This window comes from Chiloscyllium plagiosum, unplaced genomic scaffold, assembly GCF_037043375.1.
Source record: "Chiloscyllium plagiosum isolate Xiang-an unplaced genomic scaffold, Cpla_swu_hap1 HiC_scaffold_52, whole genome shotgun sequence".
NCBI lineage: Eukaryota > Metazoa > Chordata > Chondrichthyes > Orectolobiformes > Hemiscylliidae > Chiloscyllium > Chiloscyllium plagiosum.
In genome coordinates this window covers 30434301-30506389 of record NW_028270190.1, presented here as the reverse complement: position 1 = coordinate 30506389, position 72089 = coordinate 30434301, and the positions used below count along the sequence as shown (strand labels likewise).

Here is a 72089-nt window from a genome sequence, read left to right as displayed (position 1 = left end):
TGCTGAAATATCAAAACAGGGCAGCTTTAAATCAATTGTGATGAAAATGAAAAGGTGTATTGGGGAAGGGGGGAAAGTTTTTGTATGATCGGTTTGAGGGTCGATGCGGCTCAACAACAAAGGGATGGTGATCCTCGGCAGTGATAATCCATGCTGTTAAAATGTGATTTCCAGGTGGAGGTAAATGCTTCATGTTCAGGCACAATGAAAGATGAGGGAGTTGGGATTGTGGTAAATCTGGTCAAGTGCGAACCCCAATCATCTGTAAATATGATGGGGAATGACAGGCCGATCCTGTTGGTTGAACCAACATTGTGGATGCATGGAGATAGAGGTAACAGTAACAAGATAGCATTGCCAGCCCCAGCAAAGCTGCACTAATAGTCCTCAGTTATCACCACATCACATCCAAGAAGGTAACTGTAGTAAATTGACACTGGATTCTTTACTTTCAATGTGGATTCCTGCAAGCTTTCGTAAATTAATAACATGCTGTTCATCATTCAGTTCAAAATGTACGGGAAGCTTCCAAAGGAAAAATGTCGAGTTAAACTGGGTGTTGTACAGAAGCTCGGGCGGATTTCACAGGGCACCTTTAGTAAAATAAACTGTCCAGGCATACACTGGAAATTTGGTGTTCCAGAAGATTTCTTGTGGACAGGTATCGAAATCAAAAGTAACTACAGAGAGTTAGAAACACAGGCTAGATCATGCACAAGCCAACCTTCCATCCATTAACTAAATGTACATTTCTTGTTGCCGGAGAAAGCCAGCCAACACCATTAAAGACCCTCCCACCCCGGTTAAACTCTACTTCAACCTCTTCCATCAGTCCGGAGATACAAAACCATAAACACACAGAGCACGATGTTCAAGACTAGCTTTGTCCCCATAGTTATTTGAATTCTGAATGGACCTCTCAAATGTTCAACCCAATATTGATCTTGCTTCTTGAGCACATTCCTTGCAGCTATAACTCTGTATCCCTCACTCTGTTCAATCACCCGGTGGTCTTTGTGTCTTTCCATGGAATATTCGCGGCACTGCAAGCAAAACAAGTTCTTTTTTCCCCCCACAATACAGTGGTAAACGTGATAATATAATAATAAATTATATCAAATCAACTCATGGTTCAGAAAAAACGGTAAACAACAGAGATGATGGAAGAGTAACGCTGTCTATCAGCAGAGCCTGTGGAATACCTTGTGAGGCAAGACATATTGCATGGTGTCTATAGCTGAACAGTGCGAAATGCCTGAGGATGGCTTGCTCAGTGTTGTGGGGTTGGGGGGGGGGGGGGGGGGGGGAAGTTGCTACAATTTCAAAGGCACTGGCATGGAATGCTGCATCACTGGGAAAGTTGCTGAAATGGCAGAGATGCTGCAAAAGCAAAAGGATACCCCGAAAAGTAACAGAATTTGGGACAATGGCAGTCAGGATCATTGTTGGAGTCAATGGCTCTGGGGGAAGTATTGGTTGAAAAGACAATGGTCCAGCTGGGAGTTGGAGAAGGTTTGGAGACATAGAGACTTACTTCACAGAAAATAAAAATGCACTTTGCCCGATAGAATCCATGAAACAATTGCCTCCGAATTCTCATCCAGTTTGCCAGCATTAGGTCCATAACCCTGACATTTAAAGAGTTCTATGCTATCGGGGATCTGCTTCTACTACCCTGACAGGAAGTAAGTTCCACATTGTCACAACACTTCCGGTGGAAAACTCAAACCAGACTACAAAGGGGAAAACATATTTCCTTCTGTGATGTCTATGCTCCTTATAACAATATACTTTTAAACGCTGCCCCCTATCAATCTCCCCTGCTCCAAGGAAAACAATCCCAGTCCATCCAATCTCCCTTCATACCTAAAACTTTACTACCTTGGAGTCTTCCTGGAAAGTCTCCACCTTCTTTCCGACAATCAAAGTACTCCAACATTCTAGCTGTAGCCTAGCCAATATTTTATACAGTGCCAACATATTGTCCCTGCTCCTAAACTCTATGTCTCGCATTTAAAAGCCAAAAAATCCCAATACCTTCTCAACCATTTCATCGACCTGTCCTACTACCTTAAGATCTTCATGTGCACCAAGATCCCCCTGATTCAGTATTTCCCAGGTTTCTATATTCATAATATACCCCTTGGGTTTTGTGTCCCGCCAAGTGCATCAGCTCACATTCATGGATTGAATTCCAATTTCCAACAATTTTTGCATTACCAGGGAACTTATCCTGGAAATCCCCCGATGTGCAGAGTTCACAGCATTTCCGACTACCACCTTTATCTTTTGTTGAACATGTGGCTCTGCAATTTCCCTGTTTCCATCTTCAATACATCCCACTGCTCTGACATGGATTTACTTAAACGTTTCTGCTCTCGGTCTAATCACACCCAATCTTATTCTCACAGTTTAGAACTTTGATTTCCCCATCATCCTTGCCTTTTTCCATGTTAATCTTGAGTTATGATTACTGCCTGCAAAATGCTTCCTCACTGAGTGGTCAGCCCAGCTTCATTACCGAAAAATAAATCCAGGATCACTGTCAAAGTGGGGGAAGGTAAAGGAACAGTCTGGGATTAGCCAGGTGAAGCTAACAACTGTGTTGTAGGAAAGAGAGATTTTAAAACCCTCCAGTGTATCCAGCAGACAGCAACAGAAGGATAAGCGGTTCCAACAGCTGCCAATTGTTCCAGACTCAGAGGTAAAGCACGAACACCCAGGATAAGTGACGGATTATGGTGTGGGGGAGCTATACCATTCAGAATGGTGGAGAACTGGAATCTAATAAATATTATCCAACCTGAACATTCGGGGGGAAGCCTTGGGAAATCGTCAAGGGTCATTTGACAGAAAATGATTTGCTCTCTCACTGAGAATGGGTCATGCCCACTGTGCGTTTAAGGAATGCTCGGGTTTGTTGTATATTTTACAGTCGAGCGGATAGCCATGGTCAGAAAGGAAAGTCATCCTCAGTGTGTAGCTCTGTACTCATTCAGAAAAATAAAAACTACTTGCAGGTGGGACACGGGAAGCGGAATGAGGAATGTCATGACAAATCCAATGTTTAACAAGTTCGAGGGAACTGTTATTTATTTTTACTTCTATTTTGATCCTATATTTTGGAATCCAAGGATGTACACCTGACCGTTACACTTGTCTGTCCTCATAGGGACACCCTCCATCCACAAACAGCAGGCCCCACTGCAGGTTACAGCTTTGAACCGAGATATGGATGAAACGAGCTGTGAGAGGCAGTGGTGATGGTGGGTAGAATTAAAACATTTAAAAGGCATGGGTATATGAACAGGAAGGATTTAGAAGGATATGGGCCAAATGCTGGTAAATGTGGCTAGGTTAATTTGCGATATCTGGTCAGGATGGAGGAGTTGACAAAGGGGCCGTTTCTGTGCTGCGTGATTCTATAAGAAGAAAATTATTCCTCAAATCTTCATCACTCCATAATTGGAAAGGTCAATCCGTGCTCCTCAACAGTTACCCAAGCCGACAGTGGATTCTGAACATCCAACATTCAGAGCTAACAGAATCTGAAACCCACATGGTGTAAAGGAGATGAACCAGCTCAAAACCCTTTTACTGTAGTGCTCCCTAAAGTAGGAATGAGGAAATGTGCTGCTATCAATACAACTGCACAAACACAGATACACGCAGGAATGTGAGAACACTGAGTTTATGAGATCCACTGCACTGACTGACCAAGATCCATTGCAGTTCTTTTCTTGCTGACATTTCCAATAACTCCTTCCCTGAAGGTAGCCTCCAGTCTAAGGTGCAATTCAGGAGTTCATAACATTTGACTCAGGGTGATCACGTAGTAAAACAATGAAACAACATAATTTTTAAATATCTAATTTAACTGTCTGATATTTCAACGAGGGAGTGGGTATAACATTGAATATTACATCAGAATACGAATCTCTTAATTAACAAGGAAAACCAGGAGAGATGTAATCCACAAATTGTAAATAATTATAAACACTTAACAGGAACACCAAGAACCATGTAGAAAACATTCCTGGCTAAATGAATTGGCAGATGCATTTTCAATGTAGAGTGGTAATCCTTTAATCTTGCACATAAAAATGCAAGCATTAAACTCTGCGGTGTTACATTCTCTGCGTGTTTCCATTATATTCTGTGTGATCTCCACTGGGAGATTGGTGTTGCAGTTCTGATGATGACAACTTCATCATTCCCAGTTGGTAGAAGATGTTTCTCACTGAAATTGGATTGTGACAGGGAAGGGATGACCTCATCGAGGGAAGAATCATAATTGGAAACTGCGTTAATTAAAAAAAAAACTTGTAATTGTCGCCACTTTATGAACAGAGAGGCAGCCTGCTGTTGTATTAATGCTGCCTTCACATAAAGAGATTACATTGCTTTCTAGTGGATGGATGTGATTTTGTTTGCTGCATCAACCCTGTTTTCCTCTTCCTTAATGCCCCGCTAACATCGAAATTTGCTTTCTAATTTGTGTTGGATTTTTGTCCAGCAGCTTGGTGTTGAGGGAATGTACCTCACATTGTCTCCGTGATGTCAGTCATGACCATTTATTCTATGAATCCCTGACAATAGCGAGCCCTCTACCGTAGCTCTACCATGGACTGTCATTACCCATGTCTCAGATAATTCCCATATCCTAGATTACTTGTAGGAATGTAGTTGACCTGTCATTGTACCATGTCCGTCCCATCTCTGTGTTGGAGAAATTCAGGTCCCCTCATTGTCACCCTCCTGCCGTGGCATGGATTTGCTTTTCCCAGTTGCTGACTCAATACCGTTCTGGTATAATCTAGTTCCAAACCAGGCTCAGACGGATCATTTTAGCTCCTCACAAAGTATTCTTTGTTTTTGTTTTTGGAATCATCTCATTCTGCCATTTGCTCTTTTGACAATAACCTGAGTGCCCGTTTGCCTCCGTTCTCTATCGGAGGGGGTTAGCTTAATTCTATTTTATTGGGCCAGGTGACCCACAATTTTGAGGACACCTATTAAATAAAATCACTTCCAAACGAAACAGAAATGCCCAGCTTCTCCAAGCTATCAACATAGCTGATATCCACATTCCTGGGACAATTCTTTTAAAGATGTGCAGCGTTCACACATCCCTTGGAAAGTTCGGTGCTCAGGTCTATATGTGGCACAATACGTGCAGCATATCCCCAAGTACTTCAGGGCCCCAATTCATAAGCAGTTGCTGACATCAGTATTGGCTCAGAAATGTTTGGCAGGTCAGGTCATATTGGGACCACAGATGGAACCTCCATGTCCCAAACCAGAAGCCGAGAAACCAAAGAGAATCTGCCCCGGCCCAGGGAGAAGTGGATAGCATTGAACCACATTGGGAGTGGGCCAGTATGGAGACGCACTTGGTGCCCTGTACAACAGTGACAGAAATTAACTTGTTTCAGACTGGCAGATCAATTGGAATGTAAGGGACAGCCTTTGCACTGGCTCGGGTTCACACATAATTGTGGGCTTTCAAGATCGAGACACTGTCACCTGGGAATGTGTCATTCTGCTGGAGTGGTTCCTCTCAAACTGCCACACACAGTGCACCACAATGTGCTATTTGATCTGTTCCCATCAGCGAGTCACTGGGAAAACCATGACCTCACTCTGACTTTGTGCCAAAATGCTCAATAGAACCCTACCTCTGTGTAATTGGCAGCTAACATTGTTATCAATCTGGCCAGAATGCTACAGCTGTGACAGTACTGAACAAAATAATACACACATTGTATTTGTGACGGCTGACTGCAATGATAACCTGGCTAATTTCACCACCTACCTTTCAGTAAATTCGCTCTAATTCCTGGTAATTCCCCATTTTATTTCCTTTTATTAAAAAAGGAGAATGCAAATATCAGTGTTGGACAGATTGTGACACAAATCCTATTTCCTCATTGACAACTTGTTCCTTTACCAGGTATCCCCAGTCCACCCTTACCTTTCACCATGACCAATGTAACCTATCAGTTTCCCTTGTTGAACACACTGTCAGATAGAGCCAGGGACTTGGAGACAGATGACAGCATGGAAAGCAGCCACACGGTGTTTTGGGTTTGTCTCAGTGAAGCCCAATCAACGTTGTGCCTGAAGGATGCTTGAACCAGCTTAGATCAGAGGGTCTAACGCTCTCCTCACTGAGTTTATCTAGACACGCAAATGCATGACGATTCCTATCATCCATTTTATCCCCATCACAAACACTCTCTCCATCGATCAATCTTTTTTCCTTCAAAGAAATTCTCCCAAAGTGAGCAAGGTACAACCTTCCCTGAGAAACCCATGCTGACTCTCCTGGATTTATCACTCCCTGTTGAAATAACCATTTAGAGAATCTCTTAGAGTTTTGCCAGCTCTGGAAGTGTAACAGCAGCTGGTATCCCATCCTCAAACGTTTGGAAAACTTCTGACAGATGGATCTCATTGACTTAATCTCGGGGTTTTCCATTGAACATCACTTCAAAGGTGCTACCGTGCGATGGCTGAGATCCGAACCCATACCAACTGCGTGGAAGGCAGCCATGCTGCCCACTATACCCCCATCCTCCTGCCAGCTGGGTGCTCGCTATTCTCAAACACACTTAACAACACCGACATCATCACCAATTGAATTGGGGCTGAAATAAAAACAGAAATAGCTGGTGAAGCTCAGCAAGTCTGGCAGCATCAGCATCAGAATCCCTCAGCTCTGATGAAGAATCACTGGACTTAAAAAGTTCCCTTTGCTTTCTCCCCACAGATCCTGCCGGACCTGCTGAGTTTCCCCAACAATCTCCATGTTGGGTTTCAGCTCTCCAGGATCTGCAGGACTGTGTTTGTAATCGCGGAGTAGATGTTGACCCACAGAAGGGGATATTGGGTCAGGTGACGGTCTACCTCATTCATTGGGGCAGGTGTCAAGGACCATCTTAAACCGGAGAGGGATCGGGGTGAATTGGAGCCGTTTGGAGAGAGAGTACAGAAGGTAAGACAGCTCAGCTCAAAGCACGGTGCTTAATGCTGCCCCGATTAAAATATTGAAGATGGCAGAGGGGCAGATGAGCTGAGACAGAGTGGGAGCTGGGAGACATTGATGATGTGGAAGGACATCATTGATGATGATGTGTGCATCTGATAACATTCTGTCAGTCTGACTAATAGCTGTCATTCCTGGCACTGGATTCAATGAGGGGTGAAGGGTCAGATAACAGAGCGGACTGTACCTGTTATTCTGTTCCTGACTCTCCAGCTCCCGCTCTGTTAGTGACCTCTGTTAGTCTCCCGGGAATGTGCATTCTCCAATAGTGCCCGGTCTAAGGAATATCATTCCTAAATAACTCCTGTCCGAGGTAATAATGATCAATGTGTTTGTGTCTCCTCCTCTGTTCTGTACATGTCATTGTTCAGGATTGTGGGCACATTTATTCACAGACATTGAGGATGTTATGAAACAAACCAAACCCACCGAAAATATATTAAGAAAATGGCCCAGGCCTGTTAAAAAAATTCTCAAGGAAAGTGTAAGGCATTGTAATTCAATTGTTCAAACTGCCAGGCTTGAAGCAAAACACAATTTACTCCACACTATCGATAAAATACAAACAAAAGAAAGAAATATTGGAATAACTTAACTCCATTGGAAACCTAACTGGCTAACAGATTATTTAACTACTGACCAGCAACTTTTCCAATTTAGTAACAATCCATAAATCACAGGCTTGGCAAAGGTGAATCCAGTAAAATAGATTGTCTCACATGGAATTCTGGACAAGGATTGTAACCGATTTGCTCAAAATCACATCTACTTTCAGTGTTCTTGGAACAGGACAATATGTTGCTTGAGGGGACAGCTCAGATCTCTCTGTAGTTTCATGTTGACCTGTCTGTAGAAAGGATGGCAGATCCATAACAAGTGACCTCTTCCTGAATCTCACCAATCTCCAGGTGGAATTCCATTTCACAGGTTTGTTTGGCCAACTGACCAGATGGTGAACATTTCCCCGCAGTATACAGATAACTCTCCCCAAAGCAGTGATTAATGTTTTAACGTCTGCAGTTGAATATAGTCCAACCAATTCTAGATCAGTGAGATATACCAGGAAATCAGGTGACCAATACTGGAGCCTGAGGATAAATCAATAAACTACAGAATTCTACCACGGGACTCGAAACACTATGTCTTCTTCCCACAAGTGGGTCAGACTGCTATTACCTCTTCCAGATTTCACTCATGATAGTCTCTGTAACAGCCTGCAGATTATAAACAACTATTACCTCATAGAGTCATAGAGATCTACAGCACAGAAACAGACCCTTCAGTTCAACCCATCCATGCCGACCAGATATCCCAACCCAATCTAGTCCCACCTGCCACCACCCGGCCCATATCCCTCCAAATACTTCCTATTCATATACCCATCCAAATGCCTCTTAAATCTTGCAATTGTGCCAGCCTCCACCACTTCCTCTGGCAGCTCATTCCATACATGTATCACCCTCTGCGTGAAAACATTGCCCCTTTTATAGGTCTCTTTGATATCTTTCCCCTCTCACCCTAACCTATGCTCTCCAGTTCTGGACTCCATGACTCCAGGGAAAAGACTTTGTCTATTTACCCGATCCATGCCCCCCATATTTTTGTAAACCTCTGTAAGATTACCCCTCAGCCTCCGACATTCCAGGGAAAACAGACCCAGCCTGTTCAGCCTCTCCCTATAGCTCAAATCTTCCAGCCCTGACTCTGTAACACCCTGTAGATTATAAACAACTATTACCTCTTCCAGACTTCATTCCTGCTTGTCTCTGTACCAATATTTCCTCTTCCAGATTTCACTCCTGATTGTCTGTAAAATCCTGCAGACCATAAGCAATTATTACCTCTTCCAGATTTCATTCTTGCTTGCCTCTGTAACATTCTCCAGACCATAGAAAAGTATTACCACTTCCATTTTGCACTCCTGCTTGTCTCTGTAACATTGTTCAGATTATAAACAATTATTACTTCTTCTATTTTTCACTCCTGCTTGTCTCTGTAACATCATGCAGACCATAAACAACTATCACCTCTTCCATATTTCACTCCTGTGTGGCTCTTTAACATTGTTCAGATTATAAACAATTATTACCTCTTCTATTTTTCACTCCTGCTTGCATCTGCAACATCCTGCAGACCATAAACAACTATTACCTCTTCCAGATTTCATTCCTGCTTGCCTCTGTAATATTCTCCAGACCATAGAAAAGTATTACCACTTCCATTTTGCACTCCTGCTTGTCTCTGTAAAATCCTGCCGACCATAAACAACTATTACCTCTACCAGGTTACATTCCTGCTTACCTCTGCAACATCCTGGTAGATTATAAATAACTATTACCTCTTCTATATTTCTCTCCTGTTTGACCCTGCAATATCCTGCAGACCATAAACAACTATTACCTCTTCCAGATTTCATTCCGGCTTGTCTCTATAAAATACTGCAAATAATAAACAACTTTTATGTCTTCCAGACTTCGTTCCTGCTTGTCTCTGTACCATGCAGCAGATCATAAACCACTAATGCCACTTCCAGATTCCACTCCTTTTAACTCTGTATCATCCTGCAGACTAAAACAAATACTGCCTCTTCCAGATCTCACTCCTGACTGCCTCTGTAAAATCTGGGAGGCGATAAACAAACTAGCACCTCTTCCAGATTTCACTTCCTGCAGATTATAAACAACTATTAACTCAACCAGATTTCACTCCAACTTGTCTCTGTAACATCCTCCAGACAATAAGCAACTATTACCTCTTCCAGATTTCACTCCTAATTGTCACTATATCATCCTGCAGACTCTTAAAAACAATTACCTCTTCCAGATTTCACTCCTGATTGTCTCTGTAAAATCCGGTAGGCTATAGACACCTATTACCTATTCCATATTTCACTCCTGTTTCACCCTGTAACATCCTGCAGACCATAAACATCTATTACCTCTTCCATATGTCACTCCTGCGTGTCGCTGTAACAACTATGGGCGGCACGGTGGCACAGTGGTTAGCACTGCTGCCTCACAGCGCCAGAGACCCGGGTTCAATTCCCGACTCAGGCGACTGACTGTGTGGAGTTTGCACGTTCTCCTCCGTGGTTTTCCTGCGTGGGTTTCCTCCGGGTGCTCCGGTTTCCTCCCACAATCCAAAAAATGTGCGGGTCAGGTGAATTGGCCATGCTAAATTGCCCGTAGTGTTAGGTTAAAGGGGTAAATGTAGGGGTATGGGTGGGTTGCGCTTCGGCGGGTCGGTGTGGACTTGTTGGGCCGAAGGGCCTGTTTCCACACTGCAAGTAATCTAATCTAATCTAATCTAAAACTGTGAGATCATAAACAACTTGAATCTCTTCCGGTTTCATTCCTGCTTGTCCCTGTAACATTCTGCACACCACAAACAACTATTACCTCTTCGAGATTTCAATCCTGCTTGTCCCTGTAAAATCTTTTAAACCCTAACCAACTATATCGTCACCCAGATTTCACTCCTGCTTGTCTCTGTAATATCCTGCAGACCATAAACAACTATTACCTCTTCCATATTTCACTCCTGCTTGTTTCTGTAACATCATGCTGATCATAAAAATTACCTCTGACAGATTTCAGTCTGAATTGTTTCTGTAACTTCCAGCAGATTATAAACAGCTATTACCTCATCCAGATTGCATTCCTGCTTGTCCCTGTGAAATTCTGCAGACCAGAAACAACTATTACCTCTTCCATATTTCACTCCTGTGTGGCTCTTCAACATTGTTCAGATTATAAACGATTATTACCTCTTCTATTTTTCACTCCTGCTTGAATCTGCAACATCCTGCAGACCACAAACAACTACTTCCTCTACCAGATTACATTCCTGCTTACTTCTGCAGATAATAAATAACTATTACTTCTTCCAGATTTCACTCCAGCTTGTCTGTGTACCATCCTGAAGACCATACACATCTATGACTTCTTCTAGATTTCATTCCTGCTTGTCTCTGTAACATACTGCAGACCATAAAATCTATTATCTCTTCCAGATGTCACTCCTGCTTGTATCTATAACACCCTGCAGACCACAAACAACTATTACCTTGTTCAGATGTCACTCCGCCTTGTCTCTTTAATATCCTGCAGGTTATAAACTATTACCTCTTCCAGATTTCATTCCTGCTTGTCTCTGTAAAATACTGCAGACCCGAAAAAAAATTACCTCCTCCAGATTTCACACCTGACTGTCTGGGTAACATCCGGCAGATTAATATCAAATATTACTCCTGCTTGTCTGTGTAACATCCTGCCGATCGTAAACAACTATTACCTCTTCCAGATTGCATTCCTACTTGACTCTGTAACATCCTGCAGACCATAAAATAGTATTACCACTTTCATTTTGCATTCCTGCTTGTCTCTGTAACAGCCTGCAGACCACAAACAACTATTACCTCTTCCTGATTTGATTCCTGCTTGTGTCTATAACGTTCTGCAGACTATAAACAAATGGAACCTCTTCCAGATTTCACTCCTGCTTGTCTCTGCAAAATACTGCAGATTATAAACAACTATTACCTCTTCCAGATTTCACTCCTGCTTGAATCTGTAACATCCTGAAGACCATAAACACGAATGACCTCTTCCAGATTACACTCATGCTTGTCTCTGTGGGCTGCACGGTGGCACGTGGTCAGCACTGCTGCCTCACAGCACCAGAGACCCAGGTTCAATTCCCGCCTCCGGTGACTGTCTGTGTGGAGTTTGTGCATTCGCCCCGTGTCTGCGTGGGTTTCACCTGGGTTCTCCGGTTTCCTCCAGTGCAAAAAGGTGCAGGCCAGGTTAATTGGCCATGTTAAATTGCCCGTAATGTTAGCTGGTGGGGGAATGGGTCTGATTGGGTTGCACTTCGGAGGGTCGGTGTGGACTTGTTGGGCCGAAGGGCCTGTTTCCAACTGTCGATCGTAAACAACTGTAAGTAATCTAATCTAATCCAGCAGATTATAACAACCATTACCTCTTCCAGATTTCATTCCTGCTTGTCTCTGTAACAGTCTCTAGACTATTAAAAAGTATTACCACTTCCAGTTTTCACTCTTGCTAGAACTTGCAACATCCTGCAGACCATAAACAACTATTCCCTCTTCCAGATTTCATTCCGGCTTGTCTCTGTAACATCTGGCAGTTTATAAACAAATATGACCTCTTAATAGTTACCTCTTCTAGATTTCACTCCTGTTTGTCCCTGTGATGTCCTGCATGTTATAAACAACTATTACCTTTTCTAGATATCATTCCTGCTTGCCTCTGTAACATTCTCCAGACCATAAAAAAATTACCACTTCCACTTTTCACTCCTGCTTGATTCTGTAACATCCTGCAGATTATGAGCAACTATTACCTCTTCCAGATTTCACTCCTGCTTGTCTGTGTAAAATACTGCAGACCATACACATCTATGACCTCCTCTAGATTTCACTCCGGCTTGTCTCTGGAACATCTTGGAGACCACAAACAACTACTAGCCCTTCCAGATTTCATTCCCGCTTGTCTCTGTCACATTCTGCAGACCATTAACAATTATTACCTCTTCCAGATTTCACTCCTGCCTGTCTCTGTAACATTCTGCAGATTATTAACAAATATTACCTCTTCCAGATTTCACTCCTGCTTGTCTCTGTAACATTCTGCAGATTATTAACAACTATTACCTCTTCCAGATTACATTCCTGCTTGCCTCTGTAATATTCTGCAGAGTATAAACAATTTATTACCTCTTCCAGATTGCATTCCTGCCTGTCTCAGTAACATCCTGCCGATCGTAAACAACTATTACCGCTTCCAGATTACATTCCTGACTGTCTCGGTAGCATCCTGCAGACCATAAATAACTACTACCTCTTCCAGCTGTCATTCCTGCTTGTCTCTGTAACATCCTACAGATCAGAAACATTTATTACCTCTAACAGATTTTATTCCTGCTTATCTGTGCAACATCCTGCTGATCATAAATAACTAATACCTCTCCCAGATTTCACTCCGGCTTGTCTTTGTACCATTCTGTGAAGATCTATGACCTCTTGATTCGAGATCGGTCAAAAGAATCAACGAATACGGTCTGTTGAAAAAGCAGTGGTCGTTAGTTTATTGAATTAAGGCACCTTGTTGTAATTTTATCCAGCAACACAAAGATTAAAGCTTCTGTATTCCATGTGAAGTCGCGCAATTACATTTGAAAATTAAACATTTTTAATATGTTTTTTTAAGAGGTAGTACAGCCCTAATGATATGAAAAACCAATCACATATAATAAGGTGATATGATTTACTGCAAGTTAACCCAATGATATTTCCTGGAAAAGGGTTCTTAATGACAAGAAAAGTCCAACCATCTGTAATATGGAGACATAATTGACAATAGGCTGATCCAATGGCATTCCTTGGAAAAAAATCTTATTTATGTAAATTATCATGCAATGTATCAGTTAAAGGTTAGTTCGAATAGTCAATCAATGTGTCAGTATTCATTTTATGGAAACTCTATTGTGTTTGAATTTCAGCTTAATTCTGCAAATCAGCAGTACAGGTTCACAGGCCATTTCATAACATTCTTTTACATTGAGAAACCATTTTGTGGTAAATAAAAGTCTACATATAATTGTTGTCTAAATTCAAATTTTAGATCCTCAGTTGTTCCTTGTAATGATTCTCCAATTTCGTGGAGCACTGCCAGAATTCTTAAATTTAGGCTTGGACAAGTTGGATTGAAGGGTCTGTTTCCGTGCTCTACATCTCTGTGGCTCTATTTAGTGCTCCGCTTCCCTGCACCATTTCTCCCATTCACCAATCCTGCACTAATTCAGTTACACCAATCCTCATACTGACTGATGCTCTCGCCCAATTTAGGGATGCCCTACTCTAAATCTCCCCAAAGGTATTGTCCTGCCCCAATTCTCCCATTTAGTGCAACACAGCATAACGCACCCATTTAGCACTGAACTGCACTAATTCACCCATGATCTGATGTCCTGTTGCAAATTCTCACATTTTGATAATCCCTTTCTTAACTTTTCCATGTAGTAGTTCCTTGCAGTGAGTCTCCTATTTAGTGGAGAACTGCCAGAATTCTTAAATTTAGGCGTGGACAAGTTGGATCGAAGGGTCTGTTGCCGTGCTGTACATCTCTCAGGCTGTATTTAGTACTCCGCTTCGCTGCACCAATTCTCCCATTTACCAATCCTGCACTAAGTCGGGAATTTCACCAACTCACCCATTGAGGTTATCCTGCCCCAGTCCTCCCACTTAGAATTTAACGGCACCTGCATGAACTCTCCAATTATTGTTGCCCTGCATCAATCCCTTCCATTGAGTCGTTCAATGATACACATCTTCCACGTATGGGTGCCCTGCTGAATTGTTTTCATTTCGTCATGCACTGAACTGAATCTCCAATTTACCGATGCTTGCAACATTTCTTCTTTTTATTGATCCCCAGGCCCCTATTCCCCAATTTAGACAAGCTCTCCTCTATGTTTCTAATATATTGACACTCACAACAGTTTTCCAAAATAATTACACTGTGCACCGAATCTCCCATTTTTTGATTCCCACCAAACCCCCCATTTACTCATATCCCTGTACTAATTCTTCCATTTACTGATGCCTGCGCCCGATTCTACCATTTAAGGGTGCGCAAATCTAATTCTCCCATTTACTGTTGCCATGCACCAATTCTCTAATTTAGCTCCACTGTGCACCAGGTCTCTCATTTACTGATGGCCCGCACCAATTCTCCAATTCAGTGTTGCTGAGCACCATATCCCCTAATTACTGACGTCCTGAACAAGTTCTTCACTCAGTGTTTCCTTACACCAGTCCTCATATTGACTGATGTCCTCGCCCAATTTAGGGGTGCCCTACTCTCAATCTCCCCAAAGGTAATGTCCTGCCCCAATTCTCCAATTCAGTGCAACACAGCATAACGCACCCATTTAGTGCTGAACTGCACTAATTCACCTATGATCTGATGCCCTATTGCGAATGCTCACACGTTGAGAAGCCCTTTCCCAAATTTTCCATTTATTTCTTTCTGGCAATGAGTCGAAAAGGAGAAAGTGAGGTCTGCAGATGCTGGAGATCAGAGCTGAAAATGTGTTGCTGGAAAAGCGCAACAGGTCAGGCAGCATCCAGGGAACAGGAGAATCGACGTTTCGGGCATAAGCTCTTCTTCAGGAAGGGCTTATGCCTGAAGAAGGGCTTATTCCCGAAACGTCGATTCTCCTGTTCCCTGGATGCTGCCTGACCTGTTGCGCTTTTCCAGCAACACATTTTTAGCTCTGGCAATGAGTCTTCAATATAGTGGATGCTGCCCGAATTCTTAAATTTAGGCGTGGACAAGTTGGACAGAAGTGTCTGTTTCCGTGCTGTACATCTCTAAGGCTGTAATTAGTGTTCCGCTTCCCTGCACCAATTCTCCATTTACCAATCCTACACTAATTCGGGAATTTCACCAACTCACCCCCCAATGAGTGTTATCCTGCCCCAGTCCTCCCACTTAGACTGTAATGGCACCTGCATGAATTCTACAATTAATGTTGCCCTGCATCAATACCTTCCATTTAATTGTTCCTGAAACACTTCTTCCACGTATGGGTGCCCTGCTGAATTGTTTTCCATTTCCTGATGCACTGAACTGAATCTTCAATTTACCAATGCTTGTAACATTTCTTTTCCTGATTCCCTGGTTCCTATTCCCCAATTTAGACATGCTCTGCTGCAATTTTCCAATATATTGGCACTCCCACCAATTTTCCAATGCAATGGTCTCCCATTTATTGACTCCCACCAAACCGTCCTTTTACTCATATCCTTGTACTAATTCTTCCATATACTGATGCCCGAGCCTGATTCTAACATTTAAGAGTGCGATACTCTAATTCTCCCATTTACTGGTGCCATGCACCCATTCTTTAATTTAACTCCAATGTGCACCAGGTCTTCCATTCAGTATTTCCTGCAACAATTCTCCTATTTAGTCGTCCGCTGCCAGAATTTGCGAATTTGCGATCCCTGCATCATATCTCCAAATTACCGATCCTACACATATCTTCCCTTTAGTGGTGAACTGCACCAACTCCCCCATTTCGTGGTGCACTGTATTGAATCTGGAACAATAATCCTTTCCAACATTTATCCTATTTACTGATTCACTGCCCGTGTTCTCCCATTTGCTCCAATTCTCGAAGTTATCAGCACCCTGCACCAGGTCTTTCATTTACTGATACCCCACAACAATTCTCCAATTCAGTGTTGCTGAGCACCATTTCTCCCAATTACTGACGTCCTGAACAAGGTCTCTACTCTGTGTTGCCTTACACCAATCCTCATACTGACTGATACACTCGCCCAATTTAGTGATGCCCTACTCTATATCTCCCAAAAGGTGTTGTTCTGCCCCAATTCTCCCATTATCTGATGCCCTGTTGCAAATTCTCACATTTCAATAATCCCTTGCGCAATTTTTCCATTTAGTAGTTTCTTGCAATGATTCTCAAATATAGTGGAGTGCTGTCAGAATTCTTAAATTTAGGCATGGACAATTTGGATCGAAGGGTCTGTTTCCGTGCTGTACGTTTCTAAGGCTGTAATTAGTGCTCCGCTTCCCTGCACCAATTCTCCCATTTACCAATCCTGCACTAATTCGGGAATTTCACCAACTCACCCATTGAGGTTATCCTGACCCTGTCCTCCCACTTAGAATTTAACGGCACCTGCATGAATTCTCCAATTAATGTTGCCCTGCATCAATTCCTTTCATGAATTGTTCCCTGATAAACATCTTCCACGTACACGTACCCTATTGATTTTATTTTTTCATTTTGTGATGCACTGAACTGAATCTCCAATTTACCGATGCTTGCAACATTTCTTCTTTTTATTATTTCCCTGGTCCCTATTCCCCAATTTAGACATGCTTTGCTCCAATTTTCCAATATATTGGCACTCCCACCAATTTTCTAATGTAACGGCACTGTGCACCAGATCTCCCATTTATTGTTGCCACCAAATCTCCCATTTACTTATATCCCTGTACTAATTCGTCCATTTACTGATGCCTTAGCCCGATTCTACCATTTAAGGGTGCCCTACTCTAATTCTCCCATTTCCTGGTGCCATACACCCATTCTCTAATTCAGCTCCACTGTGCACCAGGTCTTCCATTCAGTATTTCCCTGCAACAATTCTCCCACTTAGTAGTCTGCTGCCAGAATGCTCTAATCTTGTGATCCCTGCGTCAAATCTCCAAATTACCGGTCCTATACATATCTTCCGATTCATGGTAAACTACACTAACTCTCGCATTTCGTGGTACACTGTATTGAATCTAGACCACTACTCCTTTGCAACATTTGCCCTATTTACTGATTCACTGCCCGTGTTCTCCCATTTGCTCCAATTCTCAAAGTTATCAGCATTTACTGCGGAGCCATAAATAGTAATACAATCATAGAGATGTACAACATGGAAACAGACACTTCAGTCCAACTGGTCTATGATTGTATGACTCTATTTATGGCTCCGCTGCTCTGCACCATTTTTCCCATTTACCAATCCTGCACAAATCCTGAATACTCTCCCATTGAGTATTATCCTGCCCTATTTAAAGGCAGCTGCATGAATTCTCCAATTATTAATGTTCTCCATCAATGCTGCCTTACACCAATCCTCATACTGACTGATGCCCTCGCCAAATTTAGAGGTGCCCTACTCTAAATCTCCCAAAAGGCAATGTCCTGCCCCAATTCTCCCATTTAGTGCAACACAGCATAACTCACCCATTTAGTGCTGAACTGCACTAATTCACACATTATCTCGATGCCCTGTTGCAAATTCTCACATTTCGATAAGCCCTTTCCCAATTGTTTCCACTTAGTAGTTCCTTGCAATGATTCTCCAATTTAGTGGAGAGCTGCCAGAATTCTTAAATGTAGGCGTGGACAAGTTGGATCGAAGGGTCTGTTGCCGTGCTGGACATCTCTCAGGCTGTATTTAGTGCTCCGCTTCCCTGCACCAATTCTCCCATTTACCAATCCTGCACTAATTCGGGAATTTCACCAACTCACCCATTGAGGTTATCCTGCCCCAGTCCTCCCACTTAGAATTTAACGGCACCTGCATGAACTCTCCAATTAATGTTGCCCTGCATCAATTCCTTCCATTTAGTTGTTCCCTGATACACATCTTCCACGTACGGGTGCCCTGCTGGGTTTGTTCTTCATTTAGTGATGCACTGAACTGAATCTCCAATTTTTCAATGATTGCAACATTTCTTTTTATTAATTTCCTCGTCCCCATTCCCCAATTTAGACATGCCCTGCTCCAATTTTCTAATATATTGACACTCCCACCAGTTTTCCAATGTAATGGCACTGTGCACCAGGCCTCCCATTTATTGTTTCCACCAAATCTCCCAGTTACTCATATCCCTGTACTAATTCTTCTATTTTACTGATGCCTGCGCCCGATTCCACCATCGAAGGGTGCGCTACTCTAATTCTCCCATTTCCTGTTGCCATGCACCAATTCTCTAATTTAGCGCCACTGTGCACCAGGTCACTCATTTACTGATACCCCACACCAATTCTCCAATTCAGTGTTGCTTAGCACCACTTTCCCCAATTACTGACGTCCTGAACAAGTTCTCCATTCAGTGTTGCCTGACACCAATCCTCATACTGACTGATGCCCTCGCCCAAGTTAAGGGTGCCCTACTCTCATTCCCACATCAAGTATTGTCCTGTCCCAATCCTCCCATTTAGTGCTACACTGCACCGATTCTCCCATTTCCTGCTAAACTGAAACTCTCCCATTTGGTGCTAACTGCACTAATTTGCCATTACTGGGTGCCCCGTTCCAAATTCTCTTATTTCGATAAGCCCTTGCCCAATTCTCCCATTTAATATTTCCTTGGAATGATTCTCTAATTTCGTGGAGCGCTGCCAGAATTCTAAAATTGAGACAGAGACATGTTGGACTGAAGTGTCTGTTTCCATGTTGTACATCTCTATGATTGTATGACTCTATTTATGGCTCCGCTGCTCTGCACCATTTCTCCCATTTACTAATCCTGCACAAATCCTGAAACTGCACCAACTCTCCCATTGAGTATTATCCTGCCCAATTTAAAGGCAGCTGCATGAATTCTCCAATTATTAATGTTCTCCATCAATTCCTTCCATTTACTTGTTCCTTGAAACACTTCTTCCACATATGGGTGCCCTGCTGCATTGTTTTTATTTTAGTGATGCACTGAACTGAATCTCCAATTTACCGATGCTTGCAACATTTCCTCTTTTTATTGATTCCCTAACCCTATTCCCCAACTTAGACATGCTCTGCTCCAATTTTCCAATATATTTGCATTCCCACCAATTTTCTAATGTAATGGCACTGTGCACCTGATCTCCCATTTACTCACATCCCTGTACTAATTCTTCCATTGACTGATAATCTGTTGCATTTCTCACATTTCGATAAGCCCTTGCCCAATTCTCTCATTAAGTAGTCCCTTGCAATGATTGTCCAATTTCGTGGAGCGCTACCAAAATTCTTAAATTGAGGCATGGACAAGTTGGACCGAGTGATCTGTTTCTGTGTTGTAAATCTCGACGATTGTGTGACTCTATTTATGGCTATCTCTCCCATTTACCAATCCGACACAAATCCTGGAACTGCACCAGTTCTCCCATAGAATGTTATCCTGCCCCCGTTCTCCCACTTCGAATTTAATGGCACCTGAATGAATTCTCCAATTATTGTCACCCTGCATTTTTTTTTTCATTTGATGGTGCACTGAACTGAATCTCCGATTAACTGATGCGTGCAATACCTCTTTCTATTGACTCCCCGCCCCTATTTCCAAATTTAGACATGCTCTGCTCCAATTCTCTCATATATTGACACTCACACCAGGTTTCCAATGTAATGGCACTGTGCACCGAATCTCCCATTCATTGATTCCCGCCAACTCTACCATTTAATTATTCTTCCATTAATGATGCCCTAGTCAAATTCTACCATTTAGCAGGAGCCTCAGCTTTGGGAAGTGTGACGAGACCACGAAACCAGAAGGGACAGAAAGCCGATTATGTGAGAGAAACTAAAAGCAATGGAGTTGTCAGAGGGAGATCACAGGAAGTGTCCCTTTTCCTACAGCAAAGAACCTTAGACCAGGAGGCAGTGTTTCCTCCCCAGACTGGGTTTCAGGAAATATGGTCAGAGCTGAAGCTGGTTTTGCAATGGGATGGGCAGGGTACCATGTTACTGACCATGTAGGTGTGAACAACATACAAGGTTCTGCCTCATCCCTCTCAGCAACTCACTGTTTAACTAAGAAGCTGACCCACTGGATTAATATCTGTGTGCAGTGTTAATTAGCCAATCAGAACAGGGAGCTCCCTTGGTGCTTTGCAGACTGCTGTGGGAGAAATGGGTTCTGGTTCCCTTCTCACAGATGCTGCCTGACCTGCTGAGGTTAGATTTCAGATCCCCAGGAACAGCAGAGTTTTCTCTATATGCATTTTCTTTCTCCTTATTCAATGGGTCATTTGTGATGCTTAAGATCCCATATGTTTTCTATTTCCCCCTTCAGCAGATCTTGTCACAGTAAAAGACCTGTGCACATGAACACCAAGGCAACTCTATCCATGTTCACATTTCAAACTCTGTAGTTCGGTCGAGTTTGTCTCTCTTTAGCCTTTTATGCCAAACTCCATCACAGCGGGCTTCAGTCTGTTCATTTCCCTCCACAACCTTCTGCTATCTACTGGAGACATTATTATTCACCTCTCTGTACAAACAATCCTGTTGGCCGGTATCATCCACAGTATCTTCTCCAAATCCAAGTTAGATGTCAAAGAAAATATTAATTGTCTTTTCTGTCTCGATAATAAATAACCGTCTGTATCATTCGTATATAGAGAACAACATGATTAAAATATTCATCCGTGCCATAAAAAAGCAAATTGGATTTTAATTCTGCTGTTTGCAAGTTGCAGTAATTTATGATCACTCAGCACTTTTCCATCCTAGCACATTAATTCTCCATGGTGAGCTTGAGCCGTTTATTACAATAGCCTCAGTTTTTATCCTGCCTCTTAAGTAATAATTTGTGAACCAGATTGAAGGTCCTTACCTTCATTAACCTTTTATTTTATTCCATCACGTATGTTGAATTTTAACTCCACACTGACTCTCCTTATACAGAGCCACCCTCTCCAGTTGGGTTTGTGTTGCTCTGCTCCAGGTATATTCCAAGTGCAAACGGCACCGGTGGCAAACTGACCCGCCTGTTGTCATCAGGAAAAGATTCTTGTTGTACTTTTGAAACTGGTATCATATTGTCAAACTTGTATGTTGGGACAGGAGAATTACCCTTTGGGTAGAGAACTGGCTCGATGGTAGAAGACAGAGGGTGGTGGGGGAGGGTTGTTTTTCAGACTGGAGGCCTGTGACCCACGGTGTGCCCCAAGGATCGGTGCTGGGTCCACTGTTGTTTTGTCATTTATATAAATGATTTGGATTTGACCATAGGACGAATGGTTAGTAAGTTTGTAGATGACAGTAAAATTGGAGGTGTGGAGGACAGTGAAGATGGTTACCTCAGAGGTCAACGGGATATTGATCAGATGGGCCAATGGGCCAAGGAGTGGCAGATGGAGATTAATTTAGATAAATGTGAGGTGTTGCATTTTGGAAATTCAAAAGACAGCAGGACTTATACACTGAATGATAAGATACTGGGGTGTTGCTAAACAAATAGACCTGGAGTGCAGCTTCATAGATCATTGAAGGTGGACTAACATTTCGATAGGATAATGAAGAAGGCGTTTGTCATTTTTGTCTTTATTCCTCAGTTAATTGTGTAAAGGAGTTGGGAGGTCATGTTACGGTATTGGTTCGGCCATTTTTGGTATATAATGTACAATTCTGGACTCCCTCCTGTAAAAAGGGTGTTGTGAAACTTTAAAGTGTTTAGAAAAGATTTGCATGAATGTTGCCAAAGTTGGAGGGTTTGTGCTGGAGGGTAAGACTGTATAGTTTGAGGCTATTATCCCTGGAACGTCAGTGGCTGAGGGGTAACCTCATAGAGATTCACAAAATCATGAAGGTCCTCAATAGGGTAAAAAGGCAAGGTGATTTCCCTGTGGTTGGGAAGTCCAGAAGCAGATGGCATATGTTAAAGTTGAGAGGGGAAACATAGTGGGCGGCACGGTGGCACAGTGGTTAGCACTGCTGCCTCACAGCGCTGGAGACCCGGGTTCAGTTCCCGCCTCAGGCGACTGTGGAGTTTGCACGTTCTCCCCGTGTTTGCGTGGGTTTCCTCCGGGTGCTCCGGTTTCCTCCCACAATCCAAAGATGTGCAGGGTCAGCTGAATTGGCAATGCTAAATTGCCCGTAGTGTTAGGTAAGGGGTAAATGTAGGGGTATGGGTGGGTTGCGCTTCGGCGGGGCGGTGTGGACTTGTTAGGCCGAAGGGCCTGTTTCCACACTGTAAGTAATCTAATCTAATCTAATATAAGGGACCTAAGGGGAACATTTTTCACGCTGAGGGCACTGTGTGCATGAGCTGCCAGAGGAAGTAGTGGAGGCTGGTACAATTACAACATTTAAAAGGTATCTGGGTGGGTGTAGGAATTAAAAAGGGTTCAGAGGAACATGGGCCAAATTCTGACAAATAGGATGAGATTGACATCGGATATCAGTTCAGCATGGATGTGTTGGACTGAATGATTTGTTTCTGAGCTTATATTGCTCTGAGTGTGTTGAGTTCCGGATTGTAGATTTATGAAGCAGAAAATAAAGTATGGCACAGAGTTAGACCGAGAAATCCTGCTAATCCCATCAGCTTTATCCTGTTTTCCTGATCCTCCTCCTTCAATCAATGCATTTTTCAGATCCTCATTCAGAATTCCTGGAGCTCTGTCACTGCCCTGGAACAATGTGTGGAAAGTCCTATTGCAGTCCACACGAGGTACCTTTCCCACTGCCCTGCTCCCACGGCCTGCAATGCTGCAGACTGAACAGACAACCCGAAGCACAATGATGAGCTCCTTCCGGCCCACGGCCCTCCTTCTCACTGAATGAAGACAATCACCAGAAGCAGAATCCAGCTCTTGTTGGAGCCTTGAATATCTGACTCTGTCTCACTGAGTGAAGGTTGGACTCAGAAACAGGAATGAAATCAACTTCCTATCTGCATTGTGTCACTCTTTAAGATCTCTGTGTGTCTGAGTTCAGGTCATTTGATTGGAGACTGCGGATAGTGAGTCCCCAGTGAAATGGAAAGAATGGTGGAGGAGCTCACTGAGGGACATCTCTCAAAGTGAGAATCAGAAAGATGTTATTCCACATTGGAAGGGTTTAAGGTGAATTGATGGTTCAGAAAAATGTTATACGGACATTTGTAAAACTTAGGAACTCTGACTGTTTTGAGGCTGGAGTTTATTTTATCCTTGTATAGATTTGACACATTAATCCTCCCTCCGCACCACGACAGAAGCTGTTGGAACTGTTCAGTGTTTCCAGCGGCTTCTGAAATTATTTCAGGTTCCCGACGGGAGCAGTCTTCACTTTTCGAGCAAAACAAACCCATCCTTGTGCTGCAACCAATATTTCAAAAAGAAATGGGAAGCAGCAGAGGGGAAAGGTTCCGAGATGCCGAGCAATGCTGCCCGGTTCCACACTGCAATTCACAGGAACCATTGCCATGAAGAGCAAGGAGCAACCTGACAGATTTAAAAGTATTTCCTTTAAAAGGCTGTTGACAAACCACAACACTGCGATGGCTGGGAATCCAACCCGGGTCAACTGCTTGGAAGGCAGCTATACTCACCACTATCCCACCATCACCCTGCTAGCAGCCGCCTCCCCATTCCCAAACACATAAATAAGGCCGTGATCATCACCAACTGGATTGGGGCTGAAATCCAAACAAGAAATTGCTGGGGAAGCTCAGCGGGTCTTACAGCACCAGAATGTGGGCGGCAAGGTGGCTCAGTGGTTAGCACCAGAGTCCCAGGTTCAATTCCAGCCTCGGGCGACTGTCTGTGTGGGGTTTGCACATTCTCCCAATGTTTGTGTGGGTTTTTTCCGCGTGCTCCGGCTTTCTTCCACAGTCCAAAAATGTGCAGGTTAGGTGAATTGGCCTTGCTAAATTATCCATAGTGATTAGTCCGAGGGTGGGTTACTCCTCGGAGGGTCGGTATGGACTGGTTGGGCTAAAGGGCCTGTTTCCACACTGTAGGGAGTCTCATCTAATCTATTCAGAAGCCATCAGTTCTGAACCAAATCCAAAGGGATTGGGAATTGCTTCATTAAACAACTCGTTCATTAAACAGCTAAGAGCTCAGGAAATCTGAGCAGGAGAAGACTATACAGCCTGTTTAAACTGTTCAGTCTGTCTGGCAATCAATTCAATCAGAGCTGGATTGCAAATCCAGTTTCCTACCCACTCCACATATTCCGTGACTCCCTGAGACACCGGCAATCTGTCTATTTTTAAAGAAAGATGGTAGAGAGAATTCAGGAAATTATAGACCAGTTAGTCTGACCTCAGAGCTGGAAAAGATGCTGGAGTCTATTACAAAGGATGAAATTATGACACATCTGGATAGTAGTAACAGGATTGGTCAGAGTCAGCATGGATTTATGAAGGGAAAATCATGCTTGACTAATCTTCTGGATTTTTTTGCGGATGTAACTCTGAAGATGGACGAGGGAGATCCAGTAGATGTAGTGTACCTGGACTTTCAGAAAGCTTTTGATAAAGTCCCATATTGGAGGTTAGTGAGCAAAATTAGGGCGCTTGGTATTGGGGGCAAAGTACTAACTTGGTTGGCTGATAGGAAACAAAGAGTAGTGATAAACGGCTCCATTTCGGAATGGCAGGCAGTGACCAGTGGGGTACCGCAGGGATCAGTACTGGGTCTGCAGCTTTTTACAATATATATTAATGATATAGAAAATGGTATTAGTAATAACATTAGTAAATTTGCTGATGACGCTGGGTGGCAGGGTGAAATGTGATGAGGATGTTAGGAGATTACAGAATAACCTGGATAAGTTAGGTGAGTGGTCAGATGCATGGCAGATGCAGTTTAATGTGGATAAATGTATGGTTACCTACTTTGGTGGCAAGAACAGGATGGCAGATTATTACCTCAATGGAATCAATTTAGGTAAAGGGGCAGAACAGAGAGATCTGGGTGTTCTTGTACACCAGTCAATGAAGGCAAGCATGCAGGTACAGCAGCTAGTGAAGAAGGCTAATAGCATGCTGGCCTTCATAACAAGAGGTATTGAATATAGAAGCAAAGAGGTTCTTCTGCAGCTGTACAGTGTCCTGGTGAGACCACACCTGGAGTACTGTGTGCAGTTCAGGTCTCCAAATTTGAGGAAAGACATTCTGGCTATTGAAGGAGTGCAGCGTATGTTCACGAGGTCAATTCCTGGAATGGCGGGATTACCTTACACTGAAAGATTGGAGCGACTGGACTTGGAAACCCTTGAGTTTAGAAGACTGAGAGGGGTTCTGATTGAGACATATAAGATTACTAAAGGATTGGACACGCCGGAGGCAGGACACATGTTTCCGTTGATGTGTGAGTGCCGAACCAGAGGACACAGCTTAAAAGTACGGGGTAGACCATTTAGGACAGAGATGAGGAGAATATTCTTCATCCAGAGAGTGGTGGCTGTGTGGAATGCTCTGCCCCAGAAGGCAGTGGAGACCCAGTCTCTGGATTCATTTAAGAAAGAGTTGGATAGAGCTCTCAAGGATAGTGGAATCAAGGGTTATGGAGATAAGGCAGGAAGAGGATACTGATTAGGAATGATGAGCCATGATCATATTGAATGGTGGTGCAGGCTCGAAGGGCAGAATGGCCTACTCCTGCACCTATTGTCTATTATCACTGCTTTTACATTTCAATCCTCTTGAGATAAATGACAACATTACATTTGCTTTCTTAGCCATGGCATCAACCTACAAGTCAACCTTTAGAGAATCCTGGACTAGCACTCCCAGATCCCTTTGTAATTTGGCTTTATGAATTTTCTCACCGTTTAGAAAATAGCCCATTCCTGTCTTATTTTTTCCAAAGTGCAAGACCTCGTATTTGCTCATGTTGAATTACATCAGCCATTTCCTGGACCACTCTCCGAAACTGTCTAAATCTTTCTGCAGCCTCCCTACCTCCTCAGTAGTACCTGCCTGTCCATCTAACTTCGTATCATCGGTGAAATTCACCAGAATGCCACAATCCCTCCATCCAGACCATTAATATTTAAAGTGAACAGCTGCGCCCCAATACTGAACACTGCGGGATCTCACTTGTCACTAAACGCCATTCCGAAAAAGAACCTTTCATCCCAACTCTCTGCCTTATATCAGACAGCAAATCCCTAATCCATGCCAGTAGCTCACCTTACTCAGCAACCTCCTGTGAAACACCTAATCAAAGGCCTTTTGGAAGACTAGGTAGATAACATCCACTGGTTTTCCCTGGTCTAACCTATTTGTTAACTCTTCAAAGAATCCTAACAGGTTTGTCAGGCACGATCTCCCTTTACTAAATCCGTGGTGACTTGTTCTAATCCGACACTGCAATTCCAAGAATTTAGAAATCTCATCCTTAATGGATTCTAGAATTTTACCTCCAACCGAGATTAGGCTAATCGGCCTATAATTTTCCATCTTTTGTCTTGATCCTTTCTTGAACAAGAAGGTTACAACAGTGATTTTCCAATTATTTGGGACTTTCCTGGACTCCAGTGATTTTTGAAAGATCACAACCAATGCCTCTGCTATTTCCTCAGCCACCTCCCTCAGAACTCTAGGATGTAGCCCATCCGGGCCAGGAGATTTATCGATTTTTAGACCTTTTGGCTCTTTTTTTAGCACTTGCTCTTTTGTAATGGCTACCATACTCAACTCTGCCCCCGATTCTCCTTAACTGTTGGGATATTACTCATGTCTGGGTTTGGGTGGAGGTTGTGGTACACAGTGTTCGACAGGTGGTGGGGAGTCCATGCCAAATGAGGTTCTCCTGATTGCATTGGGTATCCAAGCTGGGACATGGTGGTTGGATTCACTGGTGAATATCTTCTTAGTTCAGCTTGCCAGGATGTTCAGAGTGAGGGGCTCAATGCTCTATCATTTCTTTGTTCATATTTGAGACACCATCCATTCCTAGACACGGTTGAGTGATCCAGTGCCGTGTACTGTAATTCATGTTGTGTGGGTGCAGAATTTTAGGAGTAAACTCAACTGTGGAGGTTCCAAAGCTGAATTCAAGATTTTTTTGTAATCCATGTCTGTGTTCGGTGCATCCACTCTTTGTTTTACTGATCCTGGGAGTGTTTGTGTGGATGCTGCCATCTAATTTACAACTCCAGTGAGCCTGAGCAATGTATAAAGCAGAATAAATCAACCACTGTCAACCCCAGAAAAAATGTTGAGTACGTCACTGTGTTTCTGAGACTAACTTGCTTTTTGTGCACATCCCTATGTATGTTCAAAGTGAAAATGATTCATAAGCTTTAACGTTTCTGTGATATGGAACAACAATTATCTTTGTGCTATTCCTGATGAAGAGCTTTTGTCCGAAATGATGATGTTCCTGCTCCTCAGATACTACCTGACCTGCTGTGCTTTTCCAGCACCACTCTGATCTAAACTCTGGTTTCCAGCATTTGCAGTCCTCACTTTTGCATAAAATGCTTATACTCAGGGCTCAGGCACAGATACATTTGACCAGTAACTTTAAGTCTCCTTTTTTCCTTTCTCTCTCTCTCTTGCAGTAAGTCTAGTGGTGATTCTAATCTTAGCTCGGGGCAAGTGTGGTTTGTCTAAAAGCACCACTCATTATCTGGTGGCCATGACAATATCGGAGCTGCTATTCATTGCTTTCGAAATCGTACTTTGCTGGTTTCCATCTTATTATTATCCACAGTGTTTCCTGGACATCACTCCTGTGTGTCGTGTTATCCATGTGTTGAGCTGCTGGACCATTGATTGTTCTGTCTGGTTCACCGTTACTATCTCTTTTGATCGATTTGTCGCTATTTGTTTTCATCAGATGCAAACTAAGTATTGGACAGAGAATACTCCGATTAAGGTTCTGGCAATAATCTGTATTTTCTTTTCTTTTAAAAATATTCCCAACTATTTTACATTTAAACATGGAAAGGTCATCAACTGTTCTATCAGGTCCAGTTACTATACTGACCGCCGGTGGGCAGGTTTTCAATACTTTGAGCGATTTTTAACACCAATGCTCCCATTCACTTTTAATCTCTTTCTTAACGTTCTGACTGTCGGACACATCTCTGAGGCCATTACGGTGCGTAAGGGACTCAGGGGTCAGAGAAAAATAGAGAATGACCCAGAGATAGAGAGCAGAAGGAAATCTGTGATCTTACTCTTTGCCATATCTGCAAGTTTCATACTTCTCTGGTTGCTGGATATTTTACTTTTCTTTCGTTTTGCTCATTCCTTGGATTCCACTGTTTTCGATATCTTTTCACAAGCCTCATATATGCTGCGGGACCTGAGCTGCTGCACCAATGCACTTGTTTATGTGGTGACACAGAACAGTTTCAGAGACCAGTTAAAGCATGCCCTGAAATATCCAGTTATAAAAATAATTCAATTGATGAATAAATCCAAGTAACTGAGAGCCCACAGTGATGAATGGACTGAGAAGGAGAAGAGCAACACGCTAACACTCCTTTCCTAACGGGCAAGGAATGGTTCCATCTGAGGAGCGAAACCAAAGAGACTGGAGAAGCAAAACAGTGGGAAGTGTTGTCAGCAATCAGCAACCCTTAATGGAAAGCTGGACAACAAAAGTATAACCGAAGGGGGAATCAGACATGCACAGAATATCATCATCCCCAGCAACCAGTTGTCAGTGAGTGAACCAGATACAAGGTCAATGACCTGGAGGCAAGTATCATCGGTCACTGCAGGCCGGAGTGGGAACAGCAATGGCAGGCTCCTGTCCTCACAGAATTCACTCACCTGGGCAAAACTAAACAAAAAAGCAGAATGTTCCTATTACGCAGAGTAATATACAGTAAATAATCCGTGTATTTTGATTACAGATATATTTTCAGCAATGATTTCCTTTCTCTGGTTCCATGCCCTCCCCCCCGCCCCCGGCCTGATGCTGATATCACCCCTCTCTTTAATTGGTTCTTTCCACCAATCAGCCGCTGTGTTGGTGGCGAATCCACAGCCCAGTCAGAGGGCTCACTGACAGACCGGATCCGACACTGGGGAATGGGGTTGGATGTGGCAGATGAGGCGACCCCCCTCAGTGCTGCCATGAGAAGGTTTCGTGGCTCTCACTGACTCCATCGGGCTCAGTGGGAACTGACTCTGGATGAACTCTGTTTGTTTGGGCCTTCATAATGGAGCCTGGGATCAATTGGAAGATCGATGGACCGTCAGCAAGGATTTTGTTCAATCTGTAAAACAGCTCCTTGAACCCAACCTTGTATCAGCTCCTGATTGGCCCGTCTGATCAAGGTCCTGTTTAACACTGAGGTAAACCTCCTTCACTGTTCACTACCTCACCACCACATTTGGAGCCATCTGCCACCTTACTAACCATCGGAGACAAGCAGGAGGCTGGAAGAACACAGCAAGCCAGGCAGCATCGGGGGTGGAGAGGGCAATGCTTCGGGAGTGAGGGCAAGGGGAGCTGCTGATAAAGTGGTGGGGGCGTGGGGGAGGGTTTAGGTTGGGGAGGGGACAGAGTGGTGAAGTGAACGCCGGTAGAGTGTACAGCTTGGTTGGTCAATGGGAGGAATGAATCCAGGCAGGTGGCAGGTAGGCGGTGAGAGTTCAATGGAAGGTTTACACGGAATAATGGTGACCCAGGGTGAGTTAAAGACTGGAATTGAATTGAGGGGAGTAATCTCACTTACGTGCAGAGTAACAGTTACCCAGGAGTGAGTTCTCGAAACTATAGTCCCACAGCATGTCACACAACTGGTCCTTGTTGAAAAACTTTTCTGAACTGACCAAGCCACATTTACACTTTCCTATCCTTATATCTGCCCTCATGTCTTTTAAATGTTGTAATTGTACTCCCCTCGATTACATCCTCTAGAAGCTCCTTCCATACACATACCAGGCTCTGTTAAAGATTTACTCCTCAGGTCCCTTTTAAATCTTTCCCCGCTCACCTTAAATCGAAGTCCATCATGATTTTATAAATCTCGATAAGATCACCCCTCAGCCTCCAGTGCTCCAGGGGAAAATGTCCCAGCCTCTCCTTATAACTCAGGCCTTCCAGTTGGGGGAACATCCTTGTCAATCTGTTTTCCACCCTTTGCAGTTTAATAACCTCCTTCCTACAGCAGGGTGAACATGATGGTACGCAGTCCTCCAAATGTGGCCTCACCAATGTCTTGTACAGCTCTAACATGGCGTCCCAACTCCTGGGCTCAGTGATCTGCCCGATAAAGGCAAGCCTGCCAAATGCCTCCTTCACCACCCTGTGACCCTGCCTACCTGTGGCACCACTTTCAAGGAACTATGTACCTGCCCCCCCCCCCCCCCGAGGTCTCTCTGTTCAACAACACTCCCCAGGGCACTACCATTAACTGTGAATGTCCTGCATATGCACACTCTCTCACTCAAACACACACTCCCTCACTCACACACTCGCAATCCCTCTCTCACGTGTACACTCTCTCACACTCACACACACACACTCCCTCAATCACACACTCGCAATCTCTCTCTCACGTGTACACTCTCTCTCACTGACACACACACTCCCTCACTCGCAATCCCTCTCTCACGTGTACACTCTCTCGAGCAAGTCTCCAAGTATTGATGCCCATGTAACTGTTCTCTGATATACTTCTTCCACAGATTGGTTGCCTCCTCACATTTGGTCATTTTAGGGTGCGCTGAACTGAAACTCCAATTTCCTGATGCTTGCAACATTTTTCCTTTTTATTTATTCCCTGCCCCTATTCTCCCATTTCGACCTGCTCTGTTCCAATTCTCTAATGTATTGGCACTCCCACTAATTTTCTAATGCAATGGCACTGTGTACCAAACCCCTCGACTGATGCCCCACTAGTTCTCCCATTTACTCATACCCCGATACTCATTCTTCCATTTACTGATGCCCAGCCCAATTCTACTATTTAGAGGTGCCCTACTCTAATTCACCCATGTACTGGTGCCAGGCCCCAATTCTCGTCCCACTGTGCACCAGTTCTTCCATTCAGTATTTTCTTACAACAATTCTCCCATTTAGTGGTCCGCTGCCAGAATTCTCTAATTTTGGCGTGCCCTGCATCAAATCTCCAAATTACCAATCCTGCACAAATCCTCCCTTTAGTGATGAACTGCACCAACTATCCCACTGAATATTGTCTGAACCCAATTCTCCCACTGAGTTGTTGACAGCAAAGTTGGAGGTGTAGTGAACAGCGAAGATGGTTACCTCAGATTGCAACAGGATCTTGATCACATGGGCCAATGGGCTGAGAAGTGGCAGATGCAGTTTAATTGAGATGAATGTGAGATGCTGCATTTTGGGAAAGCAAATTTTAACAGGACTTATACACTTAATGGTAAGGTCCGAGGGAGTGTTGCTGAACAACGAGACCTTCAAGTGCAGGTTCATAACTCGGTGAAAGTGGAGACGCAGGTAGATGGGATAGTGATGAAGGCATTTGGAATGCTTTCCTTTATTGGTCAGAGCATTGAGTACAGGAGTTGGGAGGTCATGTTACAGCTGTACAGGACATTGGTCAGGCAACTGTTGGAATGTTGCGTGCAATTCTGGTCTCGGAAAGATGTTGCGAAACTTGAAAGGGTTCAGAAAAGATTTACAAGGATGTTGCCAGGGTTGGAGGATTTGAGCTATAGGGAGAGGTTGAACAGGCTGGGGCTGTTTTCCCTGGAGCGTCAGAGGCTGAGGGGTGACCTTACACAGGTTTATAAAATCATGAGGGGCATGGAAAGGATAAATAGACAAAGTATTTTCCCTGGGGTTGGTTAGTCCACGACTGGAGGGTGTAGGTTTATGGTGAGAGGGGAAAGATATTGCAACTGTACAGGACTTTGGTTTGATGTTGCAACTGTACAGGACTTTGGTTAGGACAAGGAATGACAGAATAATATGAGCATCTTCAAATATTAAAGCTCCGTGAGGGGTTGTTGGGGATAGTGTAGAGGGAGTTTTACTCTGTATCTAACCCTGTTCTGACGCTGCCCTGACGGGGATACAGTAAAGGCAGCTTTACTGTGCATCTAATCCCATTCTGTCCCTGCCCTGAAAGTGTTTGATAGGGACAGTGTAGGGGGATCTTTATTCTGGAACATAGGAAAAGGAAGAGGCCATTCAGCCCCTCGAGCCTGTTCCATCATTCAATGGGATCATGGCTGATCGGTGGCCTAACTCCACATTCTTTCCTTTGGCCCATATCCCTCAATATCTTCACTGAAAATGTATCTCTCTCCGATTTAACCTGAACGACTGATCCAGCATCCACTGCTGTTTGTGGAAGAGAGTCCCTCTCCCACCCTTTGTGTGTCACAGTGCTTCCTGCCATCTCTCCTGAACGCTCTGGGCCCTCATTCTCAGACTCTGCTCCCTCTCGGTCGAGAATCTCCAACCAGTGGGAATCGTTGATCTTGATCGATCCTGTCTCATCCTGTTTATACCTTGGAAGCTTTGATCAGATCACCCCTTAACTTTCTCAATTCTGATGAAAACCGGCCTCATTTGTCGAGTGCCCCCTCAGAACGTAACCCCTGAGGTTCAGGATCATTCTTGTAAACCTCCTTTGTGCTCCCTCTCTGTACTCCAACCTGATTCCCACACACTTGCTTGCACTGAACTCCATCTAACACAGCTTTGCCCATTCACCCAGTCTATCAATAGCCATTTGTAATGTTAAGGTGCCATCTGCACTGTCTACAATGCTGCCTAACTTTGTACCTAACCCTGTGCTGTCCCTAACCTGTGCGTGTTTGATAGGAACAGTGCAGAGGGATTTATACTCTGTATCTAACCTCAGGGCGCACATGTCCTGGGAGTATTCGATGCAGAGAATGTGGAGGGAGATTTACTCTGTATCTAGCCCCATGTTGTCCCTATCCTGGGAATGAAGACACCATTGGCTCAGAGACAGGATAGAGGGGAATGAGGGTTTCAGATTGGAGTGAGCTACAGGCACGTACAGGTTGGGAACTGTTTTCAGTAAAAGGCAATTGATCCCAAATCTCCTTTCCCCCGCTCCTTTCCCCTCCTCTCGTTCCCCCATTCCAACCCCCTCCTCCTCCCCGTCTCCTCGCCCCACCTCTCCTTCATCCCATTTCTCCTTCACCTTTCCTTCTCCCCTGTCCTTTGCCCCCTCTCCTTCACCCTCCTTTTTCTCCTCCTCCTCCCCTCCCTCCCCCTTCTTCCTCGCCTCCTTGCACTCCTCTCCAACCCCTCCCCCTTCACACACAGTCTTCCCTTCTTCCACTCCCCTACTCTTCCTTCTCCCCTCCCCCCTTCGCCCTCTCTCCTTCCCCCCACTCCTGTCCTCCCCTCTCCCTCCTTCCTCCACTCTCCTTTTCTTATACTACCCCCTCCCTCCTTCCCCCTCTTCCCTTCCCCACTCTTCCTCCTCTCCTTCTCCCCTATTCTCCTTCTCCCCTCCCCTTTCCCCCTCTCCTTCCAACCCTCTCTTTTCTACCCTCTACTTCACCCTTTCCCCCTTCCCCCACTCCTCTTCTCCTTTCCCCTCTCCTCCCCTCCTACTCTCTCTCTGCCTCTCTCCTCCATCTCCCTTACATTCTCCCTTCTCCTACCCTATTAATTGCCTCCCTCTCTACTCTGCCCTCCATCACCCCTTCTTCCCCCCCTCTCCTTCCATCCCTGCTCTCCTTCCCGCCCTGTTCTGCTTCCCTATCTCCTTCCCCTCTCCATTCGCCCCTCCTTCCCGCTCCATTCCTTCCTTCCCCCTCTCCTTCCCTCTTTCCTCCCCCCCTCTCCTACTCCTTCCCTCCCTCACACCCCTTCTTCCCTCCCTTTTCCCTTCCCCCTCTACCTCCCCTCCTTCTCCCCTCTCTTTACCCCCTATTCCACTCCCTCTCCTTTCCCCTTCTTCCCCCTTGTTCCCCCATTCCTATGTCCGCCTCCTCCCCTTGCCACCTTCTACTTCCCCTCTCTCCTCCCCCCTCTCCACGCCTCTTCTCCTTTCCCCTCTTCTCCCCCCTCCTTCCCCACTCACTCTTCTCTCTCTCTGCTTCTCCCCTCCAATATTACTTTCTCTCTTCTCCTACCATACCAATCACATTCTCCCCTCTACTCCGCCCCGTCCTCCCCCTCTCCTCCACCTGCTTCCTCCCCCTACCACTCCTCCTCTCTTCCCCGTCTCTCCTCCCCCCTTCACGCCTCTTCTCCTTTCCCCTCTCCTTCCCCACTCACTCTTCTCTCTTTCTGCCTCTCCCCTCCATCCCCCTTACTTTCTCCCCTCTCTTTCCCTACCAATCGGCTTCCCCTCTGCTCCGCTCCCATCCTCCCACCCTCTCCTCCCCACCCTATATCCTTTCCCCCTCCTTTCCCCCTCTCTCCATCTCCTTCCATTCCTCCACGCTGCCTCCTCACCCCTTGTGGTGAAAGGGTTAAAATTATGTCCCAATACATGTGTGAATCTAACCGGAATGGAGGTGTTGCTTAGTCCCGTGTGAATCTTATTACACACCTCCCCGTGTGAATCTTCTTATCTGTATGTAACCAGAATGGAATGTGTTTTTTAGCCTTGCTCTGCTGTTCACATGAATGTTTATATCTGGAAAAGAGTATATCAGCTGGAAAAGTCTCCAGTTCGGTGAGTCTGCTCCGGGGTTACGTTTAACCGCCGAGCGTGGGTTGTTGGCAACCACTCTACGAGAACTGACGGCTCCCAGTTCCGGTAACATGTAGAGTGAGTATAAGCCAGACCCGGGAGTCTGCTCCGGGGTTACGTTTAACCGCCGAGCGTGGGTTGTTGGCAACCGCTCTACGAGAACTGACGGCTCCCAGTTCCGGTAACATGTAGAGTGAGTATAAGCCAGACCCGTTGTAAGTATGAGACCTGGTTGTGGCGACGCTGCGGGGAATAAAATGCTCATATTCTAGCAGACTCGCCTCTTGGTCGTTTGTCCTGTGTCAGACTGCTCTCCTACGAACCTGACCTTGAGAATTTTTTTAAAACATTTTGGCGCTGCGAGCAGGGTCAATCGCAAATGAGGAGAGATTTTGATACAGAACAATGTTTTGGAAAAAGACTAAGAAACCAGAAGAACAAACTGTGGAGGTCCCGACCGTCCCGGGATGGCATGGACCGTGGCATGACGTGGCAGTTTGTTTGAGAAATGGTGGGGGGCGACCGGAGGAACCCCAGGGTCGCTGCTGTCCACCCTTGAGAGGATCCCAGTCCTGCCGAAGAACCCCTTGCCTGGGGTACAGCGGAGGATGTGGGCATGTCCAAAAAGCTGAAGCGGAGTTAACAGAATTGAATGGGATTGAACTGAACTGAACTGAGTGGAACTGAACTGAATTGAACTGAAGTGAATCAAATTGAACGGAACAAAATGGAACTGAGCTAAATTGAATTGAAATGGACGGAACTGAATTGAACACAATTGAATTGAACTGAACAGACCTGAACTGAGCTGAATTGAACTACACTGAATTGACTGAACTGAAATTAACTGAAACGAATTGAACTGAATTAAGCATAATGTAACACATGTATTGGGCCAAGCAGTGGAATGTGGTGGAAAATTATGTCCCAACACATGTGTGAATCATAATGTAACACATGTATTGGGCCAAGCAGTGGAATGTGGTGAAACGGTTAAAAAATTATGTCCCAATACATGTGTGAATCTAACCGGAATGGAGGTGTTGCTTAGTCCCGTGTGAATCTTATTACACACCTCCCCGTGTGAATCTTCTTATCTGTATGTAACCAGAATGGAATGTGTTTTTTAGCCTTGTTCTGCTGTTCACATGAATGTTTATATCTGGAAAAGAGTATATCAGCTGGAAAAGTCTCCAGTTCGGTGAGTCTGCTCCGGGGTTACGTTTAACCGCCGAGCGTGGGTTGTTGGCAACCGCTTTACGAGAACTGACGGCTCCCAGTTCCGGTAACATGTAGAGTGAGTATAAGCCAGACCCGGGAGTCTGCTCCGGGGTTACGTTTAACCGCCGAGCGTGGGTTGTTGGCAACCGCTCTACGAGAACTGACGGCTCCCAGTTCCGGTAACATGTAGAGTGAGTATAAGCCAGACCCATTGTAAGTATGAGACCTGGTTGTGGCGACGCTGCGGGGAATAAAATGCTCATATTCTAGCAGACTCGCCTCTTGGTCGTTTGTCCTGTGTCAGACTACTCTCCTACGAACCTGACCTTGAGAATTTTTTTAAAACACCCCTCTCCTTCACCCCTTTCCCCTTCTCCTTCTCCCTCCCCCCTTAACTCCTCTCCATCCCACCCTCCTTCCCCCTGTCCTTTCCCCCTCTCCCCTTCCCCTCCAATCCTTCGCCCCCACCATTCCCTACCCCTTGCATTCCATCTCCCGCCTCCAACTCTACTTCCTTCCCTCTCCTTTCCCCCTTCAATCCCTTCCTCCACCCTTGCGCATCCCCTCCTTTGCCTTTCAAATAGTGCTGTCTCTTTCCTCCCAAGGGATCTTGCTGGCCACTTGAAGATTCAAAGAGTGAAACTTTGGGATCAGGAGACCTCTGAACAAAAGCTTTCTCCAGAGGGGACACGGTCCTGAGGCCTAGTAGACAGGCTGCACCCCGAATGGGCCCATGTGAGTTGTGTGTTTATTTACCCCGAGGGTGAATCTCCTCTGGGCTGCCCTGGGTTTTAGGGGCCTCTGGTTAACTGCCTCCTGTCAGATTGCGGCCCTGTCATTTTTAAAACAGATTTGAAGCCTGGGGCTAAAATAACTGGGGTCTGGGATTTGGCACAAAAACATCAATCCCCAGTGAGTGTCTGACAGACAGGACTTCCAAGGTGGTAATTTAAACCTTAAATGAGAAACTCGATCTAAAGACTTGTTCTAATATCAGAGTAATACTACTTGTGGGATCTTGCTGTGTCTCAAACCACCTGCAGAGTGGCCTACATTGCTACAGTCTCTCCCCCCGAGGAGGGGATTTGATTTGGGAGCCGAAACGTGGGAGGCACAGTGGCACAGTGGTTAGCACTGCTGCCTCACAGCGCCAGAGACCCGGGTTCAATTCCCGACTCAGGCGACTGACTGTGTGGAGTTTGCACATTCTCCCCGTGTCTGCATGGGTGTGCTCCGGTTTCCTTCCACAGTCACAAAGATGTGCGGGTTAGGTGAATTGGCCATGCTAAATTGCCCGTAGTGTTAGGTAAGGGGTAAATGTAGGGGTATGGGTGGGTTGCGCTTCGGCGGGTCGGTGTGGACTTGTTGGGCCAAAGGACATGTTTCCACACTGTAAGTAATCTAATCTAGAAACTCGGACGATGAAGAGACAGACAGAATCCAATCATTCTGCCATGAGGAATCATCAGACAAGAGCTGGAACCAGAGAGAGAGAGAATAATCAGAAACCGTCCTGTCTCCTTGTTGTTCATTTACACATGCAGATACACACACAACACTCACACACACACACGCAGACGGAAAAGAATTGTGGGGTTCAGGTTGTTTCTGGGATTTTTACCATAAGGGGCGAGCTCTGGGCTGGAGGGGGGAGACAAAGGGACAGAAATGTTGGACAGGGAGTTGCTGCACATTCTGATCCCACAGATGATACTGCCTCCGTCACTCACTGCAGCTCCCATCTACATTCCCGTGTTCCCTCTCTCTTCCCTACACCTTTCCTTCAATCCCCATCTCTCTCCATCCTTCCCATCTCCATCCTGTTCATGTTCCCCTGAAGATCCCCTTCCTATTACTCTCTTCCTCCTCACTCTTTATCCTGGACTAATTTAATCGTTCAGTCTTTCCCAATCTCTCTATCGCTCTCCCTGGGCTTTTTCTCTCTCCCTCCCTGTCGTTCTGGTCTCCCCCCCCCCCCCCCCCCCCCCCCCCACCAGGTATTTGTTTATTCTGCTTTCTGACTTTCATTCTCTTTGTCTTGTTCTCTCACTGGCTTTTATTCTAACCACCATCTTCACCACAACCTGCCCCCCCTCTCTCTCTCTCTCTCTCTCTTTCTCTCTCTCTCTCTCTCTCTCTCTCTCTCCCCCATTCTCCACTCCGTCCCTGTCCTGCTGTCCCAGAGGGTGACTTGGACTCCATGCCATGTGGGGGGAGGGAAGGTGATGGGGAGGGAAGGCGACTGGGGGAGAAGCCGCGGGTGGGAAGGCGATAGGGGGGGTAGAAGGGCCGTGGGAGGGGGGTTGCTAATGCAATGGGGGGGTGGGATGGCGATGGAGGGGGTGGGGAAGGCGATGGGGGTGGGGGGGGCGGGAAGGCGATGGAGGGGCGGGAGGGCGGTGGGGAGGAGGCGATGGGGGTTAGGAAGGTAATGGGGAGAAGGCGATGGGGGTGGGAATGCGATTGGGGAGAAGGCGATGAGGGGTGGGAAGGCGATGGGCGAGAAGGTAATGGGGAGAAGGTGATGGGGAGAAGGCAATGGGGGGTGGGAAGGCGATGGGGGAGAAGGCGATGGGGGGAAAAGGTGATGGGGAAAGGTGATGGGGGAAAGGTGATGGGGGAAGGTGATGGGGGAAGGTGATGGGGGAAGGTGATGGGGGAAGGTGATGGGGGGAAGGTGATGGGGCGAAGGTGATGGGGGAAGGTGATGGGGGAAGGTGATGGGGGAAGGTGATGGGGGAAGGTGATGGGGAAGGTGATGGGGGAAGGTGATGGGGGGAAGGTGATGGGTGGAAGGTGATGGGGGAAGGTGATGGGGGGAAGGTGATGGGGTAAGGTGATGGGGGGAAGGTAATGGGGGGAAGGTGATGGGGGGAGGGTGATGGGGGAAGGTGCGGGTGGGAAGGCGATGTGGAAGGATGGTGACGGGGGAGAAGGGTGACGGGGGGAGAAGGGTGATGGGGAGAAGGGTGACGGGGGAAGGGTATCGGGGGAATGGTGACGGGGGAAGGGTGACGGGAGGGAAGGGTGACGGGGGGGGAAGGGTGACGGGGGGAAGGGTGACGGGGAAGGGTGACGCGGGAAGGGTGACGGGGTAGGGGAAGGGTGACGGGGTAGGGGAAGGGTGACGGGGGTAAGGGTGACGGGGGAAAGGGTGCCGGGGGGGAAGGGTGACGGGGGGAAGGGTGACGGGGAGGAAGGGTGGCGTGGGGGGAAGGGTGACGGGGGGAAGGATAACGGGGGGGGGAAGGGTGACGGGGGGAAGGGTGACGGGGGGGAAGGGTGGCGGGGGGGAAGTGTGACGGGGGGAAGGGTGACGGGGTGGAAGGGTGTCGGGGGGGAAGGGTGACGGGGGGAAGGGTGACGGGGGTTGGGGGGAAGGGTGACGGGGGTTGGGGGGAAGGGTGACGGGGGTGGGGACGGGGAAGTGTGACGGGGGTGGGGGGGGAAGGGTGACGAGGGTAGGGGGGAAGGGTGGTGATGGTGGGGGGGGAAGGGTGACAGGGATGGGGGGAAGTTTGACGGGGATGGGGGGAAAGGGTGGCGGGGGAGAGTGACGGGGGGGAGGTGACGGGGAGGGGGAGAAGGGTGACGGGTGGAGAAGGGTGACGGGGGGAGAATGGTGAAGGGGGGGAAGGTGACGGGGGGGAAGGGTGACGGGGGGGAAGAAGGGTGACGGGGGGAAGAAGGGTGACGGGGGGGAAGAAGGGTGACGGGGGGGGAAGAAGGGTGACGGGGGGAAGAAGGGGGACTGGGGTGAAGAAGGGTGACTGGGGGGGAAGAAAGGTGACGGGGGGGGAAGAAGGGTGACGGGGGGTGAAGAAGGGTGACGGGGGGGGAAGAAGGGTGACCGGGGGGGAAGAAGGGTGACGGGGGGGGGGTGAAGAAGGGTGACGGGGGGGGAAGAAGGGTGACGGGGGGGGAAGAAGGGTGACGGGGGGGAAGAAGGGTGACGGGGGGAGGAGAAGGGTGACAGGGAGGGAGGAGAAGGGTGACGGAGGAGGGAGGAGAAGGGTGACGGGGGAGGGAGGAGAAGGGTGACGGTGGGGGGGGTTGGAGAAGGGTGACAAGTGGGGGAGGAGAATGGTGACGGAGGGGGGAAGAGAAAGGTGGAGGGCCTAACCAATGAACCACAGCAAAGCACGTTATCTACTGAATTATAGATGAATGCTCAAAAATATTCACCTCTAAATCAGTGTTATTGTACTTCAATGTAAACTCTCTGGCTGGAGCTTGAAGCTGAGAAGTTAGCACAGAACTGGCATCAGAGATACACTTCAGTTTTCATTCCTTCCACTATTTTGTAAAATGAGATGACAAAAGAAACCTGTTGAGAGACATTCAGAATATACTTGAGTGTTAAACATCCACCTGTTAAAGGAGTTTCCAAAATCTACCACCATCAGTTCAGGACAGGAATTTACAAAATAATTTGAGAGATCTAGTATTTTAATCACAATGTTATGTTGTAGAGATGATTTGAGAGATTGGTTAGATGCATCCAACTTTAAGATGTTTTTCTAACAGCCAATTTTGTTCTTCCAAAGGTTATTTGGATAGCAGAAGATTGGAATACAGGAAAGAGAAAATTATTAATGAACAGAATTAACCGTCTGTGTTAATCTCCTCAATGGCGGAGTACCTACCCAGCATCCCTCGCGGTGGTGAATACCCTCTATACTCACTACAGGCGAGGGCGGTGCAGCCGCAGTGCCGGGTTTGTCTCCGTGGGAAATGGGAAGAGACGCGCTTTTCCAGACGGTAAGGATGCAGGAGCTGGACAGAGGGATTCAGACCGAGAATAAACCCTTCCAGCGAGAAGCGAGCACCTTGAAAAATAACTTGTTGTTAAATGGTTTGCATTTCCGAGGTGAACAGCCGCCATCTTGGCCGGGAATGTGGACGCATGCGCAGAGGGATGCGTGACGTCACGGGGCGGGGCCTGAGAGTGATTCATACAGATGCTGAAAACCTGAGACAAGAATCACAGAGATGTACAGCATGGAAACAGAGCCTTCGGTCCAACCCGTCCATACCGACCAGATATCCCAACCCAATCCAGTCCCACCCGCCAGCGCCCGGTCCATATCTCTCCAAACCCTTCCTATTCATATACCCATCCAAATGTTTTTTAAATGCTGCAATTGTACCAGCCCCCACCACATCCTCTGGCAGCTCATTCCATACATGTACCACTCTGTGCGTGAAAAAATTGCCCCTTAGGTCTCTTTCATATCTTTCCCCTCTCACCCTAAACCTATGCCCTCTAGTTCTGGACTCCCCCACCCCAGGGAAAAGATTTTGTCTATTTATCCTTTCCATACCCCCAACGATTTTGTAAACCTCCATAAGGTCACCCCTCAACCTCCGTCACTCCAGGGAAAACAGCCCCAGACTGTTCAGCTTCTTCCTGTCGCTCAAATCCTCCAATCCTGGCAGCATCCTTGTAAATCTTTTCTGAACCCTTTCAAGTTTCGCAACATCTTTCCAATAGGAAGAAGACCAGAATTGCAGACAATATTCCAACAGTGGCCGAACTGATGTCATGTACAGCCGCAACATGACCTCCCAACTCCTGTACTCAATACTCTGACCAATAAAGGAAAGCATACCAAACGCCTTCTTCACTATCCTATCTACCTGCGACTCCACTTTCAAGGAGCTATGAACCTGCACTCCAAGGTCTCTTTGTTCATCAACACTCCCTGGGACCTTACCATTAAGTGTATAAGTCCTGCTAAGATTTGCTTTCCCAAAATCCAGAACCTTGCATTTATCCGAATTAAACTCCATCTGCCATTTCTCAGCCCATTGGCCCATCTGGTCCAGATCCTGTTGTAATCTGAGGTAACCTTCTTCACTGTCCACTACACCTCCAATTTTGGTGTCATCTGCAATCTTACGAACTGTACCTCTTATGCTCTCATCCAAATCAAATCAGAAAGTGCTGGAGGAAGTCAGCAGGTCTGGCAGGAGATTTGGACAGAGAAACAGAGTGAACCATTCCAGTCCTGTGTGCATCTTCTTCAGAACCCATTGCCCAGGTGGTGCAGTGTCCTGGGCGATAGCTTTATAACAGCTTCACCCCCAGGTGATCTTTGAAACAAATAGCAGTCGACTTGAATCCCTGAATTTTTCTGCAGGTGACATTTTTAACCAACCTGTTCAGATGTGTCATGTCCCACTTGTGAAGCAGGTGGGCCTTGAGAAGCCAGGCCTTGTTTGTTCGAGGGGAGTTCCACAGGGTGGAGTCTCAGGGTCAACCATCTTCAGCTGCTTTGTCAATCACTTTCCCTTCAGAAGCAGGATTGTTGGTTGATGATTGGACAATATTCAGCATCATTTTCAACTGCTCCGATACTGATGTAGCAGATATCCATATGTTCAGGTTGTAAGTTTGCTCGCTGAGCTGGTAGGCTTGTTCTCATTGAGAACAATCTTACAACCTGAACCTCAACCTGAGCTAAACATTTTCTCAAAAACGGCATATCCATATGTAGCAAGACCTGGCCTGGATCTAAAATCTGCACAAATGATAAGTAACAGTCGTATCACATCCGAGCCAGGCAAAGACCATGTTCAACAAGAGAATATCCGAGTATCCCTTGTTGAAAATCCACAGCAATATCATTGTTGAATCCTCCATGGGCAGCATTCCAGGGGTGTAATATTGACCAGAAACTGAACAGGACGAACCATACAACTACAGTTGATACAAGACGCAAAAAATCTTACAGCGCTCAACTCACCTCCTGCCTGCCCACCTTACAAGACGTAAGTCAGGTGTGATACAGAATCCTCTCCACTTGCCTGGTTGAATGCTGCTTCAACAACACAAGAAGCTCATCAACATGTGGGACAAAACAGCTCTCTTGATTGCCAACAACCTTCCCCATTCCCTTTCTTCCCCATTGATGTACAGCAGCAGCAAAGAGGCTGCGCTGTCCACCAGTTGGCGAGGTACATCCCACAACAGGCTTGCACCTCAGGACACACAATGTCTCAGAGATGTTGGAACAACAACCTGATTTATTCAGGAACATTCCTTTTTGCTTTTGATGGTGCTTTTTGCATCTTTTGATGTGATTGGATCATTTGTTTGGGAGGAGGTGTAGAATAGGGGGAGGGTGTCTTTCTGAAATTGGATTTGTTTGTTCTGAGATTTTACCCTGTATGCACAATGATAATATTTGAAAATCTTTTCACAGAGAAGTAGATTGAAAGAATTGAAGATGAGTGAGTCAAATCAGACATGATATAAAGATCCAACAGAGTCACTAAATTCATTTGGATATAAGGGGAACATGTTTATCTGGTATGTCTGTAAGCAAAGATTTCAAAAAAACATTGTGAGTGGTAAAGTGCCAGCACAGACACACACAAAAACACAGACGCACACACACACACACACACACAACAGTGTGAGTGTTCCACTGAACTGACTGCAGAAATTATTTAACATTATTGTGTTAACATTCTTCAAAAATCCACAGACAGAGAAGTCATGAATATATTGTGTTTATGGGAAAGGATTCAACAGATTATCCAACTTGGAGATATGTGAGGAGATCAGCACCATGGAAACGTCTGGATTGTGAGAAGGATTGCAAATCCCCAGACCAGCTGGAGACTCACCGACACAGACATTCTGGGGAGAGACTGTTCACCTGCTCTATGTGTGGGAAGGGATTTACTCTGTCATCCAGCTTCATGTAACACCAGTGGGTTCACACTGACAAGAGACCTTTCCCCTGACTGTGGGGGAAAAAAAAAACTTTAAGATGTGTAAATGTCTTAAATTCAATGGTCATAATTTAACACCTTAACCTCCCTCCACCTATTGCATTCCCAACGCCCCTCCCCCAAGGCCATCCTCATTCCTGAAGAAAGGCTTATGCCCGAAACGTCGATTCTCCTGCTCCTTGGATGCTGCCTGATCTGCTGCGCTTTTCTAGCAACACATTTTTCAGCCATAATTTAACATCAACCTGTTCCCATGGGAGAGAAGGTATTCAGCTGTTCCATGTGTGGGAAGGTATTCACTTGGGGATCCAGCCTAATGTCAGACTAACGTCTTCATCATCGGGAGAGAAGCGTTGTCTTTTCTGTTTAGGAAGGAATAAACTTCCCAGTTCAGCCTTATGTCAACCGTTGAGTTGACACTGGAGAGAGACCAATCATCTGCTCTGTGTGTGAGAAGGGATTTATTAAATCAGCAAAGTTCAAATACACGAGCGTGGCCATACTAGAGAGAGAGAGAGAGAGAGAGACTGTACACCTGCACTGAGTGTAGGAAGAGATTCACTTAGTCATCTGTACTCAGAGAGCACCAGCACATTCACACCTTTTACCTGCTCCTTGTGTGGGAAGGGGTTCACTCGGTTCTCCAATCTCAGCAGCTATGGCTTTGTTCACATCAATGAGAGAACATGTCAATGCTCTGACTGTGAGAAGAGCTTTATGAGTAGCAATGATTTGATGAAACATCAACAAACACATTGTGGGGAGAGGCCGTTCACCTGCACTGTGTGTAGCAAGGGATTCAATTATTCATCCCCACATGTGACGCTCCAGTTAAGGGGAATCAGTTTCGCTGAGTTGGCTGTATTGTTTTTTTAGATTACTTACAGTGTGGAAACAGGCCCTTCGGCCCAACAAGTCCACACCGACCCGCCGAAGCGTAACCCACCCATACCCCTACATTTACCCCTTTACCTAACTCGACGGGCAATTTAGCATGGCCAATTCACCTGACTTGCACATCTTTGTGACTGTGGGAGGAAACCGGAGCACCCGGAGGAAACCCACGCAGACACGGGGAGAACGTGCAAACTCCACACAGTCAGTCGCCTGAGTCGGGAATTGAACCCGGGTCTCTGGCGCTGCGAGGCAGCAGTGCTAACCACTGTGCCACCGTGCCGCCGTCATTGTTGGTTTACAGAGCAGTGTAATGTGAACAGCGTGGGTTCAATTCCCAATTACAGTTTGAGGCTACCATGAAGGACTCTCCTTCTCAAATTCTTCCCTTGCCTGAGGTCTGGGCCCACTGGTCAAATCACCATGAGTCGCTTCTCTCTGTATTGAAGAGAGCAGCCCCTGTGGTCTGGGAAGACTATAGTCACACACACATTCCAGTGGGGTAACGTGATTGTATTCTGCTGTTATTGCATCCAGACCTGGACTGTGTTCATTCTGTCAGCAATAGTTTACTTCATTGGATGTGAATTATCTCTTTAATTGAACTGGTGTTTAATCGTTAAGGTGTTAATCACATCAAAAACACAGTTTTTACCCACTGATTTCTCTCCGGTGAGATGAGATTGATAGATATCAATTTCCTGCCCTGTTCTTGGGTCTTTTATTCATTGCAAAGGTATTTATAAATGTATTTTCACACATTCAGGATTTCTGAATGTCCTTGTGAAGTCCTTGTGAGGTGTAGTCACTGTTGTGGGAGATATTGCAGCTGTACATCTCTAAGGCTTGACTTAGGGCTCCGCTTCCCTGCACCAATGCTCCCATTTACCAATCCCACACAAATCCGGGAATTGCACCAATTCTCCCATTGAGTGTTATCCTGCCCCAGTCCTCCAACATAGAATTTAAAGGCACCTGCATAGATTCTCCAGTTATTGTTGCACTGCATCAATTCCTTCTATTTAGTTGTTCCCTGATTTTTTTTTTTCATTTAGTGATGCAGTGTACTGAAGCTCCAATTTACCAATGCTTGCAACATTTCTTCTTTTGATTGATTCCCTGGCCCCTATTCCCCAATTTAGACATGCTCTGCCCCAATTTTCCAATATATTGGCACTCCCACCAATTTTCTAATGCAACTCGACTGTGCAACATTGCATCATTTAATGATGCCTTAACCCGATTCTACCATTTAAAGGTGCGCTCCTCTAATTCTCCCATTTACTGTTGCCATGCACCAATTCTGTAATTTAGCTTCACTGTGCACCAGGTCTCTCATTTACTGATGGCCCGCAGCCATTCTCCAATTCCGTGCTGTTTAGTAACATTTCCCACAATTACTGACGCCCTGAACAAGTTCTCCATTCAGTTTAGCCTTTCACCAATCCTCATATTGACTGATGCTCTGGCCCAAATTCCACCAAATCTCCCATTTACTCATATCCCTGTATTAAATCATCCATTTACTGATTCTACCATTTAGGGGTGCCCTACCCTAATTCTCCCATTTACTGTTGCCAATCATCAATTTAGCTCCACTGTGCACCAGGTCTCTCATTTACTGATGACCCGCACCAATTCTCCAATTCAGTGTTGCTTAGCACTATTTCCCCCAATTACTGATGTCCTGAACAAGTTCTCCACTCAGTGTTGCCTTACCCCAATCCTAACACTGACTGATGCCCTGGCCCAGTTTAGAGGTGCCCTACTCTAAATCTCCCAAAAGGTATGGCCCTGCCCCAATTTTCCAATTTAGTTGCAACACCGCATAACTCACCGATTTAGTGCTGAACTGCACTAATTCACCCATTATCTGATGCTCTGTTGCAAATATTCACATTTTGATAAGCTCTTTCCCAATTTTGGCACTTAGCAGTTCCTTGCAATGATTCAAAGTTGAAACTTTATTGCTGGAACAGCACAGCAGGTCAGGCAGCATCCAGGGAACAGGAGATTCGACGTTTCGGGCACAGGCCCTTCTTCAGGAATGAGCAGAGAGTGTTCAGCAGGAGAAGATAAAAGGTAGGGAGGAGGGACTTGGAGGAGGGGCGTTGGAAATGTGATAGGTGGAAAGAGGTCAAGGTGAGGGTGATAGGTCGGAGTAGGATGGAGGCGGAGAGGTCAAGAAGAAGACTGCAGGTCAGGAAGGCGGTGCCGGGCTGGAGGGATTCGGCTGAGACAAGGTGGTGGGAGGGGGGATGAAGAAACTGGTGAAGTCCAAGTTCATCCCCTGTGGTTGGAGGGTTCCCAGTCGGAAGATAAGACGCTCCTCCTCCGACCGTCGCGTTGTTGTGGTTTGGCGGTGGATGAGTCCAATGACCTGCATATCCTCGGTGGAGTGGGAGGGGGAGTTGAAATGCTGTGCTACAGGGTGGTTGGGTTGGTTCGTCCGGGTGGCCCAGAGGTGCTCTCTGAATCGCTCTGCAAGTAGGCAGCCTGTCTCCCCAATATAGAGGAGGCCACACCGGCTGCAGCGGATGCAGTAGATGATGTGGGTGGAGGTGCAGGTGAATCTGTGGCGGATATGTAAGTTTCCTTTGGGGCCTTGGAGAGAAGTGAGGGGGGAGGTGTGGGCGCAAGTGTTGCACCTCCTGCGGTTGCAAGGGAAGGTGCCGGGAGTGGTTTGATGGTGAGGTTGGGGTTGGAACGGAGGGAGTGGAGGGCTGCGCGTTCCGAGGGTGAGAGGTTGGAGTGGGTGGGAGGGGTGTGGGAGTTCAGGTAGCGGTTAATATCGCGGCGGCAGTTTACTATGAAGAGGTCGAGGGCAGGTAGGAGGCCAGCACGGGGTGTGCTATGAAGAGGTCGAGGGCAGGTCAAACCAGCTGACAAGGGAGGCGCAGCAGTAGTTTGGCGCACTGACCTTTACACCGCTGAGGCCAAACGCCAGCTCGCAGATACCTCCTCCTACCGTCCCCTTGACCATGACCCCACCCCCCACCACCAAACCATCATCTCCCAGACCATCCATAACCTCATCACCTCAGGGGACCTCCCATCCACCGCCTCCAACCTCATAGTCCCACAACCCCGCACCGCCCGTTTCTACCTCCTGCCCAAAATCCACAAACCTGACTGCCCCGGACGACCCATCGTCTCAGCCTGCTCCTGCCCAACCGAACTCATCTCGGCATACCTCGACACGGTCCTGCCCCCATTAGTCCAAGAACTCCCCACCTACGTTCGTGACACCACCCACGCCCTCCACCTCCTCCAGGATTTCCGCTTCCCCGGTCCCCAACGCCTCATCTTCACCATGGACATCCAGTCCCTGTACACCTCCATCCCCCATCACGAAGGACTCAAAGCACTCCGCTTCTTCCTTTCCCGCCGTACCACCCAGTACCCTTCCACCGGCACCCTCCTTCGACTGACCGAACTGGTCCTCACCCTGAACAACTTTTCTTTCCAATCCTCCCACTTTCTCCAAACAAAAGGAGTAGCCATGGGCACCCGCATGGGCCCCAGCTATGCCTGCCTCTTCATAGGGTATGTGGAACAATCCATCTTCCGCAACTACACTGGCCCCACCCCCCATCTTTTCCTTCGCTACATCGATGACTGTATCGGCGCTACCTCGTGCTCCCACGAGGAGGTTGAACAGTTCATCCACTACACTAACACCTTCCACCCCGACCTCAAATTCACCTGGACAGTCTCGGACTCCTCCCTCCCCTTCCTCGACCTTTCTGTTTCTATCTCAGGCGACCGAATCAACACGGACATCTACTACAAACCAACCGACCCCCACAGCTACCTGGACTACACCTCCTCCCATCCTGCCCCCTGGAAAAACGCCATCCCATTCTCCCAATTCCTTCGTCTCCGCCGCATCTGCTCCCAGGAGGACCAGTTCAAAATACGTACAACACAGATGGCCTCCTTCTTCAAGGACCGCAATTTCCCCCAGGACGTGGTCGACGGTGCCCTCCACCGCATCTCCTCCACTTCCCGCTCCACCGCCCTTGAGCCCCGCCCCTCCAACCGCCACCAGGACAGAACCCCACTGGTCCTCACCTACCACCCCACCAATCTCCATGTACAGCGCATCATCCGCCGTCACTTCTGCCACCTCCAAACAGACCCCGGCACCAAGGATATATTTCCCTCCCCTCCCCTATCAGCTTTCCGTAGAGACCACTCCCTCCGCGACTCCCTTGTCAGATCCACACCCCCCACCGACCCAACCTCCACTCCCGGCACCTTCCCTTGCAACCGCAGGAGGTGCAACACTTGCGCCCACACCTCCCCCCTCACTTCTCTCCAAGGCCCCAAAGGAAACTTCCATATCCGCCACAGATTCACCTGCACCTCCACCCACATCATCTACTGCATCCGCTGCAGCCGGTGTGGCCTCCTCTATATTGGGGAGACAGGCTGCCTACTTGCGGAGCGATTCAGAGAGCACCTCTGGGCCACCCGGACGAACCAATCCAACCACCCTGTAGCACAGCATTTCAACTCCCCCTCCCACTCCACCGAGGATATGCAGGTCATTGGACTCATCCACCGCCAAACCACAACAACGCGACGGTCGGAGGAGGAGCGTCTTATCTTCCGACTGGGAACCCTCCAACCACAGGGGATGAACTTGGACTTCACCAGTTTCTTCATCCCCCCTCCCCCCACCTTGTCTCAGCCGAATCCCTCCAGCCCGGCACCGCCTTCCTGACCTGCAGTCTTCTTCTTGACCTCTCCGCCTCCATCCTACTCCGACCTATCACCCTCACCTTGACCTCTTTCCACCTATCACATTTCCAACGCCCCTCCTCCAAGTCCCTCCTCCCTACCTTTTATCTTCTCCTGCTGAACACTCTCTGCTCATTCCTGAAGAAGGGCCTGTGCCCGAAACGTCGAATCTCCTGTTCCCTGGATGCTGCCTGACCTGCTGTGCTGTTCCAGCAATAAAGTTTCAACTTTGAATCATTGCAAGGAACTGCTAAGTGCCAAAATTGGGAAAGAGCTTATCAAAATGTGAATATTTGCAACAGAGCATCAGATAATGGGTGAATTAGTGAAGTTCAGCACTAAATCGGTGAGTTATGCGGTGTTGCAACTAAATTGGAAAATTGGGGCAGGGCCATACCTTTTGGGAGATTTAGAGTAGGGCACCTCTAAACTGGGCCAGGGCATCAGTCAGTGTTAGGATTGGGGTAAGGCAACACTGAGTGGAGAACTTGTTCAGGACATCAGTAATTGGGGGAAATAGTGCTAAGCAACACTGAATTGGAGAATTGGTGCGGGTCATCAGTAAATGAGAGACCTGGTGCACAGTGGAGCTAAATTGATGATTGGCAACAGTAAATGGGAGAATTAGGGTAGGGCACCCCTAAATGGTAGAATCAGTAAATGGATGATTTAATACAGGGATATGAGTAAATGGGAGATTTGGTGGAATTTGGGCCAGAGCATCAGTCAATATGAGGATTGGTGAAAGGCTAAACTGAATGGAGAACTTGTTCAGGGCGTCAGTAATTGTGGGAAATGTTACTAAACAGCACGGAATTGTAGAATGGCTGCGGGCCATCAGTAAATGAGAGACCTGGTGCACAGTGAAGCTAAATTACAGAATTGGTGCATGGCAACAGTAAATGGGAGAATTAGAGTAGCGCACCTTTAAATGGTAGAATCGGGTTAAGGCATCATTAAATGATGCAATGTTGCACAGTCGATGTGCATAAGAAAATTGGTGGGAGTGCCAATATATTGGAAAATTGGAGCAGAGCATGTCTAAATTGGGGAATAGGGGCCAGGGAATCAATAAAAAGAAGAAATGTTGCAAGCATTGGTAAATTGGAGCTTCAGTACACTGCATCACTAAATGAAAAAAAAAATCAGGGAACAACTAAATAGAAGGAATTGATGCAGTGCAACAATAACTGGAGAATCTATGCAGGTGCCTTTAAATTCTATGTTGGAGGACTGGGGCAGGATAACACTCAATGGGAGAATTGGTGCAATTCCCGGATTTGTGTGGGATTGGTAAATGGGAGCATTGGTGCAGGGAAGCGGAGCCCTAAGTCAAGCCTTAGAGATGTACAGCTGCAATATCTCCCACAACAGTGACTACACCTCACAAGGACTTCACAAGGACATTCAGAAATCCTGAATGTGTGAAAATACATTTATAAATACCTTTGCAATGAATAAAAGACCCAAGAACAGGGCAGGAAATTGATATCTATCAATCTCATCTCACCGGAGAGAAATCAGTGGGTAAAAGCTGTGTTTTTGATGTGATTAACACCTTAACAATTAAACACCAGTTCAATTAAAGAGATAATTCACATCCAATGAAGTAAACTATTGCTGACAGAATGAACACAGTCCAGGTCTGGATGCAATAACAGCAGAATACAATCACGTTACCCCACTGGAATGTGTGTGTGACTATAGTCTTCCCAGACCACAGGGGCTGCTCTCTTCAATACAGAGAGAAGCGACTCATGGTGATTTGACCAGTGGGCCCAGACCTCAGGCAAGGGAAGATTTTGAGAAGGAGAGTCCTTCATGGTAGCCTCAAACTGGTAGTGGGAATTGAAACCACGCTGTTCACATTACACTGCTCTGTAAACCAACAATACAGCCAACTCAGCGAAACTGATTCCCCTTAACTGGAGCGTCACATGTGGGGATGAATAATTGAATCCCTTGCTACACACAGTGCAGGTGAACGGCCTCTCCCCACAATGTGTTTGTTGATGTTTCATCAAATCATTGCTACTCATAAAGCTCTTCTCACAGTCAGAGCATTGACATGTTCTCTCATTGATGTGAACAAAGCCATAGCTGCTGAGATTGGAGAACCGAGTGAACCCCTTCCCACACAAGGAGCAGGTAAAAGGTGTGAATGTGCTGGTGCTCACTGAGTACAGATGACTAAGTGAATCTCTTCCTACACTCAGTGCAGGTGTACAGTCTCTCTCTCTCTCTCTCTCTCTCTCACTCACTCTCTCTCTCTCTCTCTCTCACTCTCTCTCTCTAGTATGGCCACGCTCGTGTATTTGAACTTTGCTGACTTAATAAATCCCTTCTCACACACAGAGCAGATGATTGGTCTCTCTCCAGTGTCAACTCAACGGTTGACATAAGGCTGAACTGGGAAGTTTATTCCTTCCTAAACAGAAAAGACAACGCTTCTCTCCCGATGATGAAGACGTTAGTCTGACATTAGGCTGGATCCCCAAGTGAATACCTTCCCACACATGGAACAGCTGAATACCTTCTCTCCCATGGGAACAGGTTGATGTTAAATTATGGCTGAAAAATGTGTTGCTAGAAAAGCGCAGCAGATCAGGCAGCATCCAAGGAGCAGGAGAATCGACGTTTCGGGCATAAGCCCTTCTTCAGGAATGAGGAGGGCCTTGGGGGAGGGGCGTTGGAAATGCAATATGTGGAGGGAGGTTAAGGTGTTAAATTATGACCATTGAATTTAAGACATTTACACATCTTAAAGTTTTTTTTTCCCCCACAGTCAGGGGAAAGGTCTCTTGTCAGTGTGAACCCACTGGTGTTACATGAAGCTGGATGACAGAGTAAATCCCTTCCCACACATAGAGCAGGTGAACAGTCTCTCCCCAGAATGTCTGTGTCGGTGAGTCTCCAGCTGGTCTGGGGATTTGCAATCCTTCTCACAATCCAGACGTTTCCATGGTGCTGATCTCCTCACATATCTCCAAGTTGGATAATCTGTTGAATCCTTTCCCATAAACACAATATATTCATGACTTCTCTGTCTGTGGATTTTTGAAGAATGTTAACACAATAATGTTAAATAATTTCTGCAGTCAGTTCAGTGGAACACTCACACTGTTGTGTGTGTGTGTCTGTGTGTGCGTCTGTGTTTTTGTGTGTGTCTGTGCTGGCACTTTACCACTCACAATGTTTTTTTGAAATCTTTGCTTACAGACATACCAGATAAACATGTTCCCCTTATATCCAAATGAATTTAGTGACTCTGTTGGATCTTTATATCATGTCTGATTTGACTCACTCATCTTCAATTCTTTCAATCTATTTCTCTGTGAAAAGATTTTCAAATATTATCATTGTGCATACAGGGTAAAATCTCAGAACAAACAAATCCAATTTCAGAAAGACACCCTCCCCCTATTCTACACCTCCTCCCAAACAAATGATCCAATCACATCAAAAGATGCAAAAAGCACCATCAAAAGCAAAAAGGAATGTTCCTGAATAAATCAGGTTGTTGTTCCAACATCTCTGAGACATTGTGTGTCCTGAGGTGCAAGCCTGTTGTGGGATGTACCTCGCCAACTGGTGGACAGCGCAGCCTCTTTGCTGCTGCTGTACATCAATGGGGAAGAAAGGGAATGGGGAAGGTTGTTGGCAATCAAGAGAGCTGTTTTGTCCTACATGTTGATGAGCTTCTTGTGTTGTTGAAGCAGCATTCAACCAGGCAAGTGGAGAGGATTCTGTATCACACCTGACTTACGTCTTGTAAGGTGGGCAGGCAGGAGGTGAGTTGAGCGCTGTAAGATTTTTTGCGTCTTGTATCAACTGTAGTTGTATGGTTCGTCCTGTTCAGTTTCTGGTCAATATTACACCCCTGGAATGCTGCCCATGGAGGATTCAACAATGATATTGCTGTGGATTTTCAACAAGGGATACTCGGATATTCTCTTGTTGAACATGGTCTTTGCCAGGCTCGGATGTGATACGACTGTTACTTATCATTTGTGCAGATTTTAGATCCAGGCCAGGTCTTGCTACATATGGATATGCCGTTTTTGAGAAAATGTTTAGCTCAGGTTGAGGTTCAGGTTGTAAGATTGTTCTCAATGAGAACAAGCCTACCAGCTCAGCGAGCAAACTTACAACCTGAACATATGGATATCTGCTACATCAGTATCGGAGCAGTTGAAAATGATGCTGAATATTGTCCAATCATCAACCAACAATCCTGCTTCTGAAGGGAAAGTGATTGACAAAGCAGCTGAAGATGGTTGACCCTGAGACTCCACCCTGTGGAACTCCCCTCGAACAAACAAGGCCTGGCTTCTCAAGGCCCACCTGCTTCACAAGTGGGACATGACACATCTGAACAGGTTGGTTAAAAATGTCACCTGCAGAAAAATTCAGGGATTCAAGTCGACTGCTATTTGTTTCAAAGATCACCTGGGGGTGAAGCTGTTATAAAGCTATCGCCCAGGACACTGCACCACCTGGGCAATGGGTTCTGAAGAAGATGCACACAGGACTGGAATGGTTCACTCTGTTTCTCTGTCCAAATCTCCTGCCAGACCTGCTGACTTCCTCCAGCACTTTCTGATTTGATTTGGATGAGAGCATAAGAGGTACAGTTCGTAAGATTGCAGATGACACCAAAATTGGAGGTGTAGTGGACAGTGAAGAAGGTTACCTCAGATTACAACAGGATCTGGACCAGATGGGCCAATGGGCTGAGAAATGGCAGATGGAGTTTAATTCGGATAAATGCAAGGTTCTGGATTTTGGGAAAGCAAATCTTAGCAGGACTTATACACTTAATGGTAAGGTCCCAGGGAGTGTTGATGAACAAAGAGACCTTGGAGTGCAGGTTCATAGCTCCTTGAAAGTGGAGTCGCAGGTAGATAGGATAGTGAAGAAGGCGTTTGGTATGCTTTCCTTTATTGGTCAGAGTATTGAGTACAGGAGTTGGGAGGTCATGTTGCGGCTGTACATGACATCAGTTCGGCCACTGTTGGAATATTGTCTGCAATTCTGGTCTTCTTCCTATTGGAAAGATGTTGTGAAACTTGAAAGGGTTCAGAAAAGATTTACAAGGATGCTGCCAGGATTGGAGGATTTGAGCGACAGGAAGAAGCTGAACAGTCTGGGGCTGTTTTCCCTGGAGTGACGGAGGTTGAGGGGTGACCTTATGGAGGTTTACAAAATCGTTGGGGGTATGGAAAGGATAAATAGACAAAATCTTTTCCCTGGGGTGGGGGAGTCCAGAACTAGAGGGCATAGGTTTAGGGTGAGAGGGGAAAGATATGAAAGAGACCTAAGGGGCAATTTTTTCACGCACAGAGTGGTACATGTATGGAATGAGCTGCCAGAGGATGTGGTGGGGGCTGGTACAATTGCAGCATTTAAAAAACATTTGGATGGGTATATGAATAGGAAGGGTTTGGAGAGATATGGACCGGGCGCTGGCGGGTGGGACTGGATTGGGTTGGGATATCTGGTCGGTATGGACGGGTTGGACCGAAGGCTCTGTTTCCATGCTGTACATCTCTGTGATTCTTGTCTCAGGTTTTCAGCATCTGTATGAATCATTCTCAGGCCCCGCCCCGTGACGTCACGCATCCCTCTGCGCATGCGTCCACATTCCCGGCCAAGATGGCGGCTGTTCACCTCGGAAATGCAAACCATTTAACAACAAGTTATTTTTCAAGGTGCTCGCTTCTCGCTGGAAGGGTTTATTCTCGGTCTGAATCCCTCTGTCCAGCTCCTGCATCCTTACCGTCTGGAAAAGCGCGTCTCTTCCCATTTCCCACGGAGACAAACCCGGCACTGCGGCTGCACCGCCCTCGCCTGTAGTGAGTATAGAGGGTATTCACCACCGCGAGGGATGCTGGGTAGGTACTCCGCCATTGAGGAGATTAACACAGATGGTTAATTCTGTTCATTAATAATTTTCTCTTTCCTGTATTCCAATCTTCTGCTATCCAAATAACCTTTGGAAGAACAAAATTGGCTGTTAGAAAAACATCTTAAAGTTGGATGCATCTAACCAATCTCTCAAATCATCTCTACAACATAACATTGTGATTAAAATACTAGATCTCTCAAATTATTTTGTAAATTCCTGTCCTGAACTGATGGTGGTAGATTTTGGAAACTCCTTTAACAGGTGGATGTTTAACACTCAAGTATATTCTGAATGTCTCTCAACAGGTTTCTTTTGTCATCTCATTTTACAAAATAGTGGAAGGAATGAAAACTGAAGTGTATCTCTGATGCCAGTTCTGTGCTAACTTCTCAGCTTCAAGCTCCAGCCAGAGAGTTTACATTGAAGTACAATAACACTGATTTAGAGGTGAATATTTTTGAGCATTCATCTATAATTCAGTAGATAACGTGCTTTGCTGTGGTTCATTGGTTAGGCCCTCCACCTTTCTCTTCCCCCCTCCGTCACCATTCTCCTCCCCCACTTGTCACCCTTCTCCTCCCCCCCCACCGTCACCCTTCTCCTCCCTCCCCCGTCACCCTTCTCCTCCCTCCTCCGTCACCCTTCTCCTCCCTCCCTGTCACCCTTCTCCTCCCCCCGTCACCCTTCTTCCCCCCCCGTCACCCTTCTTCCCCCCCCCGTCACCCTTCTTCCCCCCCCGTCACCCTTCTTCATCCCCCCCCGTCACCCTTCTTCCCCCCCCGGTCACCCTTCTTCCCCCCCCGTCACCCTTCTTCACCCCCCGTCACCCTTCTTCCCCCCCCGTCACCTTTCTTCCCCCCCAGTCACCCTTCTTCACCCCAGTCCCCCTTCTTCCCCCCGTCACCCTTCTTCCCCCCCCGTCACCCTTCTTCCCCCCCGTCACCCTTCTTCCCCCCGTCACCCTTCTCTCCCCCCCGTCACCCTTCCCCCCGTCACCTTCCCCCCTTCACCATTCTCCCCCCGTCACCCTTCTCCACCCGTCACCCTTCTCCCCCTCCCCGTCACCTCCCCCCCGTCACTCTCCCCCGCCACCCTTTCCCCCCATCCCCGTCAAACTTCCCCCCATCCCTGTCACCCTTCCCCCCCACCATCACCACCCTTCCCCCCTACCCTCGTCACCCTTCCCCCCCCACCCCCGTCACACTTCCCCGTCCCCACCCCCGTCACCCTTCCCCCCAACCCCCGTCACCCTTCCCCCCAACCCCCGTCACCCTTCCCCCCGTCACCCTTCCCCCCCGACACCCTTCCACCCCGTCACCCTTCCCCCCGTCACACTTCCCCCCCGCCACCCTTCCCCCCCGTCACCCTTCCCCCCGTCACCCTTCCCCCCCCCGTTATCCTTCCCTTCGTCACCCTTCCCCCCACGCCACCCTTCCTCCCCGTCACCCTTCCCCCCGTCACCCTTCCCCCCCGGCACCCTTTCCCCCGTCACCCATACCCCCGTCACCCTTCCCCTACCCCGTCACCCTTCCCGCGTCACCCTTCCCCGTCACCCTTCCCCCCGTCACCCTTCCCCCCCCGTCACCCTTCCCTCCCGTCACCCTTCCCCCGTCACCATTCCCCCGATACCCTTCCCCCGTCACCCTTCTCCCCATCACCCTTCTCCCCCCGTCACCCTTCTCCCCCGTCACCATCCTTCCACATCGCCTTCCCACCCGCACCTTCCCCCATCACCCTCCCCCCATCACCTTCCCCCCATTACCTTCCCCCCATCACCTTACCCCATCACCTTCCTCCCATCACCTTCCCCCATCACCTTCCACCCATCACCTTCCCCCCATCACCTTCCCCCATCACCTTCCCCATCACCTTCCCCCATCACCTTCCCCCATCACCTTCCCCCATCACCTTCCCCCATCACCTTCGCCCCATCACCTTCCCCCCATCACCTTCCCCCATCACCTTCCCCCATCACCTTCCCCCATCACCTTCCCCCATCACCTTTCCCCATCACCTTTCCCCATCACCTTTTCCCCCCATCGCCTTCTCCCCCATCGCCTTCCCACCCCCCATTGCCTTCTCCCCATCACCTTCTCCCCATTACCTTCTCGCCCATCGCCTTCCCACCCCTCATCGCCTTCTCCCCAATCGCATTCCCACCCCCATCGCCTTCTCCCCATTACCTTCCTAACCCCCATCGCCTCCTCCCCACCGCCCTCCCGCCCCTCCATCGCCTTCCCGCCCCCCCCCCCATCGCCTTCCCCACCCCCTCCATCGCCATCCCACCCCCCCATTGCATTAGCAACCCCCCTCCCACGGCCCTTCTACCCCCCCTATCGCCTTCCCACCCGCGGCTTCTCCCCCAGTCGCCTTCCCTCCCCCCACATGGCATGGAGTCCAAGTCACCCTCTGGGACAGCAGGACAGGGACGGAGTGGAGAATGGGGGAGAGAGAGAGAGAGAGAGAGAGAGAGAGAGAGAGAGACAGAGAGAGAGAGAGAGAGAGAGGGGGGGCAGGTTGTGGTGAAGATGGTGGTTAGAATAAAAGCCAGTGAGAGAACAAGACAAAGAGAATGAAAGTCAGAAAGCAGAATAAACAAATACCTGGTGGGGGGGGGGGGGGGGGGGGAGACCAGAACGACAGGGAGGGAGAGAGAAAAAGCCCAGGGAGAGCGATAGAGAGATTGGGAAAGACTGAACGATTAAATTAGTCCAGGATAAAGAGTGAGGAGGAAGAGAGTAATAGGAAGGGGATCTTCAGGGGAACATGAACAGGATGGAGATGGGAAGGATGGAGAGAGATGGGGATTGAAGGAAAGGTGTAGGGAAGAGAGAGGGAACACGGGAATGTAGATGGGAGCTGCAGTGAGTGACGGAGGCAGTATCATCTGTGGGATCAGAATGTGCAGCAACTCCCTGTCCAACCTTTCTGTCCCTTTGTCTCCCCCCTCCAGCCCAGAGCTCGCCCCTTATGGTAAAAATCCCAGAAACAACCTGAACCCCACAATTCTTTTCCGTCTGCGTGTGTGTGTGTGAGTGTTGTGTGTGTATCTGCATGTGTAAATGAACAACAAGGAGACAGGACGGTTTCTGATTATTCTCTCTCTCTCTGGTTCCAGCTCTTGTCTGATGATTCCTCATGGCAGAATGATTGGATTCTGTCTGTCTCTTCATCGTCCGAGTTTCTAGATTAGATTACTTACAGTGTGGAAACATGTCCTTTGGCCCAACAAGTCCACACCGACCCGCCGAAGCGCAACCCACCCATACCCCTACATTTACCCCTTACCTAACACTACGGGCAATTTAGCATGGCCAATTCACCTAACCCGCACATCTTTGTGACTGTGGAAGGAAACCGGAGCACCCGGAGGAAACCCATGCAGACACGGGGAGAATGTGCAAACTCCACACAGTCAGTCGCCTGAGTCGGGAATTGAACCCGGGTCTCTGGCGCTGTGAGGCAGCAGTGCTAACCACTGTGCCACTGTGCCTCCCACGTTTCGGCTCCCAAATCAAATCCCCTCCTCGGGGGGAGAGACTGTAGCAATGTAGGCCACTCTGCAGGTGGTTTGAGACACAGCAAGATCCCACAAGTAGTATTACTCTGATATTAGAACAAGTCTTTAGATCGAATTTCTCATTTAAGGTTTAAATTACCACCTTGGAAGTCCTGTCTGTCAGACACTCACTGGGGATTGATGTTTTTGTGCCAAATCCCAGACCCCAGTTATTTTAGCCCCAGGCTTCAAATCTGTTTTAAAAATGACAGGGCCGCAATCTGACAGGAGGCAGTTAACCAGAGGCCCCTAAAACCCAGGGCAGCCCAGAGGAGATTCACCCTCGGGGTAAATAAACACACAACTCACATGGGCCCACTCGGGGTGCAGCCTGTCTACTAGGCCTCAGGACCGTGTCCCCTCTGGAGAAAGCTTTTGTTCAGAGGTCTCCTGATCCCAAAGTTTCACTCTTTGAATCTTCAAGTGGCCAGCAAGATCCCTTGGGAGGAAAGAGACAGCACTATTTGAAAGGCAAAGGAGGGGATGCGCAAGGGTGGAGGAAGGGATTGAAGGGGGAAAGGAGAGGGAAGGAAGTAGAGTTGGAGGCGGGAGATGGAATGCAAGGGGTAGGGAATGGTGGGGGCGAAGGATTGGAGGGGAAGGGGAGAGGGGGAAAGGACAGGGGGAAGGAGGGTGGGATGGAGAGGAGTTAAGGGGGGAGGGAGAAGGAGAAGGGGAAAGGGGTGAAGGAGAGGGGTGTTTTAAAAAAATTCTCAAGGTCAGGTTCGTAGGAGAGTAGTCTGACACAGGACAAACGACCAAGAGGCGAGTCTGCTAGAATATGAGCATTTTATTCCCCGCAGCGTCGCCACAACCAGGTCTCATACTTACAACGGGTCTGGCTTATACTCACTCTACATGTTACCGGAACTGGGAGCCGTCAGTTCTCGTAGAGCGGTTGCCAACAACCCACGCTCGGCGGTTAAATGTAACCCCGGAGCAGACTCCCGGGTCTGGCTTATACTCACTCTACATGTTACCGGAACTGGGAGCCGTCAGTTCTCGTAGAGCGGTTGCCAACAACCCACGCTCGGCGGTTAAACGTAACCCCGGAGCAGACTCACCGAACTGGAGACTTTTCCAGCTGATATACTCTTTTCCAGATATAAACATTCATGTGAACAGCAGAACAAGGCTAAAAAACACATTCCATTCTGGTTACATACAGATAAGAAGATTCACACGGGGAGGTGTGTAATAAGATTCACACGGGACTAAGCAACACCTCCATTCCGGTTAGATTCACACATGTATTGGGACATAATTTTTTAACCGTTTCACCACATTCCACTGCTTGGCCCAATACATGTGTTACATTATGATTCACACATGTGTTGGGACATAATTTTACACCACATTCCACTGCTTGGCCCAATACATGTGTTACATTATGCTTAATTCAGTTCAATTCGTTTCAGTTAATTTCAGTTCAGTCAATTCAGTGTAGTTCAATTCAGCTCAGTTCAGGTCTGTTCAGTTCAATTCAATTGTGTTCAATTCAGTTCCGTCCATTTCAATTCAATTTAGCTCAGTTCCATTTTGTTCCGTTCAATTTGATTCACTTCAGTTCAATTCAGTTCAGTTCCACTCAGTTCAGTTCAGTTCAATCCCATTCAATTCTGTTAACTCCGCTTCAGCTTTTTGGACATGCCCACATCCTCCGCTGTACCCCAGGCAAGGGGTTCTTCGGCAGGACTGGGATCCTCTCAAGGGTGGACAGCAGCGACCCTGGGGTTCCTCCGGTCGCCCCCCACCATTTCTCAAACAAACTGCCACGTCATGCCACGGTCCATGCCATCCCGGGACGGTCGGGACCTCCACAGTTTGTTCTTCTGGTTTCTTAGTCTTTTTCCAAAACATTGTTCTGTATCAAAATCTCTCCTCATTTGCGATTGACCCTGCTCGCAGCGCCAAAATGTTTTAAAAAAATTCTCAAGGTCAGGTTCGTAGGAGAGCAGTCTGACACAGGACAAACGACCAAGAGGCGAGTCTGCTAGAATATGAGCATTTTATTCCCCGCAGCGTCGCCACAACCAGGTCTCATACTTACAACGGGTCTGGCTTATACTCACTCTACATGTTACCGGAACTGGGAGCCGTCAGTTCTCGTAGAGCGGTTGCCAACAACCCACGCTCGGCGGTTAAACGTAACCCCGGAGCAGACTCCCGGGTCTGGCTTATACTCACTCTACATGTTACCGGAACTGGGAGCCGTCAGTTCTCGTAGAGTGGTTGCCAACAACCCACGCTCGGCGGTTAAACGTAACCCCGGAGCAGACTCACCGAACTGGAGACTTTTCCAGCTGATATACTCTTTTCCAGATATAAACATTCATGTGAACAGCAGAGCAAGGCTAAAAAACACATTCCATTCTGGTTACATACAGATAAGAAGATTCACACGGGGAGGTGTGTAATAAGATTCACACGGGACTAAGCAACACCTCCATTCCGGTTAGATTCACACATGTATTGGGACATAATTTTAACCCTTTCACCACAAGGGGTGAGGAGGCAGCGTGGAGGAATGGAAGGAGATGGAGAGAGGGGGAAAGGAGGGGGAAAGGATATAGGGTGGGGAGGAGAGGGTGGGAGGATGGGAGCGGAGCAGAGGGGAAGCCGATTGGTAGGGAAAGAGAGGGGAGAAAGTAAGGGGGATGGAGGGGAGAGGCAGAAAGAGAGAAGAGTGAGTGGGGAAGGAGAGGGGAAAGGAGAAGAGGCGTGAAGGGGGGAGGAGAGACGGGGAAGAGAGGAGGAGTGGTAGGGGGAGGAAGCAGGTGGAGGAGAGGGGGAGGACGGGGCGGAGTAGAGGGGAGAATGTGATTGGTATGGTAGGAGAAGAGAGAAAGTAATATTGGAGGGGAGAAGCAGAGAGAGAGAAGAGTGAGTGGGGAAGGAGGGGGGAGAAGAGGGGAAAGGAGAAGAGGCGTGGAGAGGGGGGAGGAGAGAGGGGAAGTAGAAGGTGGCAAGGGGAGGAGGCGGACATAGGAATGGGGGAACAAGGGGGAAGAAGGGGAAAGGAGAGGGAGTGGAATAGGGGGTAAAGAGAGGGGAGAAGGAGGGGAGGTAGAGGGGGAAGGGAAAAGGGAGGGAAGAAGGGGTGTGAGGGAGGGAAGGAGTAGGAGAGGGGGGGAGGAAAGAGGGAAGGAGAGGGGGAAGGAAGGAATGGAGCGGGAAGGAGGGGCGAATGGAGAGGGGAAGGAGATAGGGAAGCAGAACAGGGCGGGAAGGAGAGCAGGGATGGAAGGAGAGGGGGGGAAGAAGGGGTGATGGAGGGCAGAGTAGAGAGGGAGGCAATTAATAGGGTAGGAGAAGGGAGAATGTAAGGGAGATGGAGGAGAGAGGCAGAGAGAGAGTAGGAGGGGAGGAGAGGGGAAAGGAGAAGAGGAGTGGGGGAAGGGGGAAAGGGTGAAGTAGAGGGTAGAAAAGAGAGGGTTGGAAGGAGAGGGGGGAAAGGGGAGGGGAGAAGGAGAATAGGGGAGAAGGAGAGGAGGAAGAGTGGGGAAGGGAAGAGGGGGAAGGAGGGAGGGGGTAGTATAAGAAAAGGAGAGTGGAGGAAGGAGGGAGAGGGGAGGACAGGAGTGGGGGGAAGGAGAGAGGGCGAAGGGGGGAGGGGAGAAGGAAGAGTAGGGGAGTGGAAGAAGGGGAGACTGTGTGTGAAGGGGGAGGGGTTGGAGAGGAGTGCAAGGAGGCGAGGAAGAAGGGGGAGGGAGGGGAGGAGGAGGAGAAAAAGGAGGGTGAAGGAGAGGGGGCAAAGGACAGGGGAGAAGGAAAGGTGAAGGAGAAATGGGATGAAGGAGAGGTGGGGCGAGGAGACGGGGAGGAGGAGGGGGTTGGAATGGGGGAACGAGAGGAGGGGAAAGGAGCGGGGGAAAGGAGATTTGGGATCAATTGCCTTTTACTGAAAACAGTTCCCAACCTGTACGTGCCTGTAGCTCACTCCAATCTGAAACCCTCATTCCCCTCTATCCTGTCTCTGAGCCAATGGTGTCTTCATTCCCAGGATAGGGACAACATGGGGCTAGATACAGAGTAAATCTCCCGCCACATTCTCTGCATCGAATACTCCCAGGACATGTGCGCCCTGAGGTTAGATACAGAGTATAAATCCCTCTGCACTGTTCCTATCAAACACGCACAGGTTAGGGACAGCACAGGGTTAGGTACAAAGTTAGGCAGCATTGTAGACAGTGCAGATGGCACCTTAACATTACAAAGGGCTATTGATAGACTGGGTGAATGGACAAAGCTGTGTTAGATGGAGTTCAGTGCAAGCAAGTGTGTGGGAATCAGGTTGGAGTACAGAGAGGGAATACAAAGGAGGTTTACAAGAATGATCCTGAACCTCAGGGGTTACGTTCTGAGGGGGCACTCGACAAATGAGGCCGGTTTTCATCAGAATTGAGAAAGTTAAGAGGTGATCTGATCAAAGCTTCCAAGGTATAAACAGGATGAGACAGGATCGATCAAGATCAACGATTCCCACTGGTTGGAGATTCTCGACCGAGAGGGAGCAGAGTCTGAGAATGAGGGCCCAGAGCGTTCAGGAGAGATGGGAGGAAGCACTGTGACACACAAAGGGTGGGAGAGGGACTCTCTTCCACAAACAACAGTGGATGCTGGATCAGTCGTTCAGGTTAAATCGGAGAGAGATACATTTTCAGTGAAGATATTGAGGGATATGGGCCAAAGGAAAGAATGTGGAGTTAGGCCACCGATCAGCCATGATCCCATTGAATGATGGAACAGGCTCGAGGGGCTGAATGGCCTCTTCCTTTTCCTATGTTCCAGAATAAAGATCCCCCTACACTGTCCCTATCAAACACTTTCAGGGCAGGGACAGAATAGGATTAGATGCACAGTAAAGCTGCCTTTACTGTATCCCCGTCAGGGCAGCGTCAGAACAGGGTTAGATACAGAGTAAAACTCCCTCTACACTATCCCCAACAACCCCTCACGGAGCTTTAATATTTGAAGATGCTCATATTATTCTGTCATTCCTTGTCCCTCAGTAACTGCGTGTGTGCGTATGTCAGAGTGTGAGACAGAGACAGAGACCATCATTGTGTCAGGTACTCCTGTACCTCAGTGCTTAGAGTCATAGAGTCACAGAAACAGACCCGTTCAACCCATCCATGCCGACCAGATATCTCAACACAATCTAGTCCCACCTGCCAGCACCCGGTCCATATCCCTCCAAACCCTTCCTATTCATATACCCATCCAAATGCCTTTTAAATGTTGCAATTGTACCAGCCTCCATAACTTTCTCTGGCAGCTCATTCCATACTTGTACCACCCTCTGTGTGAAAAGGTTGTCCCTTAGGTCTCTTTCATATAGAACATAGAACAATACAGCACAGAACAGGCCCTTTGGCCCACGATGTTGTGCCGAACATTTGTCCTAGCTTAAGCACCCATCCATGTACCTATCCATTTGCCGCTTAAAGGTCACCAAAGATTCTGACTCTACCACTCCCACAGGCAGCGCATTCCATGCCCCCACCACTCTCTGGGTAAAGAACCCACCCCTGACATCTCCCCTATACCTTCCACCCTTTACCTTAAATTTATGTCCCCTTGTAACACTCTGTTGTACCCGGGGAAAAAGTTTCTGACTGTCTACTCTATCTATTCCTCTGATCATCTTATAAACCTCTATCAAGTCACCCCTCATCCTTCGCCGTTCCAACGAGAAAAGGCCGAGCACTCTCAACCTATCCTCGTAAGACCTATTCTCCATTCCAGGCAATATCCTGGTAAATCTCCTCTGCACCCTCTCCAAAGCTTCCACATCTTTCCTAAAGTGAGGCGACCAGAACTACACACAGTACTCCAACTGTGGCCTAACCAAAGTCCTGTACAATTGCAACATCAAACCAAAGTCCTGTACAGTTGCAATATCTTTCCCCTCTCACCATAAACCTACACCCTCCAGTCGTGGACTAACCAACCCCAGGGAAAATACTTTGTCTATTTATCCTTTCCATGCCCCTCATGATTTTATAAACCTGTGTAAGGTCACCCCTCAGCCTCTGACGCTCCAGGGAAAACAGCCCCAGCCTGTTCAACCTCTCCCTATAGCTCAAATCCTCCAACCCTGGCAACATCCTTGTAAATCTTTTCTGAACCCTTTCAAGTTTCGCAACATCTTTCCGAGACCAGAATTGCACGCAACATTCCAACAGTTGCCTGACCAATGTCCTGTACAGCTGTAACATGACCTCCCAACTCCTGTACTCAATGCTCTGACCAATAAAGGAAAGCATTCCAAATGCCTTCATCACTATCCGATCTACCTGCGTCTCCACTTTCACCGAGTTATGAACCTGCACTTGAAGGTCTCGTTGTTCAGCAACACTCCCTCGGACCTTACCATTAAGTGTATAAGTCCTGTTAAAATTTGCTTTCCCAAAATGCAGCATCTCACATTCATCTCAATTAAACTGCATCTGCCACTTATCAGCCCATTGGCCCATGTGATCAAGATCCTGTTGCAATCTGATGTAACCATCTTCGCTGTTCACTACACCTCCAACTTTGCTGTCAACAACTCAGTGGGAGAATTGGGTTCAGACAATATTCAGTGGGATAGTTGGTGCAGGTCATCACTAAAGGGAGGATTTGTGCAGGATTGGTAATTTGGAGATTTGATGCAGGGCACGCCAAAATTAGAGAATCTGGCAGCGGACCACTAAATGGGAGAATTGTTGTAAGAAAATACTGAATGGAAGAACTGGTGCACAGTGGGACGAGAATTGGGGCCTGGCACCAGTACATGGGTGAATTAGAGTAGGGCACCTCTAAATAGTAGAATTGGGCTGGGCATCAGTAAATGGAAGAATGAGTATCGGGGTATGAGTAAATGGGAGAACTAGTGGGGCATCAGTAGATGGGTTTGGTACACAGTGCCATTGCATTAGAAAATTAGTGGGAGTGCCAATACATTAGAGAATTGGAACAGAGCAGGTCGAAATGGGAGAATAGGGGCAGGGAATAAATAAAAAGGAAAAATGTTGCAAGCATCAGGAAATTGGAGTTTCAGTTCAGCGCACCCTAAAATGACCAAATGTGAGGAGGCAACCAATCTGTGGAAGAAGTATATCAGAGAACAGTTACATGGGCATCAATACTTGGAGACTTGCTCGAGAGAGTGTACACGTGAGAGAGGGATTGCGAGTGAGGGAGTGTGTGTGTCAGTGAGAGAGAGTGTACACGTGAGAGAGAGATTGCGAGTGTGTGATTGAGGGAGTGTGTGTGTGTGAGTGTGAGAGAGTGTACACGTGAGAGAGGGATTGCGAGTGTGTGAGTGAGGGAGTGTGTGTTTGAGTGAGAGAGTGTGCATATGCAGGACATTCACAGTTAATGGTAGTGCCCTGGGGAGTGTTGTTGAACAGAGAGACCTCGGGGGGGGGGGGGGGGGGGCAGGTACATAGTTCCTTGAAAGTGGTGCCACAGGTAGGCAGGGTCACAGGGTGGTGAAGGAGGCATTTGGCAGGCTTGCCTTTATCGGGCAGATCACTGAGCCCAGGAGTTGGGACGCCATGTTAGAGCTGTACAAGACATTGGTGAGGCCCTATTTGGAGGACTGCGTACCATCATGTTCACCCTGCTGTAGGAAGGAGGTTATTAAACTGCAAAGGGTGGAAAACAGATTGACAAGGATGTTCCCCCAACTGGAAGGCCTGAGTTATAAGGAGAGGCTGGGACATTTTCCCCTGGAGCACTGGAGGCTGAGGGGTGATCTTATCGAGATTTATAAAATCATGATGGACTTCGATTTAAGGTGAGCGGGGAAAGATTTAAAAGGGACCTGAGGAGTAAATCTTTAACAGAGCCTGGTATGTGTATGGAAGGAGCTTCTAGAGGATGTAATCGAGGGGAGTACAATTACAACATTTAAAAGACATGAGGGCAGATATAAGGATAGGAAAGTGTAAATGGGGCTTGGTCAGTTCAGAAAAGTTTTTCAACAAGGACCAGTTGTGTGACATGCTGTGGGACTATAGTTTCGAGAACTCACTCCTGGGTAACTGTTACTCTGCACGTAAGTGAGATTAATCCCCTCAATTCAATTCCAGTCTTTAACTCACCCTGGGTCACCATTATTCCGTGTAAACCTTCCATTGAACTCTCACCGCCTACCTGCCACCTGCCTGGATTCATTCCTCCCATTGACCAACCAAGCTGTACACTCTACCGGCGTTCACTTCACCACTCTGTCCCCTCCCCAACCTAAACCCTCCCCCACGCCCCCACCACTTTATCAGCAGCTCCCCTTGCCCTCACTCCCGAAGCATTGCCCTCTCCACCCCCGATGCTGCCTGGCTTGCTGTGTTCTTCCAGCCTCCTGCTTGTCTCCGATGGTTAGTAAGGTGGCAGATGGCTCCAAATGTGGTGGTGAGGTAGTGAACAGTGAAGGAGGTTTACCTCAGTGTTAAACAGGACCTTGATCAGACGGGCCAATCAGGAGCTGATACAAGGTTGGGTTCAAGGAGCTGTTTTACAGATTGAACAAAATCCTTGCTGACGGTCCATCGATCTTCCAATTGATCCCAGGCTCCATTATGAAGGCCCAAACAAACAGAGTTCATCCAGAGTCAGTTCCCACTGAGCCCGATGGAGTCAGTGAGAGCCACGAAACCTTCTCATGGCAGCACTGAGGGGGGTCGCCTCATCTGCCACATCCAACCCCATTCCCCAGTGTCGGATCCGGTCTGTCAGTGAGCCCTCTGACTGGGCTGTGGATTCGCCACCAACACAGCGGCTGATTGGTGGAAAGAACCAATTAAAGAGAGGGGTGATATCAGCATCAGGCCGGGGGGGGGGGGGGGGGCATGGAACCAGAGAAAGGAAATCATTGCTGAAAATATATCTGTAATCAAAATACACGGATTATTTACTGTATATTACTCTGCGTAATAGGAACATTCTGCTTTTTTGTTTAGTTTTGCCCAGGTGAGTGAATTCTGTGAGGACAGGAGCCTGCCATTGCTGTTCCCACTCCGGCCTGCAGTGACCGATGATACTTGCCTCCAGGTCATTGACCTTGTATCTGGTTCACTCACTGACAACTGGTTGCTGGGGATGATGATATTCTGTGCATGTCTGATTCCCCCTTCGGTTATACTTTTGTTGTCCAGCTTTCCATTAAGGGTTGCTGATTGCTGACAACACTTCCCACTGTTTTGCTTCTCCAGTCTCTTTGGTTTCGCTCCTCAGATGGAACCATTCCTTGCCCGTTAGGAAAGGAGTGTTAGCGTGTTGCTCTTCTCCTTCTCAGTCCATTCATCACTGTGGGCTCTCAGTTACTTGGATTTATTCATCAATTGAATTATTTTTATAACTGGATATTTCAGGGCATGCTTTAACTGGTCTCTGAAACTGTTCTGTGTCACCACATAAACAAGTGCATTGGTGCAGCAGCTCAGGTCCCGCAGCATATATGAGGCTTGTGAAAAGATATCGAAAACAGTGGAATCCAAGGAATGAGCAAAACGAAAGAAAAGTAAAATATCCAGCAACCAGAGAAGTATGAAACTTGCAGATATGGCAAAGAGTAAGATCACAGATTTCCTTCTGCTCTCTATCTCTGGGTCATTCTCTATTTTTCTCTGACCCCTGAGTCCCTTACGCACCGTAATGGCCTCAGAGATGTGTCCGACAGTCAGAACGTTAAGAAAGAGATTAAAAGTGAATGGGAGCATTGGTGTTAAAAATCGCTCAAAGTATTGAAAACCTGCCCACCGGCGGTCAGTATAGTTACTGGACCTGATAGAACAGTTGATGACCTTTCCATGTTTAAATGTAAAATAGTTGGGAATATTTTTAAAAGAAAAGAAAATACAGATTATTGCCAGAACCTTAATCGGAGTATTCTCTGTCCAATACTTAGTTTGCATCTGATGAAAACAAATAGCGACAAATCGATCAAAAGAGAAAGTAACGGTGAACCAGACAGAACAATCAATGGTCCAGCAGCTCAACACATGGATAACACGACACACAGGAGTGATGTCCAGGAAACACTGTGGATAATAATAAGATGGAAACCAGCAAAGTACGATTTCGAAAGCAATGAATAGCAGCTCCGATATTGTCATGGCCACCAGATAATGAGTGGTGCTTTTAGACAAACCACACTTGCCCCGAGCTAAGATTAGAATCACCACTAGACTTACTGCAAGAGAGAGAGAGAAAGGAAAAAAAGAGACTTAAAGTTACTGGTCAAATGTATCTGTGCCTGAGCCCTGAGTATAAGCATTTTATGCAAAAGTGAGGACTGCAAATGCTGGAAACCAGAGTTTAGATCAGAGTGGTGCTGGAAAAGCACAGCAGGTCAGGTAGTATCTGAGGAGCAGGAACATCATCATTTCGGACAAAAGCTCTTCATCAGGAATAGCACAAAGATAATTGTTGTTCCATATCACAGAAACGTTAAAGCTTATGAATCATTTTCACTTTGAACATACATAGGGATGTGCACAAAAAGCAAGTTAGTCTCAGAAACACAGTGACGTACTCAACATTTTTTCTGGGGTTGACAGTGGTTGATTTATTGCTCAGGCTCACTGGAGTTGTAAATTAGATGGCAGCATCCACACAAACACTCCCAGGATCAGTAAAACAAAGAGTGGATGCACCGAACACAGACATGGATTACAAAAAAATCTTGAATTCAGCTTTGGAACCTCCACAGTTGAGTTTACTCCTAAAATTCTGCACCCACACAACATGAATTACAGTACACGGCACTGGATCACTCAACCGTGTCTAGGAATGGATGGTGTCTCAAATATGAACAAAGAAATGATAGAGCATTGAGCCCCTCACTCTGAACATCCTGGCAAGCTGAACTAAGAAGATATTCACCAGTGAATCCAACCACCATGTCCCAGCTTGGATACCCAATGCAATCAGGAGAACCTCATTTGGCATGGACTCCCCACCACCTGTCGAACACTGTGTACCACAACCTCCACCCAAACCCAGACATGAGTAATATCCCAACAGTTAAGGAGAATCGGGGGCAGAGTTGAGTATGGTAGCCATTACAAAAGAGCAAGTGCTAAAAAAAGAGCCAAAAGGTCTAAAAATCGATAAATCTCCTGGCCCGGATGGGCTACATCCTAGAGTTCTGAGGGAGGTGGCTGAGGAAATAGCAGAGGCATTGGTTGTGATCTTTCAAAAATCACTGGAGTCCAGGAAAGTCCCAAATAATTGGAAAATCACTGTTGTAACCTTCTTGTTCAAGAAAGGATCAAGACAAAAGATGGAAAATTATAGGCCGATTAGCCTAATCTCGGTTGGAGGTAAAATTCTAGAATCCATTAAGGATGAGATTTCTAAATTCTTGGAATTGCAGTGTCGGATTAGAACAAGTCACCACGGATTTAGTAAAGGGAGATCGTGCCTGACAAACCTGTTAGGATTCTTTGAAGAGTTAACAAATAGGTTAGACCAGGGAAAACCAGTGGATGTTATCTACCTAGTCTTCCAAAAGGCCTTTGATTAGGTGTTTCACAGGAGGTTGCTGAGTAAGGTGAGCTACTGGCATGGATTAGGGATTTGCTGTCTGATATAAGGCAGAGAGTTGGGATGAAAGGTTCTTTTTCGGAATGGCGTTTAGTGACAAGTGAGATCCCGCAGTGTTCAGTATTGGGGCGCAGCTGTTCACTTTAAATATTAATGGTCTGGATGGAGGGATTGTGGCATTCTGGTGAATTTCACCGATGATACGAAGTTAGATGGACAGGCAGGTACTACTGAGGAGGTAGGGAGGCTGCAGAAAGATTTAGACAGTTTCGGAGAGTGGTCCAGGAAATGGCTGATGTAATTCAACATGAGCAAATACGAGGTCTTGCACTTTGGAAAAAATAAGACAGGAATGGGCTATTTTCTAAACGGTGAGAAAATTCATAAAGCCAAATTACAAAGGGATCTGGGAGTGCTAGTCCAGGATTCTCTAAAGGTTGACTTGTAGGTTGATGCCATGGCTAAGAAAGCAAATGTAATGTTGTCATTTATCTCAAGAGGATTGAAATGTAAAAGCAGTGATAATAGACAATAGGTGCAGGAGTAGGCCATTCTGCCCTTCGAGCCTGCACCACCATTCAATATGATCATGGCTCATCATTCCTAATCAGTATCCTCTTCCTGCCTTATCTCCATAACCCTTGATTCCACTATCCTTGAGAGCTCTATCCAACTCTTTCTTAAATGAATCCAGAGACTGGGTCTCCACTGCCTTCTGGGGCAGAGCATTCCACACAGCCACCACTCTCTGGATGAAGAATATTCTCCTCATCTCTGTCCTAAATGGTCTACCCCGTACTTTTAAGCTGTGTCCTCTGGTTCGGCACTCACCCATCAACGGAAACATGTGTCCTGCCTCCGGCGTGTCCAATCCTTTAATAATCTTATATGTCTCAATCAGAACCCCTCTCAGTCTTCTAAACTCAAGGGTTTCCAAGTCCAGTCGCTCCAATCTTTCAGTGTAAGGTAATCCCGCCATTCCAGGAATTGACCTCGTGAACATACGCTGCACTCCTTCAATAGCCAGAATGTCTTTCCTCAAATTTGGAGACCTGAACTGCACACAGTACTCCAGGTGTGGTCTCACCAGGACACTGTACAGCTGCAGAAGAACCTCTTTGCTTCTATATTCAATACCTCTTGTTATGAAGGCCAGCATGCTATTAGCCTTCTTCACTAGCTGCTGTACCTGCATGCTTGCCTTCATTGACTGGTGTACAAGAACACCCAGATCTCTCTGTTCTGCCCCTTTACCTAAATTGATTCCATTGAGGTAATAATCTGCCATCCTGTTCTTGCCACCAAAGTAGGTAACCATACATTTATCCACATTAAACTGCATCTGCCATGCATCTGACCACTCACCTAACTTATCCAGGTTATTCTGTAATCACCTAACATCCTCATCACATTTCACCCTGCCACCCAGCGTCATCAGCAAATTTACTAATGTTATTACTAATACCATTTTCTATATCATTAATATATATTGTAAAAAGCTGCAGACCCAGTACTGATCCCTGCGGTACCCCACTGGTCA

General features: G+C 47.0%; 2 long non-coding RNA genes across 2 annotated transcripts; one reads left to right on the top strand and one right to left on the bottom strand.

The window, feature by feature from the left end:
• Window positions 1–40344: 40344 nt before the first annotated feature.
• On the bottom strand, window positions 40345–40945 carry LOC148134909 (uncharacterized). The gene is made up of 2 exons (XR_015755661.1): window positions 40811–40945; window positions 40345–40491 (listed from the first exon to the last, which is right to left on the bottom strand). It is a non-coding gene; the product is annotated as an uncharacterized LOC148134909 (long non-coding RNA).
• Window positions 40946–55306: 14361 nt separating this feature from the next.
• Window positions 55307–55907, top strand: LOC148134908 (uncharacterized). Its single transcript, XR_015755650.1, has 2 exons — window positions 55307–55441; window positions 55761–55907. It is a non-coding gene; the product is annotated as an uncharacterized LOC148134908 (long non-coding RNA).
• Window positions 55908–72089: the final 16182 nt, after the last annotated feature.